Source organism: Lygodium microphyllum, chromosome 4 (assembly GCF_053477565.2).
Source record: "Lygodium microphyllum isolate KBCC chromosome 4, Lygodium_microphyllum_v1.1.10, whole genome shotgun sequence".
Taxonomy (NCBI): domain Eukaryota; kingdom Viridiplantae; phylum Streptophyta; class Polypodiopsida; order Schizaeales; family Lygodiaceae; genus Lygodium; species Lygodium microphyllum.
The window spans coordinates 140,787,454-140,859,542 of record NC_141138.1 but is presented as its reverse complement, the minus strand read 5'-3'; positions in this window follow the sequence as shown (position 1 = coordinate 140,859,542).

Genomic DNA, 72,089 nt, shown 5'->3' with positions numbered 1-72,089 from the left:
GAGCCTTACAGTGCAGTTTACAGAACAGGGTGACGTGTCTTGTGATGATGGAAGAAACCCACCCCGTGGGTGCATAGGGAAACGGGAACGTACCTGACTCCAAGTGTCGTAACGTCCCTCAATCTTGCCTCTTGAGAATTGATTGAAGAAATTCCAATCACACTCAGCCCACCCTCTGTCTCACACTCTGTTGAAAGATACAAAGGGCAACCATGTCCTGAAACCCATTGATGTCATCCTCACTGTCACTTGTGCAAAGGTTGTATGCCTTGTGCGCATTTGATGGTGCAACTGTGCATCCCGCCTTGTGCCGACATACGGTGCGAGAAGGAAGGCCAGGGAGCCTTATGGTGCAGTGCACAGAAACAAATTGTGCATTGTGCATTGAGAGGCCCGTCCCGTGCGTGCAACACTGCATTCACACTTCTCACCTCTCATTTGATTTGAAGGGAAAGACTGCACTCGGCCCACCCTCTGTCTCACGCTCTGTTGAAAGATACAGAGGGCAACCCATACTCACTTCCCCATCCGGTTAGGATGAAAGCTCGCGTCACTCGATTGTTTGTCGATGAAGATTGCGTTGTTAGTTGTTGAAGAGGCATACCCAGGGAGGTAGCCATCAAATCGAACGTTGTGTTACATAGGACATGTCGTCTGCTAGAGGACAGTTAGACGCTCTACAGAGAGACCCAGGACACAGCGTACCAAGGGAGGCAGCTTCGGAACTGGATCCTGGGGATGTCAATTGATGAATCCACTTTTTGGACTGTTGGGTGTTGTTGCCTTTTCCACAGCGAGCTTCCCGCCCAAGGGTGTGTGCCACCTTTTCTTGGACGAGGCCTGCTATGACATGGAATTTATTCCTTTTCTCCCATAACAATTTTGTGTTTCTTGTTTTTTTTTCTTTTTTTTTTTCTTGTTTTGTTGTTGTTGTTTTTTTCTTCTCTTATTCCCGAGGGTGTCTCCACCTTTTCTCGAAAAATAGGTCGGCATGACAGGGACTGAAGTCCTTTTCTCCCATGATCGATATATTTTTTTCTTTTTTTTTCTTCCGAATTAAGCAAGGGAATGGTGGAAATACCATTTGTCAGAACCCATCTCACCACTGCCGCTGGTGGAAAATAGAGGATAAGAGATCAGGGCTGGAAGGTGGGGCTAAGGGGATAGAGGGTTGCGTCCATCTCATCAGGAGTGGCTGAAGAACGGCTATCAGAAGTAGCATCATAAGAAGTACAGTGCCACGCCAACGGGGGAAAGGATCAGGTGACTATGATTGTCAAGATCCCCAAGGAGGGAAGTACTTCTTTAGGTGATATCCATTGATCAGGAAGGGATCATCAAAGGCATCAACGGTCTGCACTTGGACAGAGCCATTAGGGTTAACAGCAAGTACCTTATATGGGCCCATCCACCGCTATTGGAGCTTGCCAGGAAACTTGCCAAATCATGAATCATAGGCTAGGAACGAATCACCTTCCTTGAATTCCTTGTGCTTGATGAAGCTGCCATGGTAAGCCTTACGTCGAGCTTGCGTGGCTTCCATGCACTGTAGAGCCATCCTGCGAGTTTCGTCCAAACATTCCAAGTGTAGGAGACAACGTTGCAGTGAATCATTGTCCCCCAAATGCTCTTTGATAGCCACTCGCAAAGAGGGCAATTCTAGTTCAACAGGGAAAACAACTTCTGTACCATACACCAGGCTGGAAGGGTGTCTGTCCTGTTGCTGCTTTATGGGAGGTTTTGTATGCCTAGAGGGCCTCTGTAAGTCGATCATCCCAATCATGACGATGTGCTGCAATTGTCCTTGTTAGAATCAAGCAGAGGATGCGATTCGTGACTTCGACTTGGCCGTTGGCTCTGGGGTAATAAGGAGTGGACTTGCGATGGCGGATCTTATACAGCTCTGTCAACTCTTCCATGACTTTATTAATGAAATGAGTGCCTCTGTCACTTACAAGCTCTAAGGGACTGCCAAAATGGGTGATGATATTCTCGTACATAAACAGGGCTACGCTATTACCATCCTCCCGCTTTAGGTCTTTAGCTTCACACCACTTTGTGACATAATCCGTACATACCAAGATGTATCTGTTCTGCTTCCTTCTGGTAGGAGGATTGATTGGGCCTACGAAGTCGATGCCCCACTTCTCAAACGGCTTCAAAGGAATGATAGGTTGCAGTGGCATAGCACTTGTTTTGATCGGTTTTCCCATTCTCTGATAGGCATCACATTGCTTGTAGTAATCATAAGCATCCTTGTGAATGGTCGGCCACCAGTATCCTGCTAGCAGAGCCTTCCTGGCTGTGGCTTCTCCTGCAAAGTGGCCTCCACACGGCTCGTCATGGCAAGCCTTCAGAACAATCCCAAACTCATCTCCTGCAACACATCTTCTGAGCACTTCATCTTTGCCTTTCTTGTACAGTGCACAGCCTAACAGGGTGTAGGGGGCTGATTCTAACATAACCTTCTTCCTTTCCCGACTAGAAATGCCAGGAGGGTACTATTGGGTTGCCAGAAGATTGGCAATGTTTGCATACCAAGGAGTTACAGTATCGACTAGAAATAGGGAAGCGTCAGGGATGTCTGGATCATCCTGCTCCTCGTCTGCAATTTGTGGGATACGCGATAGATGATCAGCCAGAATATGGGAGCGACCAAGTTTGGTAATTACCTCAAAGTCGAACTCCTGAAATAGAAGGAACCGTCTCATCATTCGTCCTTTCACGTCTACTTTGTTCATCAGGAAGGATAGGGCCTCATGATCCACATAAAATTTAAAGTGGGTAGACAGTAGTAGGTAGTGGCAGATACCGCCCTTCTTAGCAATATTGTAGCCCATGATTAAAGCTTTATATTCCGCCATGTTATTTGTAAATCCATCCTGGGGATAAACAACTAGCTTCATCACAACTCTGTGTTGGGGATCTTTAATAAGTACCCCTATGCTCCCTTTCTTGTTGAGACCCTGAGATGCACCATCAAAGTACAATGTGTACGTCCACAATGGGTTCACATAGCCAGCCATCATCACCTCTACTCGTAATTATGATAGTCAAAATTTAGCATATTCAAAGGATGTACTGAAAGCTCCATCCCACCTTCTTCATTGAATATAACAGGGATGCTTGTCAGAATTTGTAAGCAGTGATGATAGAAGACTTTAATTTCCTAGACAAATGATCCATCCTCTTCCTCAATCACTTTATACTCTTTACTCCACCAGATAAGCTTCCCTTGATGATATCTCTACTCCCAGTATGGGTGTTCCAAATAAGGAATCAGTCGCTCCATCGACCTCTTTCGTCTCTTGCAGGTTCCTGATTAGCCGGGTATTGATCTGCAAGGCATTTATTTTGTTAGTGCATTTAAAGGTAATAAGGTTTAATCTTATTAAGATTAACCTTATTTTTAAATTCCACTCCCTCATCGAGATCTCCTAGTAATGCCGTGGACTTATTTTTCCCAATTCTAATGATCTTGTAGGGACCATCCCATTTGGGCTCAAGTTTTCCTAGAAACAACTCTCTTCATGCATCATAATATAGAACTAACTGTCCCTTCTTGAAGGTATGTTTCTTTGCTTTTACGTCATGTAGTGTAATGTGTCCGCTCGTTCACTCGTCCACTTATAGGACATGTCTTAGCAGCCCATTGCGAAGAGAGTCTAGAAAGTATTGCCTAGCACTCACAAGGAATGTCACAGGCTTTGCAATCTAGGTCTTCCCGATTCTGCCCCCCATGGAAGTATCCGGCCGTTCCCACTAGGATCGACCTGAAGTCCGGGTTCCTCGTAGTCGGGTCTTCCTAATAGCCTTCTAGTATCAGTCTGCAAAACTGCTCCACTTTGGGCAGATACAACTGGACCAAAGCAGGTTCATACCGCACTTGGTTCAAAGAGAATGGAAAACGAGAGGGATGCATCACTCAACCTCTCTACTTGTAAGGCATAGTCCCATTCCAGTCCCTTAAAATGGCATGAATCACGTTTTTAACTTACAAGTTCTAAGGTCCTTGTCTATCTAGCATTCGCATCAAGTAAATCCCATTGAGGAAAGCTCTTGGCTAACTGAGACTACCCTGTCATAGGATGGACCCGACGGTAACATCCACCACGCTTCCCTCGGGGGTTGTTTTAGTTATCTAATTACCTACCACATTATGTTTGACATATAAAAGTAGCTTCCTTAATTAACCCGTTAATCACAGGTTCCTTTACGTAATTTAGGGCACACACACAAAGACAAGATAAAACAAGATCAAACACTTACTTAACTTATCTTCAGATTAATGTTTGTCTCCCGCCCATACAGGAGAATTAAGTGTCCCTTTCTACCTCGGCAAAAATAATCCTTTCCTATCCCGAAAATAAGAAACCGAAGGTTTATCCTACTAAGATTCTACCTTGTAACTAATATCAAGGCCTCGAGATCCTATCTCGAGTCACGTAGAACACTTGTGCAGGGTCGGGAGGCATTGGGATTTATGGCCAGAGCCCCTTGGCACCCAAGCGTCCTCCTATGCCAAGTAATTTCCACGGAGAGACCTCTTGCAGTGGGTTCGGTTCACATTCCCGGCGCGTATTCATAACCCCCTTGGTTAGGGTTTGGCAGTTCGCGGGGGGTAGCTAGCACCATCCTTCCTTAATTATCCCTTTAGGAAATCATCCACAGCTGAAACAACCAGCCTAATAACATTTACTAGGGAAAACATCCCTTTTGTTTCCATGGCAATTTATCCTTACAGTTTCCGCCATGAAAATATAATCACTTGGATATTCATCTAAAACCACAACCAACCCTTAAGTATCATTTCAGAAACAATCAAGCTGAAACAACCAGCCTAACATCCTTTAACTAGGTAAACATCATTTCCTAATCCAACAAGTAACCACTCTGCTTACTAACCTCTTTTCCATCTCAAACAAGGTCAACCCTCATTAGAAACATCAATGGTAAACCATCTCAACAAGTCCCTCAAGTCACCGTTGCATTGGAACTTAGCTTGTCCCTACTTAAATCATTTTCAATCTTGATATACTGCCTCCCTAGGATTTAGTCTCCCCCTTGGGATCTAGGGTTGCTGAAGGAACAACTTTAACGGTTATCTTCTAGATCTTTTTAATGATCTATGTGATTTCACCTTGACCTTTATTAATCAAGGCTACCTATTTAGGGTAGAAGATCAACCCATCTTAAGCCCTTTAATGGCGAGTACATGCATTTATGTTTTTCATGATACGTCGGATTAGGGTCTAACTTGCCCATCTTCTCTCTAAGACAACTTTTGACTTTATCCTACAATTTCAAGGCTATCATACTAAACTTGAATTCAAGCAGTTCAATGTACATTAAAATTGATGCAATCTTCCTATGCAACCTTGACACGCTTCTTGTTATATTTTATGCAGTTTTCCTTCGATGCATCATCTATTGTTACTTGCTTTTCAGTCTTCTTTCCTATTACTCATCTAATGTAACACTAATCACTTTTACCTATTTTATGCATGTGATTCTACCTCTATTTAAGAATTCAAGATGCGTGAGAAGAATCTAAATCTTGGTACAACCTGGATATGAGCCATAGTTGCTGGAGGGTTGGTGGTATTCATGTCTCCACTTGCATTGGATATGTTCCTAGCTCTATTTGCAACTTCAGCACTTGTGCTCCTTGTAACTCGTCTCTTGGGTGCCATCCTTGTGCATTCTCAGTCTTGCAACCCTTGAGGTAAATTGACCGCTCTTGCCTTGGATGAAGGAAGTGGTACTAAGGCCAATCAATGTGACTTCAAACGTGCATAACTCTTCTTCTTCTTTTACCCTCTCCCCAATTTGTTTTCCTTCTATCTTACCTTCTCCATCTCATAGTTTTCGCTCCCTCTCTCTTTCTCTATCACTCTTGTTTTACTTCTTCTTCTCTTCTTCTCCTCCACTGTCTCCCTCTTCTTGTTCTTGTTCTTCTTCTCCTCTCTCTCCCTCTTCTTCTTCCTCTTCTTCTCCTCTCTCTCCCTCTTCTTCTTCTTCTTTCTCTCCCTTCCTCTTCTTCTTCTTCTTCTTCTCCTCTTTCTCTCTTCTTCTCGTTCTTCTTCTCCTTCTCTCTCTCCCTCTTCTTCTCCTCCTCCTCCTCCTCCTCCTCCTCCTCCTCCTCCTCCTCCTCCTCCTCCTCCTCCTCCTCCTCCTCCTCCTCCTCCTCCTCCTCTCTCTCTCTCTCTCTCTCTCTCTCTCTCTCTCTCTCTCTCTCTCTCTCTCTCTCTCTCTCTCTCTCTCTCTCTCTCTCTCTCTCTCTCTCTCTCTCTCTCTCTCTCTCTCTCAGCGCTGATCATGGGAGGGGGGAGATTTTCTGATGTGCCCTATCTCTCCGCACGTATGGCATCTCGTATCCTGATCTCCATAGTCATCTTTGCTACAATTGCCTGATTTAAGTTCTTGGACGATTGGATTCACTCTGAGTAATGCGTCTTGCAAGTCTGTTGGGTGCATTGATTCCAATCGAGTGTTTATAAGTGGATTCAACCCAACAGAGAATTTTGACACTTGTTGTGTCATATCCATTGCGGGTGCATACTTTACGAGTGAAACGAACTTCGAATAATATGCTTCAAGGGATAATCCTAGTTGCTTCAAGTTATAGAATTCATTCATCTTTTGTGTGCGGTAGGAAGGTTACCTCCCTCCCACAGCTTCCTTAAGCTTATCCCAAGTGGCTGTCCCCTTCGAGATCACGTGGTCTCTGCACCACTGTTTCCACCAAAGTCTCACTTCGCCTGTAAGCTTAAGTTTGGCGAGCATGTCTTGGGCAAGTGCAGTTCCTGCTGCCTCAAAATAGTCCTCCATGGACTCAATCCAGATCTCAACGTCGACTTGAACAGTCCTTCCCTTGCCATCAAACTCGGGTGCTTAATTTGCTTGAGAAGAAATTTCTTCTCTTGCATGTCAGCATTCATGGGTGTAGAAGGTGCCTGACAATCAAGCCATACACTCAGGTTATTTCTGTTTAGGATATGTCTATGAACCGAACATTAATCAATCATGTATCATCATGAAGTTTTGCTATGATACCAACTGTAACATGTCCGCTCGTCCACATGTGGGACACGTCTTAGCATCCCATCAGGAAGAGAGTCTAGAAAGCGCCGCTTGGCACTCGCAAGGAATGCCACAGGGTTTGCGATCTAGGTCTTCCCGAGTCTGCCCTGCGTGGAAGTATCCGACCGTTCCCACTAGGATCAACCTAAAGTCCGAGTTCCTCGTAGTCAGGTCTCCCTAACAGCCTTCTAGCGTCGGTCTACAACTGCTCCACTTTGCGCAGATATACAACTGGACCAAAACAGCAAACTCATACCGCACTTGGTTCAAAGAGAATGGGAAACGAGAGGGATGCATCGCTCAACCTCTTTGCCTGTAAGGCATAGTCCCATTCCGGTCCCCTAAAACGACATGAATCAGGTTTTTAACTTACAAGTTCTAAGGTCCTTATCTGTCTAACGTTCGCATCAAGTAAATTCCATTGAGGAAAGCTCTCGGCTAACCGAGACCACCTTGCCGTAGGATGGACCCGACGGTCACATCCACCACACTTCTCTCAGGGGTTATTTTAGTTATCTAATTACCTACCACATTATTTTTGACACATAAAAGCAGCTTCCTTAATTAACCCGTTAATCACATGTTCCTTTACATAATTTAGGGCACAAACACGAAGACAAGATAAAACAAGATCAAACACTTTCTTAACTTATCTTCAGATTAATGTTTGTCTCCTGCCCATACAGGAGAATTAAGTGTCCCTTTTTGCCTCCGCAGAAATAATCCTTCTGTATCCCGAAAATAAAAACCCAATTTAAGTTTTATCCTACCAAGATTCTGCCTTGTAACTAGTATCAAGGCCTCGAGATCCTATTTGGAGTCACGCAAAATACTTGTGTAGGGTCTGGAGGCATTGGGATTTACGACCAGAGCCCCCTCCTCTCCCCCCCTGCGGCACCCAAGCGTCCTCCTACGCCAAGTAATTTCCACGGAGAGACCTCTCGTGGCAAGTTCGGTCCATATTCCCAGCGCGGATTCATAGCCCCCTTGGTTAGGGTTTGACGGTTTGCAGGGGGTAGCTAGCGCCATCCTTCCTTAATTATCCCTTTAGGAAATCATCCACAGCTGAAACAACCAGCCTAATAACATTTACTAGGGAAAAGATCCCTTTTGTTCCCATGGCAATTTTTTCTTATAGTTCCCGCCATGAAAATATAATCACTTGGATATTCATCCAAAACCACAACCAATCCTTAAGTGTCCTTTCGGAAACAATCAAGCTGAAACAACCAACCTAACATCCTTTAACTAGGAAAACATCATTTCCTAATCTAGCAAGTAACCACTCTGCTTACTAACCTCTTTTCCATCTCAAACAAGGTCAACCCTCATTAGAAACATCAATGGTAAACCATCTCAACAAGTCCCTTAAGCCACCGTTGCATTGGAACTTAGCTTGTCCCTACTTAAATCATTTTCAATCTTGATATACTGCCTCCCTAGGGTTTAGTCTCCCCCTTCGGATCTAGGGTTGCTCAAGGAACAACTTTAATGGTTATCTTCTAGATCTTTTTAATGATCTATGTGATTTCACCTTGACCTTTATTAATCAAGGCTACCTATTTAGGGTAGAAGATCAACCCATCTTAAGCCCTTTAATGGCGAATACATGCATTTATGTTTTTCATGATACGTCAGATTAGGGTGTAACTTGCCCATCTTCTCTCTAAGACAACTTTTAACTTTATCCTACAATTTCAAGGCTATCATACAAAACTTGAATTCAAGCACTTCAATGTACGTTAAATTGATGCAATCTTCCTATGCAACCTTGACATGCTTCTTGTTATATTTTATGCAATTTTCCTTCAACGCATCATCTATTGTTACTTGCTTTTCAGTCTCCTTTCCTATTACTCATGTAATGTAACACTAATGACTTTTACCTATTTTATGCATGCAATTCTACCTCTATTTAAGAATTCAAGATGCGTGAGAAGAATCTAAATCTTGGTACATCCTAGATATGAGCTATAGTTGCTGGAGGGTTGGGTGTATTCATGTCTCCGCTTGCATTGGATATGTTCCTAGCTCTGTTTGCAACTTTAGCACTTGTGCTCCTTGTAACTCGTCTCTTGGGTGCCATCCTTGTGCGTTCTCGGTCTTGCAACCCTTGAGGTAAATCAACCGCTCTTGCCTTGGATGAAGGAAGTGGTACTAAGGCCAATCAATGTGACTTCAAACATGCATAACTCTTCTTCTTCTTTTACCCTCTCCCCAATTTGCTTTCCTTCTATCTCACCCTCTCCATCTCATAGTCTCCTCTCCCTCTCTCTTTCTCTCTCACTCTTGTTTTACTTCTTCTTCTTTTCTTCTCCTCCACTCTCTCCCTCTTCTTCTTCTTCTTCTTCTTCTCCTCTCTCTCCCTCTTCTTCTCCTTCTTTCTCTCCCTTCCTCTTCTTCTTCTTTTTCTTCTCCTTCTCTCTCTCCCTCTTCTTCTTCTTCTTCTTCTCCTCTCTCTCTCTTCTTCTCCTTCTCTCTCTCCCTCTTCTTCTTCTTCTTCTTCTCCTCTCTCTCCCTCTTCTTCTCCTTCTCTCTCTCCCTCTTCTTCTTCTTCTTCTTCTTCTCTTCTCTCTCTCTCTCTCTCACACACACACACAAGCTCTCTCTCTCTCTCTCTCTCTCTCTCTCTCTCTCTCTCTATCTCTCTCTCTCTCTCTCTCTCTCTCTCTCTCTCTCTCTCTCTCTCTCTCTCTCTCTCTCTCTCTCTCTCTCTGCCTTCATCGCCCGTCAATATGTTGACGATCTGATCGAATGTTCCTTATACCCTGACCCTTGCGTCTGTGACGATCCTGATTGCGCTACTTGCTATTGCCGGGTGCATGGATGGCGCTCCGCCAGGCCAATCGATTCATCTGAGAGCTTCACGCAGAAGCTAGGACGGCAGCTTCCCATTTCGCCATCGCTGTAGCAGGCGCTTCCACAGTTCGTGCCTGTCCCATCGTGAGCTTTTCCAGCCGGGCCAGTAGGGGGAGCATCCAAAACTAAGACACCACTCACACCCAGTTGCTCCACTGATTGTTCTGGAGCAAATGTGATGCCCAAAACAGGTCTAGTAATCTTGCCATATTTAATCAATTGATCAACAATGCCGCTGACTGTATCAACAGAGATTGAAAAACCAACACTAGCTGATGCACTAGATGGAGAATAGATTTTCGTATTGATGCCAATCAGATACCCAGAGCTGTCAAGCAAGGGGCCCCCGCTGTTGCCAGGGTTGATAGCATCATCTGTTTGAATAACATCCTGAATAGGACGGCTAGTTGCAGCCGAGCTTTTCTCTCTTCACAGAAGGAAGGCTCTTGGAACGTGCAAGCTGGGACATCATTTGTGGATGTGTAGTTTCAGGAGGAGGTGAAAAGTGGGAAACTTTCTTCATTGAAGGTGGTTTCTCTGACATTCAACAGGTCTATCGAGGGGGCTTTTTCCTCGTGAGGCAACATGCCGCTCGAGCTCCATAACGTGGAGCTTCTAATCAGCCAGGCAATCAAGGAGGCGAAGAAAGATTTCAAGAAGGATGTGGATAATGCCTTGAACCAAGAAACCCGCCGGCTCCATGAGAGGATCCAGCGACTGGAGGAGATGGTGAAGACACTCACGGAAGAGAAGAGGAATCTCAAAACCGACCTGGACAAGCTACAAACGAAAGTGTCGCATCTACGGGAGGCAAGAGAGGATGCGGATTTCAAAGCGGACCTCCGAGAGGCTATCACGAAGGAATGCCGAGAGGACCTCCAGGTATGCATTAAAACCGAAGTTGAGGCTTCGAAAGAGGGATGGGAGGAAAAAATCAAAGCAAACATGAAGGAAGAATTAGAAGGGAATAAGGAGGGGTGGATTGAGGTAGTGAAGAAGAACATTAAGAAGGAGGTCCAAGAAGAAAATAAAAAGGAGGAGGTAGTCCGGGTTCAGGAGACCTTAGAGGAGGAGAGGCTTAGGAACGCGCGTAGATTGAACGTGCGTATTACCGGGCTCCCCGAAGGGGCCTCTTCGGAGGAGGACGCACGCGGGCTATGCACTCGACTAGGGTACACAAGCATGCCCTTTACTCAGGCATGGCGTGTAGGACGAGATACTACCAGGGTCAGAGCTCTGATATTACATATGAGCACACCGGAGGATAGAGCCGCTTTCTTTCGGAAGCGGATTTTGCTCCGAGGGATGACTGGGGCTTCCATCTTCATGGATGAGGACCCGACTCAGATGCAGATTGCACACAGACGAGCATGCATGCCACAGATACTCCAAGCACGTAGAGAAGGCCGTAAGGCCTTCTATCGAGATGGCCGGATTTTTATAGATGGATGCCCCACCAAATAGGGGGGCGCGGCCTATGAGACGAGGCAGAGGACTGTATAGAAAACCCCGATACGTGTGGCAGTTTGGAACTGCAACGGTTCCCTATGGTCACGACCGGACAGACTTGAGGAGATTTTATCCGACCATGATGTTATATGCCTCACAGAGTCAAATGAGAGCCCAGAGAGAGGGCTTCCATGCATTACAGGATTTGAGTGGGTATCTGCATACCGGGCTACTACTAGGCAGAGCACATCTAGGGGCTCAGGAGGGGTGGCAGTTCTATTCCGTCAGGGGATACAGAGACATATCTAGTTAGTGAGACGAGATGAGGAGGCCAGTTACATATGGATCAGAGTGCAGATATTAGATGAGAGATGGATCTATATGGCAGTATGCTACTTTTCACCACGAGGGTCCAGATATGCTACTACGCAGGGTGATATTCAGGCCAGAGATTCCCCCTCCCCTTATTCACAGCTCTCAGAGGACATTATTCTGTATTCTAGTTTGGGTGAGATCTTCCTTATGGGGGACTTCAACGGGCGCACACAGAGCCGACAGTGTGAGAGTTTTGATATGGAGCAGCCAGAGATCATGAGAGCATTAGACCCTGAGGAGTTGGGGATCAGTAGGGAGTCAGCAGATACTGGGCCAGATGCCACAGGGTATGGAGGGCATTTACTTGAGCTTGGTAGTAGACATCATCTCGTTATTTATAACAGGATGGCACGATGGCCATATTCAGGAGGTCTTACATGCTTCCCACATGGGGGGGGGGGGCGAGAGTACTGTAGATTATCTGCTCGGACCGATCGATGGGATGCATACTATCGAGTCCTTCGGCCTTGGGAGACTTCCACTCGGTGCCGATCACACCTTTCTCAGTTTCTCACTCCTCACCTCATTACCATCACCACCTGCAGATATCATACCCCACATGCATACTACCATACACTTCACTCATAAGCTCTCACATATTTACTCACAACATCTGGAGGAGCACATCACGTCACTTGATCCATACGCACCCCTTGATACACTGACCACTGATATCACATGCATTCTATATGATTCTGCTACACTCAGTTTTCCACATCACACATACACGCACCCCCCTCGGACCGGTACCATGCCACAGAATAGGTGGTATGATGATGAGTGCAAAGATCTACGTCGATAGCTACACGATTTGGAGGCCAGAGGAGAGATCACACACAGACAGGCACAGAGACGCATGCACCGCTTGACCCGCCGTAAAAAGCGAGAATGGGAGGAGGAGAGATATTGGGATATATACCACCTTCTTATGAGTAGAGATTGTGCAGAGGCATGGAGGCAGATCAGATAACCATGCTTACCCACACCGATACATGACCCTGCAGTATGGCATGGATACGCACAGAGTTTATATCATGTACCCGCACAGCCGCTGATACCCACACCATGTACACCGAGACCGGGTATTTCATCCTTTTTCACCACTAGCATGGTGAAACATGCTATCTCACGGTTACAGTATGGCTGCGCTCGAGACTAGTTTGATCTTCAGGCAGAGCATATTATATATGGTAGAGACACATTGGCTCCACTCATTGCTCACCTCTTCAACCGTGCATTGTCGGAGGGGTTCCCTGACTCGTGGACAGAGCACACCATTGTACCTATCCACAAGTCAGGGGATCCTATGGATCCTAACACATATAGGACCATCATGATTGGGCCAGTTTTGTCCAAACTTTATGGCATGGTGATGGAGGAGGAGCTCAGCACGCTAGCAGAGAGAGAGTGCATGCGCACACCTGGACAGGCAGGGTTCAGACGGGCATTTTCTACCATAGACCACATCTTCACTCTCCGTTGTCTGATCGACCAGACACGAGTGAAGAAACAGAGATTGTACTGTTGCTTTGTGGATTTCCGCAAAGCCTTTGACATGGTTCCGAGAGAGAGGCTTTTCAGACGCCTACTTGATCTGGGGGTGGATGATGACATGATGTGGGGTATTTATGCACTATATGAGCGGGTTACTGGCAGAGTCAGATGTCCGGGAGGTATATCAGATCCCCTTGTGAGCACCATTGGTGTGAAGCAAGGATGCCCACTCTCACCGACTCTATTTGGGCTATACATTGATGAGATAGCAGAGTTTATTCAACAGCGAGCCGGTGGAGGTATAGATCTCAGTGGAGCCACAGTTCATATCTTACTATATGCAGATGACATTGTGTTGGTCTCAGACTCAGCTCAGGGATTACAGCAGCATTTATTAGCATTGGATGATTTTTGCATACAGAGAGGCATGACAGTGAACCTTGGTAAAACCAAGGTTCTTATATTCCATACATCAGCTCAGATACGCAGACAGAGTATTTTCATGGCAGCAGGAGGGAGTATTGAGGTCACTCGATCATATGTATATTTGGGAGTCACCTTTATAGCAGCTTCAGGGACTTTCTCGATGACACAGGCAGCTCGTGACCGCCTCACTAGAGGATACTCAGCATTGGCTCTTATGGAGCGACAGTGTTATCAGGCACATTTCCAGGAGCCCCGCACCAAGGGGTGGCTCTTTGATACTCTAGTCACTCCAGCACTGATGTATGGAGCAGCTATATGGGGGCCAGGCCTTGCCGATTATGTATGGACATTGATGGAGAGACCTCAAGTGATCATGATATCTAGATTGATTCGCAGCAAGGCCTCAGTCCCACATGACATTGTGCGAGCAGAGCTTGCCACACCGCCCATGCTAGTCGAGGCATTATTTCAGACAGTCTGCTTTCTACACAGATTTCAGGATATGGACAGAGATCGCATTGCATATAGAGCATATATGGCATCTCAGGAGATGGCTCGAGCGGGGGATACCACATCATGGTATGCACAAACTAGAGCTTGGTTTGACAGACATGGGCTGGACATTGATAGACTCCCACCTCTTCTATATGATACTCAGGCTCCCACTTACACCCTCTCTCTCTCTGAGAGGAACAGAGTCATCGGACAGGAGATATGGCATATTTATATATAGAGGACATGGGTCAGCCCTGCACAGCCACTGCCATCGAAGATGGCACATTATTATACACAGTTCTTGAGCATATTAGAGCAGGGATTCATAGAGATTCCGAGATATATGCAGATCTATATGCCACATCAATTGAGAGTTCTTATTGGACATCTCAGGGTATCATCACATCAGCTTATGATTGAGAGTGGCAGAGCCAGTGGCATCCCATGGGAGGAGAGGATATGCCCCCTTTGCAGATCAGAGGTGGAGAATGAGGAGCATTTTGTTCTCAGATGCCCGGCATACTCAGAGTTGAGATCTAGATACACATTGAGCAGCTCACTTCAGGGATGTATGACTGATATGGATCAGAGATCATTTGGCCGTTTTCTGGGAGAGGCATGGCACATCAGAGAGTAGAGCACACAGCGGGTCCCAGTCAGAGAGGGGCCCACCCAGATGACTATTACACAGTTCTTTCAGACAGACAGAGTGAGAGCTACCATACCAGCCTCCAGCCAAACCTTTTGGCTCACACTACAGCAGGCTGAGGACCAGCGTACCCGACGCCGCACGAGGATCCGGGGGTTTCGAACCCCACAGCCACACCAACAAGAGATCCGGAGGATTCTTGATCTACATCGACAGCAGACTAAGATCCGATGACACTCGACACATTGGATCTCAGATCTCCAGTTTGCTCTTTCTCCACCGCCGATGTACCACATCCTGCATCCAGGAGGGATCACCTGCTATTAGCAACTTCGACGACTGCTACTACATCCCAGGATAGTATATCTCCCTGCCTCTGTTACATATACATATCGCACCACTTTATCACAGCCGACAGTTGTTCCCCTATCACAGCCGACATTTGTTCCCCTTTTGTAGCCATTATCTGGAGTACCAGAGCTACATACGCACATACACATATACGACACTTATCACACTCACAGCACCGTATTTTCAGTTTCCAGTTTTTAGCTTTTCATTCAGCACTTTTATTTTGGATAGCTGGACCTCATCAGTTGTATCACAGTTTGTCTCATAGGCCAGTTTTGGTCTTTAGAAGACGTTAATATAACTTTCTTTCTTTCTTTCTTTCTCTCTCTCTCTCCCCCAGCCCTAATCATGGGAGGGGGGAGATTTTTTGATGATGGGGGTGTGATGACGTAGGCCAGGGTGAGGGCTACTTTCGACAAGGGGGAGGGCTTGCTGCAGTAATCCACGAGGGAGGGGAGGACCGCTTTATATGGTGGAGGGGGAGGTGGCTTATGGGGGGGGGGGGGGGGGGGGGAGACGGCGCCACCCTCCATCTGAGGGCTACATGCCCCCCCTTCTCTACCTCTTACTCACACACACTCTTTCTCTCTCCCCGCCAAGCACACGGTAGGGGGAGAGAGAGGGAGAGTAAAAGAAAATTCAAAAAAATTTCAAAATTTTTTTGAAGGGGGGGGGGGTTCTCATAGGCACGGGGGAAGCACAAGGGGGGGGTTATTACATGCAGTTGCTTCATCCAACACTTGGCCACTTCTTGGTGTAACAAACTCTACAATTTGAGCTTATCCAAGTGGTCTCCAGAGTCATAAAGCACTCAAAGAGTGTATCCTCATCACCAAAGAGTGATTGATTGTGAATCTTATAGTCGGCAACTTAATCTCTAAGGGCAAAATGCACTCCTCTCCATAGAGTAACTTGAACGGGGTGTTGCCATAGTGGCTTGTTTAAACATCGTGTTATATGCCCGCATCACCACATATAATTTCTTATCCCAGTCTCGCTTCTTTTTTGACACTATTTTTGATAAAAACCAACAAGCCACTTGTTAGTACTTTCAGCTTGCCCATTTTCTTGCAGGTTATAAGGAGTTGTCTTAGTGTTGGACCATCCCATTTGGACTCAATCACCTTGTTTAGGAAATGGGTTCCATAGTTTGGTACTAATTCTTTTGGCGAACCAAATCAGTATATAATCTTCTCTAGTATGAAACTAACAGTCTCCTTTGGGTCGTCCTTCCTCATCGCTCGTGCTTCTGACTACTTTGTAAAATAGTTAGTCGCTACTATGATATATCTCATCTGCGTAGAAGATGACGGGGTAATAGGACCCACAAGTCGATGCCCCACTTCTCGAATGGGAGTATAGCCATAATTGGAGTAAGTGGTCACTTCCTATTCTCCCTACTATTGTCATGCCATTGACAAGTATCACATCTCTTAACATACTCGAATGCATATTGGAAAATGGATGGCCACCAATATCCAACTCTTAAAGCTTTTTGGGCAGTCAGCCATCCAGCAAAATGCCCTCCGCAAGTGGAGTCATGGCACTCTTCCAAGATGAATGGAACCTCATCAAGCATCACACATCAGTGGTAGATATCATCAACCCCCTGTCAATAGTGTTCTTGCAATCAAGGAAAATTTCAAAGCCTATTATCTAATTATCCTCTTTTTTTATTTTGACAAACTGGCTCTAGTCTCTCTTGTTGATAGGTAATGTGTAATAGTAGCATATCAAGATGGAATAGAAGCCATATCAATTTTAAACGTTTCCTCAATATCACTTTCTTCAACTAAAGTCTCTTTCGGCTCCTCAAAATCCACAAGGCATTCCACAATTCCGTGCAACCTTGATGGCTTGCTTTTAATCTCATAATCAAATTCCTGCAAAGTAATTAACCACCTGGCTAAACCATCAGGCAACTGTAAATTATTCATCAGCAATCCAAGTCCTTCCGCCTTCGTATAGAAAACTACCTTCTTGTAGAGGATGTAGTGCTTGAATTTTTGAGTCGCAAATACCATTACAAGGCACAACTTCCCCACATAGGTATAGTTGATTTCTGATACGCCCAACTTTTGACTAGCAAAGGCTATCAGGTGATACCATTTTTCCTCCCGGATTTGGGATAAACAGCAGCTGATACTATGCATGGTGACTGCTAAAAATATGTAAAATATTTCGCCCCTTTTAGGTGCTTTTAAAACTGGTACTTTTACTAGCTCCTATTTCACATAATCAAAAGCTACCTTACAAGGGTCACTCTATACAAACAGATAGCTAAAGGATAATAGATTTGTTAGCAGCAACGTTCTTTCTGCCAGGGCATTTATGAACCTCTGATAATACCCTACTGATGATAGAAATCTGTGTACTTCCTTCAGAGTGCGTGGTGGACTCATGGCGACTATGACCTTGATCTTTTCAAGGTCAGTCATCGTGATCCCTATTGAACTGACCACATGGCCTAGCAATAGCCTATAAGGCACCCCAAAGATGCACTTCCATGGGTTAAGAGCTATGTGAAATTATCTATAGCACTCAAAACACTTCCTTAAAATAATCAACTGCCTTTCTCTTATGGTGGCTGCCCTTAGGTCATCAATAAATACTTTCAACTCCTCTAGGGAGATGTCACCAAAGGTCTTGTCTGCTATTCGTTGCCATGAACTAGGTGCATTGCATAAACCAAGGGCCATCACATGGTACACAAAGGTACCAAAGACAGTAAGAAAAGTTATTTTTAGCTTATCTTCTTCTGCAATTGCCATTTGGTTGTATTCGGCAAAGAAATCCATAAATGAATATATCTCCCTACCTGCTAGTTGGTCCAAAATCTGATCAATAAAGGGCAACGGGTAGTAGTCCTGAACTGTCTACTTATTCAACTCTCTAAAGTCTATGCAAAGCCGGATTTGATTATTTTTCTTCTTCCTGATAAAAACAAGTGAACACCATTCAATGTACTGAATAGGGAAGATCAAACTAGCTTGTTGCAATTTCTGTAACGCATCAAATAGCCCATCCCTCAATTTGAAAGGCATACACCTTACTTTCTGATGCACAGGAGGGCTACCTTCCTTTAGAGGAATGGTATGAACAGCCAGGCTAGGAGGAATACCTCTTAGCTCATCATAACTCCAAGAAAAAATATAACGGAACTCTTGGATAAGGGACACATAGTCCTCCCTTTCTTCTGGCCTGAGCATGGACCCTAATCTAATTGGCTGCATATCATTTGGCATACCAAGATCTAACTCAATTACATTTGCATCTCTTATTCAATCTTGGGGCTCTATTGGCTCATTCAGAGTTATTTGATAGATGTCCTCTGTAGTGGACTGTAAAGAAGAACTAATCTAACAATGTAAATGAACAGGAAATCAAATTACTCTAAGCTACACACAGTAAGAAAAGTAGCAAACTAAATTACCATGCCATGGAACATCTTCCATTACCATAGCACAATGTAGCCACGACCAGTAACCAAGTACAAGAAGATGAAAGACAAGAATGATAAAATTGTGATAATGCCAAAGAATGATGCTACATTAGAACTTCTTTGACTGCGAATTTTAGGCATCGAAACGTGCCTAAAAATAGCGGAAAAATGTGGAAAAGCTGGGAAAAATATTTGATCGCGAAGGCGGCGGCTTGATCCAGGACGATTTTAAGCGTCAAGTGCTTGACGGGCGCCCGTGAGACGCTCTGTGAATTTTTGTAATTTTTTCGAGTGCCTGTGGTGGTCATTGAAGATGCCAGGCAGTGCGGGACGCGAAGAGGAAGTCACAGAAATTTTCAGAACGCAGTTCGGAGTTCGCACGCGAGAGTTGGCCCAAAACCGGCCGGCCGGGACCTAATATGGCCAAATATGAAAAGGCATGAAGGAGGGGGCCATTGGGGGTGCCCTTTGGCTCCCCCCAAAATTTTTTTTCGTATCATCCAAGGTAGTGCCATGGCGGCCGCGCGCAGGAAAAAAATGGCCGCCCCCCCCCCCCCCCCCCCCTCCCCCCCCAAATGCCAAATCCACGATGAGAGAGACAAGAAGAGATGAAGACACAGCCCGACTTCTGATTTCTTTCGCCTCCAATCGCTTGTCTTCACGCACGAAATAGCTGCCTGTGGAAGAAGAGGGGAAACCAGTCTTTCTCTCTCCTCCCTCTCTCTCCTCTTAAGCCTAGTTCGCGTATGCAAGAAGGAGATGGAGAATGCTTGATGGATGACGGCGCGGATGAAGGGGGATCGCTCCAACACCCATGATGAAGATAATTTACTGATTTCGGGCTGAAGGCATGGCTGGAAATCAGTCTCGGTGTGCGCAATTGAAAACCCGCAACCCGAAAAAAAACCGGTAATAAGAATTTTATGAAGAAAATGATGGTTTTTATGCAAAATGCTTTGCCAAAATGTGTTCCTATGGAGTATGATTAGAAGATAAATTTGGTTCTTGCTGTTCATAAAAGGAAAAGGAAAAAAATTAGAGAAATACGCATTTTATGGTCGTAAACATTCAAACAATACACGCAAAAGCATAGAAAAATGGGAAAAAATGGGATTTTTTGAGCATATAAATGGGGAAAACCGTCGATACACATCAACTAATCTTTCAATTTTGTTGCAAATGAACTAAGGGCCACAGCCCACAAACTGGTTTTCATTTTCAGCAATTTAAAAAATACAAGAAAATGAAGAAAATGACGGAAAAATGATAAAAAAACCTTCAAAAAATAGGGGAAAAATACATTTGGGGCTACGAAAAATATAAAAAAATAGGATTTATGTTTGTTGATGTATAGCAAGGCTGGGGCATGAAGTTATGCTTCAGTTCAGCCTTGTTTATATGTTTTAGTGCGTGTTTCCTTCCTTTCTTCACATAAAATGACAAGGAAACCCTAAAAGAAATGAATGCAATGATGCACTATCAAAACGGGGAAGGGTAGAGTTGTGGAAAAAATGGTTAAATGCCGCTGAGCATGAGGAATAATTTGCTGATTTTATATGCATCGCATCTAGGACGGAATAATAATGATAAAAATTAAAACCTAGTAGCACGAAGATCACTTCGGTGCTAGGTGTTGCAGCGACGCACAAAGCGGTTAGAAAGAAAACCATTAAAAGAATGATTTGCACTTGTGCACGATACTGTTTTGCTAAATGTTTGAGCACTAGACATCCACCAAATGCATGGAGCATGAAAAGAATTTAAGAGTATCGGTGATCAGCTCCTGGACATGCATAGCAATTGTTTTCAGTAGGCCCTTGACCCACCGTTGAGAGCGTGAGGTTCCTATGTTGTAGGCTAGTCGTGGGATCCTAAAGGGGAAATCAAGTAAGGACAATGGTACATTCCTGGACACGCTTATTTGGTACCTTGAACGACGTTTGTGCGAAATGTCTAAATGTTGAGCGACGCATCGAGGGGCCAATCCCCAAGGTGTAGGAGAGTCGCAGAGGGTTGACGGCATTCAGCCGTAGGAGGAACCCCATGTGTATGTGATTCGAGCCTTTTGGCTATGTGAAAGGGACTCCCTCTGAGGAGTAATATTGGGTTAGGATCAGTTGGACTACAACGTATTACAAACGTAATGTGTAGGAAGGCAGAGATTTTGATAGACGCTCCTGGCCGCGAGGCCGAGGGGTTGTCTTGTGCATAGTGACGAGGTCCGGCTAGTGCATGAGCTAGTGCCGGCCCGTTTTTAGGTCCATCAGTGGTGCATCTGCCGGGAGCCGCTTAAAAGTGGCGGTTCTCGAATCCTGGTTGTTTAGGGACCAACTAGCAGTTTATGCCAAAGGATACTGAGATTGATCCGTTATCTATTGATAAGCATCGTCTAGCAGAAATCCAAAAGCAAGAAAGGGACGAAAGAGCTAGGCGACGTGCTGAAATTTTTAGGAGATATTCTCCTAAGCGTAGTGGTGCTGAACCCTTACGAGGAAGTGGATCTAGTGGTCTTAGAACCACAAGCAGTAAGTTAGGAGAAGGTGGAAGCTCTAGTGCCCCCCTTCCTTCGATAAGCCAGTCCACGTCAAGTACGGGAGGTGTAACCCCACCGTTCCCCATTCCTAGTGCAAATCCAATCCTCGTCATGGCGCAGCCTATTGCAATTCCAGCAGGAACGACGGATTTGCCGGCTCTAGGTTACCCGCTACCCATTTTTAATGGGCTAGTTGAGGAAGATGCAGAACTCCACATTAGGGAGTTTCAAAAGCTGATGTTTAATTGTCGCATCCAAGAAGAAGGACATTTAATGATGTTCTTCAACATGACTCTCAAAGGAAGAGCCGCTATATGGTATCATGGTTTAGAAGCCGGAACCATATTGAACATTGATGCATTTTATGGAGCTTTTCGAAGGGAGTTTGCCCCTGAAAGGGGTGGGCAATATTGGTTGCGTGTACTCAACGTGACCCGCCAAGAACCACACGAGGATATTCGTGCTTATGCGAAGAAGATAAAAGAGGTTTTCCGTAAGTTGGACACCTCTATTCCTATCCCCGCAGCTGCCCAATTGCAATATTTCCTACATGGGTTGGACTTCAATATCCAATTGCAGTTGAGTAGTGTCCCCTTGGGGGATATAGATACTGCCATTACACGAGCACAAGAGGTGGAATCCCGACTACAAGCAGCCTATGCTTCTAGAGGCAATTCGAACATGGGTTTAGTATTGGGAAACAATATGGCAATAGCCAATGGCAGTAGTGGCCAAGGGATAGCGATGGCTAACCCTAATGGGAGAGGGAACATGATACAGAATGTCCCTTTATTACCAGCTCCCCCTAGCATGTTGATGCCGACGGGCAGTCAAATGGCTCCAAATGGTGGAGGCCAGGCGGTCAATCCTAATACCATGCCTGTGACTCAACAACCTGTGCCTAATCGAATTGTTAGGCCGATGGAGCAACATGGTAACGACCAAGGCTATGAGTCAAGTTCTTCCAATGTTCTTGGCGAGGTTAAGGACATGATGAAGCATTATACCGACATGATTACGGAGCAGTATCGACAAATAGCTGTTGATGTCAACTTCCTTAAAAAACAACAAAATTTGATAGGAAGTAGATACCCGGAGGAGGGTGCACCATCGAGGTTTAGTTGCAAATGGTGTGGCGGGCAGCACTATCCAAGAAATTGCCCAAATGTTAAGTGCGACATTTGTGGAAAATCTGGCCATTTAGCAGCTACTTGCTGGAGTAAGATTAGTTCCCTCCAGCGAGGTAGTCGGCAACCCGGGCCTGTTAATCATCGTGCCCAAGGAAATGATTCCCAGCGAGAGGACGGGCCTAAACAAATACTTCAACGACCAAAGACTACAGTGGAGGAGCTACCAAGTGGTAGTGGGGTTAGTTTGATTGAGGCTGTACGCGTTAATGATGCTGAAACCTCTAATCTACGAGCTGTCCTTACAAGAGGTAAAAAGGGTAGAGAAGCCGACATGGATAAGCCTGTCGACGGGAACCCTAAACAAGGCGACAAAGGAACGCAAGTTTTGGATCCTGCCCTAGAAGGGGGACCTTTGAAGCCCGTAGAGAGTAAAGCCGATAAGGAAGCACCAAAGAAGAAGGTGAAAGTTAAGAAAGAGGCAATAAAGCCAGTTCAGCGACCTAAAGAGCGGATGGTTTGGCGTGAAAAGCGAGCTCTATCGAACTATCATGAATTCGATTTGGCGGGCTCTCTTTGCGAAGTCAAGCCGGATGTGAATCTTTTACAGCTTATTAAGCTTTCCCCAGGAGTACGCAAGGAATTTAGAAAGATCCTACGTACCGGGTATATTGTAGAACCTTTGGGTATCGCGCGAGTTGGTGATGACTGGTTTGAGCATGCTGAGAAGCATTGCCCAAGGGTTGCAGCCTATGTCGATGGGATATTAGTAGATTATGCCATTGTCGACACGGGATCATCTGTTAACATTATGAGTTCTGAACTGATGGAAAGGTTAGGTCTTGCGATTCAGAAAGATACCTCCACAATTCTCAGAATGGCAGATGACAGTTTGAGACAGCCGAAAGGCTGCATTACTAAGGTCCATGTCACTGTTGCAAATGTAGAATGCATGTTGGACTTTAGGGTGATTCGTTTTGCAGGGCGGCCAAGTTACCAAGTATTACTTGGACGACCTTGGATCTTGCAAGCGGATTGCCAAGTGGATATACCCGCCGGTCGATTGATATTCGGCAGAGGTGCCCAGCGTGTGGTGGTTGATGCTTATCCTGAGTCCCCGCAGAGTGAGAGAGCTCCTCTATCTTCTACAGAATTGGAGACATTAGAAGATTTATCTGGCAGTGAGACATCATCGAGTGATGAGTCCAAGGAAGGATCCACCACAGAGGACATCTATCAGATCACTTTGAACGAGCCGATAGAGGCCCAAGATCGTATAAGAGATGCAGATGTTATCGAGCTAGACCTTGGTACGCCTGATGATTCGCGGCCAATCAAATTAGGTTCTATGCTTAGTTCAGCAGAAAGGGAGGACTATGTGGCCTTGATCCAGGAATTCCGGGATATCTTTGCCTGGAGTTATGATGAGTTGAGAGGCATCCCTCCTAGTCTTGCTGTTCATACAATTCCGTTGAAAGAGGGCAGTCGTCCTGTACGGCAGAAAGTAAGGCGTATGCCTTTCGAATTGAGGGACGGGCTGTTTGAAGAGTTACAGAAGCTTCGAAAAGCGGGTTTGATTTTTCCTGTGCAACACACGGAATGGTGTTCGCCAGTTGTGATTAGAAAGAAGAAGAATAATCAAATCCGTTTATGTGTAGACTTTAGGGAGCTGAATAAGCAGACAGTTAAGGACTACTACCCATTGCCATTTATTGACCAGATTTTGGATCAATTAGCGGGTAGGGAGATATATTCGTTTATGGATTGCTTTGCAGGGTATAACCAAATGGCAATCGCAGAAGAGGATAAGTTGAAAACAACTTTCATTACTGTATTTGGTACTTTTGCGTACCATGTGATGGCCTTTGGTTTATGCAATGCGCCTGGTTCGTGGCAATGAACAGCAGATAAGACATTCGGTGACATATCCCCTGAAGAGTTGAAGGTGTTTATTGATGACTTAGGAGCTGCCACCGTGAGACCAAGACAGTTGATCATTTTAAGAAAATGCTTTGAGCGCTGTAGACAATTTTGCATCGCCCTAAACCCACGGAAGTGTGTTTTTGGAGTACCTTATGGGCTATTGCTGGGTCATGTGGTCAGTTCGGTAGGAATTGCGACAGACCCCGAGAAGGTCAAAGTTATAGTTGCCATGGGTCCACCACGCACTCCGAAAGAAGTTCATAGCTTTCTGTCTTCGGTTGGTTACTACCGTAGATTCATTAACGCCTTAGCAGAAAGAACGTTGCCGCTTACAAATTTATTGTCCTTTAGCTGTTCGTTTGAATGGGGCGACCCTTGTAAGGTAGCATTCGAGGATGTGAAACAAGAGCTAGCAAGAGCGCCCGTTTTAAAAGCACCTAAAAGAGGTGAGGTGTTTTATGTATTTTCGGCAGCCACCATGTATAGTATCAGCTGCTGTTTAGCCCAAATTTGGGAAGAGAAGTGGTACCACCCAATTGCTTTTGCCAGCCGGAAGCTGGGGGTATCCGAAATCAATTATATTTACATGGAGAAATTATGTCTAGCGATGATCTTTGGGACCAAGAAGTTCAGGCATTACATTCTCTACGAGAAAGTCGTGCTTTATACGAAGGCGGAGGGACTTTGACTATTGATGAATAAGCTACAACCGCCTGACCGTCTAGCGAAGTGGTTAATCACTTTGCAGGAATTTGATTATGAAATCAAGAGTAAGCCACCAAGGTTGCAAGGCATCGTGGAATGTCTAGTGGACTTTGGGGAGCCGAAAGAATCTGTGGCTGAAGGTAGTGACATGGAGATGATATTTAAAATAGATACGGCATCTATTCCCTCCTGGTATGCTGCAATAACGCATTATTTATCAACAGGAGAGGCGGGATCCGAATTATCTCAAGCTGAGAAAAGGAAAATTAAGCAGCAAGCGTTAAAGTTTGCCTTGATCGCAGGTACATTATATCGGCAAGGGGTTGATGATATCTATCGCCGATGTGTGACGCCTGACGAGGTGCCATTCATTTTGGAAGAGTGCCATGATTCTGCTTGCGGTGGCCATTTTGCTGGACGGCTTACAGCACAAAAGGCTTTAAGAGCAGGTTATTGGTGGCCTGCCATCTTCCAGGATGCGTTTGCGTATGTTAAGAGATGCGATATTTGCCAACGGCATGATAGTCGAGAGAATAGGAAACGACCACTCACCCCTATCATGGCGATACTTCCATTTGAGAAGTGGGGAATAGACTTTGTGGATCCTATTACTCCGTCATCGACTACGCAAAAGCGGTACATCATTGTAGCAACTGACTACTTCACAAAGTGGTCAGAAGCACGTGCAACAAGGAAAGATGATGCTAAAGAAACTGCTAGTTTCCTTTTAGAGCAGATAATATGCCGGTTTGGTCCACCGAAAGAATTAGTGTCGGACCGCGGAACTCATTTCCTGAATAAGGTGATCAAAGGTTTGACAGAGTTGTGGAACATCAAGCATAACAAGACAACCCCATATAATCCGCAAGCCAATGGGCAAGTCGAAAGTACCAACAAGTAGCTTGTGGGCATCCTGTCCAAAATTGTGTCGGAAAAGAAACGGGATTGGGATAAAAAGTTATACGTGGCAGTGTGGGCCTATAATACGACCTTCAAACGAGCCACTGGCCATACCCCGTTCAAGTTACTATATGGGGAGGAGTGTGTCTTGCCTTTAGAGATTGAGCTGCCGACTATTCGGTTTGCCATCAATCATTCTTTGAGTGATGAAGACGCACTTTTTGAGCGCTTGACGACACTGGCTCATTTAGATGAGCTTAAGTTGCAGAGCTTATTGCACCAAGAAGTGGCGAAGCGCCGAATGAAGAAGCTACACGACCTCAAAGCCAAGAAATACACCTTCAAGAAAGGACAGCTTGTGCTGTATTATGACGCACGACGAGAATTATTTCCAGGCAAGCTAGAGCCCAAATGGGATGGGCCCTATAGGATCGTTAGAATAGGAAAGAATAAATCTACAGTGTTGTTAGCTGACCTTGAGGGGATAGAATTTAAAAATAAGGTTAATCTTAATAAGATTAAACCTTATTACTTCTGATTGTACTAATGCTATGACTGCCTTGCAGGTCTAGGCAAGATCGATCAAACATCTGCAAGGAAATCGTGATAGAGGTTGATGGGTCGTCTGATCCCTTATTTAGAACACCCATATTTGGAACAGAGGTATCATCAGGGAAAGCTCATTTGGTGGAGCAAAGGATACAAGGTGATTGAGCAAGAAGGCGGGACATTTATTTGGGAAATCAAGGTCTTCTGCCATCACTGCCTACAAATTTTGACGAGCATCCCTGTTGAATTCAATGATGATGGAGGGATGGAGCCTACAGTCCACCCGTTGAATATGCTGAATTTCGATTACCATAATTACACGTAGAGTCCAGGATGGCAGGATATGTAAACCCTTTATGGACGTACACCTTGTACTTTGATGGGGCGTCCAGGGGTGTATGCAAAAAAGGAAGTATAGGAGTTGTCATCCGAGACCCCCGACGACGCATTGTCATGAAGTTAGCTGCTTATCTCGGGGCGAATTTTACTAATAATATGGCCGAATACAAAGCCCTGATTATGGGTTTGAATATTGCGAAGAAGGGTGGTATCCGCCAGTTGTTGGTGAAAGGGGACTCTCAGTTGGTTTTAAATCAACTCAATGGGACGTACATGGTACGGAACCCCATCCTTTGTATGTACCATCATACTGCCATAGCCCTGCTAGACGAATTTGATAGAGTGTCTTTTCAGCTGATTCCACGGAATTGGAATCAGTTTGCCGATTCATTGGCTAATCTTGCGTATGAAGAAGACCTCTTCTTTAATTGTGGCCCTTGTCCCGATATATCTATTGATGGTGAGACAGGACCTGGTCGTTTGTGGGGTATGCTTTCTGAACATGCCCTCTTTGGCAGACGATGGTTGATTTGGGTGATGCAGAGGGTAAGTGAGACTCATCTGCCTTTATTATCTTGGACCCATAGACTGGTTAGACAACATGTGATGTGAACACCTCTTGCGATATATGCAGGGGGGATAGGTCATAATTTAATGCACCTAGTTTAGGGCTACGAGCCTTTGTTCCCCTGGGAATGGTATGCTTTGATGTCTATCATGGTTGTTTCCAGGTGGATGTTCTGCATAGTATTGTTTTATTTCATTAGGCCAAGAGGGCCAATTCAGTTTTGTAGCAAAGTCATGTCTGATTTCATTAGGCCAAGAGGGCCATTTTCCTGTCTAGTGCAGGTACGTTTAATTGGGTTTTTGTTTTAGTGTTGTGCTGGACAGATTTCGTGTTTTGTGGAATTTGATGGAGCCTGGAGGAGCCTTTGCTGCGATGGAAGCTTCTTGTGGCCAATCCAGGTGATATTTCTCCTTTACGAGTACCTTTCTTTCCTGTTATATGTGTATTTGTACTTGTCGAGGGGATCTATTTTTGTTAGGGATCGGCAACCAAGGCATGAAGTCCCAAGTTTAGGCTAAGTATGTTTGAGGGAGGTTGGAGTAGTCATTGCCTCCTGCAACGACATTGTTAGACATTGAAAGACCTGGTTTAGAAGGAAGTCCTAGTGGCCCTGTTCTGCTAACCTGCTAGGCAGCCGTTCTAGGAGTTCTTGTTAGTAGTGAGGCAGTTAGAGAAGCTTGCCAGAAGATAATAATGATGATGCCAAGAAACCCTGAATATCCCAAAAGATGAATATAAATATGAAGGTGTGTAAAAAGGGGTTCTAACCCCTATCAAAGAAAAGAAATGAAATAAAAAATATATAAGCAGTTGATCATTGCCTTGCGAAGGCCTGGTAGGTTCCTGGGGACGAGTCAGACCCGGGGCCGATACCTTGTCTCCCTAGGGGTGGCTTCTTGCTGGATAAATAATACCAAAACAAGGAAGGTTGGAGCGAAAATAAAAGTGAGCGTTAGAAAAGGATTAAGTGTCGCCTTGCGAGGGCTTGGTAGGTTCTTGGGTGCCGAGACAGGTCCTAAGACCGATGCCCTGTTCTCCTTGGGTCACTACGCTCAGCTCCCTCCTTTTTACATGCCCCAGTATGTCAATAAAATAAAAACCCTAAAAGAAGACATGTATTGAAGGAAAATACTCTTTGATCAGGCTATAGGAGTCCTCGCCTTGTAGGAGCTCCTAGTGGTGTTGTCTTTAGTTGGTAAGTAGTTCAGACTACCACTTAGGGCAACCTCTTTGGCAGTTCTTTTTAGTTTGGCTGTGTTGGAGCAGTTGGTTAGTGACTCACTTCGGATCTTCTATTATATGATGCTAGGGCCTACTCCTTGTGGATGTTATGCCTTGGTTCTGCCAGGGGTAGGGAGAGCATTGTGCTGTGCTTTATTGCATATTTGTTTTGTGTCAGTTTGATGCTCCTTTGGGTGTTTTCTGTGCAGATATGTTCGTGGATTCGACGGACTGAGTCGTCCTATCCCGTGGTCGCCAATGACTGTGAATTTTAGGCATCGAAACGTGCCTAAAAATAGCAGAAAAATGTGGAAAAGATGGGAAAAATATTTGATCGCGAAGGCGGCGGCTCGATCCAGGACGATTTTAAGCGTCAAGTGCTTGACGGGCGCCCGTGAGACGCTCTGTGAATTTTTGTAATTTTTTCGAGTGCCTGTGGTGGTCACTGAAGATGCCAGGCAGTGTGGGACGCGAAGAGGAAGTCACATAAATTTTCAGAACGCAGTTCGGAGTTCGCATGCGAGAGTTGGCCCAAAACTGGCCGGCCGGGACCTAATATGGCCAAATATGAAAAGGCATGAAGGAGGGGGGCCATTGGGGGTGCCCTTTGGCTCCCCCCAAATTTTTTTTTCGTATCATCCAAGGTAGTGCCATGGCGGCCGCGCGCAGGAAAAAAACGGCCGCCCCCCCCCCCCCCCCCCAAATGCCAAATCCACGATGAGAGAGACAAGAAGAGATGAAGACACAGCCCGACTTCTGATTTCTTTCGCCTCCAATCGCTTGTCTTCACGCACGAAATAGCTGCATGTGGAAGAAGAGGGGAAACCAATCTTTCTCTCTCCTCCCTCTCTCTCCTCTTAAGCCTAGTTCGCGTATGCAAGAAGGAGATGGAGAATGCTTGATGGATGACGGCCCGGATGAAGGGGGATCGCTCCAACACCCATGATGAAGATAATTTACTGATTTCGGGCTGAAGGCATGGCTGGAAATCAGTCTCGGTGTGCGCAATTGAAAACCCGCAACCCGAAAAAAAACCGGTAATAAGAATTTTATGAAGAAAATGATGGTTTTTATGCAAAATGCTTTGCCAAAATGTGTTCCTATGGAGTATGATTAGAAGATAAATTTGGTTCTTGCTGTTTTCTTGCTATTCATAAAAGGAAAAGGAAAAAAATTAGAGAAATACGCATTTTATGGTCGTAAACATTCAAACAATACACGCAAAAGGATAGAAAAATGGGGAAAAATGGGATTTTTTGAGCATATAAATGGGGAAAACCGTCGATACACATCAACTAATCTTTCAATTTTGTTGCAAATGAACTAAGGGCCATAGCCCACAAACTGGTTTTCATTTTCAGCAATTTAAAAAATACAAGAAAATGAAGAAAATGACGGAAAAATGATAAAAAAACCTTCGAAAAATAGGGGAAAAATACATTTGGGGCTACGAAAAGTATAGAAAAATAGGATTTATGTTTGTTGATGTATAGCAAGGCTGGGGCATGAAGTTATGCTTCAGTTCAGCCTTGTTTATATGTTTTAGTGTGTGTTTCCTTCCTTTCTTCACATAAAATGACAAGGAAACCCTAAAAGAAATGAATGCAATGATGCACTATCAAAACGGGGAAGGGTAGAGTTGTGGAAAAAATGGTTAAATGCCGCTGAGCATGAGGAATAATTTGCTGATTTTATATGCATCGCATCTAGGACGGAATAATAATGATAAAAATTAAAACCTAGTAGCACGAAGATCACTTCGGTGCTAGGTGTTGCAGCGACGCACAAAGCGGTTAGAAAGAAAACCATTAAAAGAATGATTTGCACTTGTGCACGATACTGTTTTGCTAAATGTTTGAGCACTAGACATCCACCAAATGCATGGAGCATGAAAAGAATTTAAGAGTATCGGTGATCAGCTCCTGGACATGCATAGCAATTGTTTTCAGTAGGCCCTTGACCCACCGTTGAGAGCGTGAGGTTCCTATGCTGTAGGCTAGTCGTGGGATCCTAAAGGGGAAATCAAGTAAGGACAATGGTACATTCCTGGACACGCTTATTTGGTACCTTGAACGACGTTTGTGCGAAATGTCTAAATGTTGAGCGACACATCGAGGGGCCAATCCCCAAGGTGTAGGAGAGTCGCAGAGGGTTGACGGCATTCAGCCGTAGGAGGAACCCCATGTGTATGTGATTCGAGCCTTTTGGCTATGTGAAAGGGACTCCCTCTGAGGAGTAATATTGGGTTAGGATCAGTTGGACTACAACGTATTACAAACGTAATGTGTAGGAAGGCAGAGATTTTGATAGACGCTCCTGGCCGTGAGGCCGAGGGGTTGTCTTGTGCATAGTGACGAGGTCCGGCTAGTGCATGAGCCAGTGCCGGCCCGTTTTTAGGTCCATCATTCTTGTCTTTTTATACTAATTCCTAAGTCCTCTTTTCTCTTGGCTCAAGTATTTATAAAGTTTATACTTGGAATAGGCTTTAGCTCTCATATTGATAGTTTACTTCATTATAAATCATCCCCTCCCAGAGATATTTTGTCCTCAAAACTGAAGATAATGAGATCCATAAGCATGTGGAAGCACTTTGTGTGAATAAACATCACATGAACCTAAAATAGTGAATTGACTGCTTGCTGTTCAAACAGGGTTGCATCAATAAAATTGCTATAACTTTTGATTGGAGTGTCCAAATTCAATGTTTGAAGTGTAAAGATGAAATACACATCCTGAGGCATCATCCCATACCATCAAGATTACTTTTTGATATCATCAAGGCAATTTAATCAATAACAGTATTTTAAAACAACAAGTTATCCTTGCACAAACTATCATCATTCATCTTGCAAAAGCCATGGAAAAGTGTCCAAATAAGAAGAGGGTTGCTAAGTGGACTCTTCCATAGGTATCTTTTTCCATTTGATCAAGAATTCAGTGAGTGTTCGGTTCCTAAGAACCTTTTCATGCTTCCCAAAAATCTTCTCAGGTTCGTAGACAATCAGTCCATCTTCATCAAGTGGTGGAAGCTCTTCAATAACTTGTACATCCTGCCCAATATACTGCTTCAATTGTGATGCATGAAAACATCATGCATGCAAGTAGTTGAAGAGGTGATTAGAGCTTATAAGAAAGCTCTCCAATCTTTTCCAACACTAAATATGGACCATAAAATCTGTGAGTCAACTTGCTATTTTCACCCTTAAGGGATGCATAATGAGTCTTGGGCACCTTCAAGAAGACCCAATCTCCAACATCAAACTCCATGTGCCTCCGTCTATCATCAGTATAGGACTTCATGACATCTTATGCCTTTCGTATGTTTTCTTTACATTATTACTTCATAAGCATCTCCATTCTTTCTAATTCATCCTTCACTTGTGGATTCACGTCTTCATGAAACATGGCTGAAGGAATTTGAACCTTGTATCCATACAATGCTTCAAAAGGAGCTATCCCAATGCTCATATGATATGTGTTATTGTAGCAAAATTCAGCAAGGTGCATCCAATTATCCCAAGATGATTGCATGTCATGAAAATAGTGTCTTAAGTATACTTCTACCCATTGGTGAACCCTTTCGGTTTGACCATTGGTTTGAGGCTGGTAAGCCATACTAGGGGCAAGAGTAGTGCCCATGGAAGTAAAAAAACCCTTCCAAAAATTTCCCATGAATCTAGTGTCTCTATATCCGACACTATCCTCAAGGGCATACCATGTAACTTGAACACTCCTTCCATGAATTGACCGGCTACTTGCTTTGCTAAAAATTGTGTCTTGGTTGGAATAAAATGGGCTGATTTGGTAAGTCTATCCACCACAAAAAAAATGCTATTCCAACCATGCCTTGTGGTAGGGAGGCCCGTAATGAAGTCCATTGAAATGTAGATCCATTTTCCTTGTGGGATAGGCAAGGGTTGAAGGAGACCAACTGGTAATAAAGAAGAATCCTTATTTTGTTGACATCCCAAGCAATGAGAAACATATTCCTTCACATCCTGCCATAGGCCTTTCCAATAGAAACTCTTGTGTACTTTGTAAAAAGTCTTAAAGAGACCAAGATAACCAGCCAAGGGTGAAGAATGCATTTCTTGAAGGACTTTCAACCAAAAATTGCTTTGAGGGATCAAATAGACCTTTCCTTTGTACCATAAAAGACCATTATGCCATTTGAAGTTTGGATATTATTCATTTATCCCTTGCTATAATTTCTGCATTATTGTGTCAGCACCATCATATATTCCTCTTGTATGTCATTTATCCAATCTTTATATATTGTGGAGACGGTAGATACATTACATGCCCACATCCTTGAGAGCACGTCTGCCACTACATTGTCTTTTCCAGTTGTGTATGTTATCTCAAAATCATATGATTGAAGAGTTGCCAACCACCTTCTTTGCTTAGGAGACAAGTTAGACTGAGAGAGGAAGTACTTCAATACCCTATGGTTAATTTTCACCTTAAAGTGACTTCCATAGAGGTAATGATGCCATATTTTTATTGCATGTAATATAGCTAGCATCTCTTGATCATATACATGCATTTGCCTCTCTTTTTCATCAAATTTTCTGTTCTCGTATGCAATGACACCATGTTCTTGGGCTAAAACAACCCCCAATCCTCTCCCACTAGCATCCTCATAGATCACAAAGACCTTAGAAAAGTCGAGAAAAACCAATATAGGTACTGAAATGAGGAGTTGCTTCAGCTCATTGAAGCTTTTATCGGCTATTTCATCCCAAAGTAAATCTTCTTTCTTTAACCTATCGGACAATGGTGCAACCAATATAGGTGCTGAAATGAGGAGTTGCTTCAGCTCATTGAAGCTTTTGTCGACTATTTCATCCCAAAAGAAAGCTTCTTTCTTTAACCTATCGAACAATGGTGCAGCCACATGATCATAATTCTTGATAAATCTTTGGTAGAAAGAAGACAAACTAAGAAAACCCTTCAATGAAGTGGTATTTGTTGGAATAGGCCAACCTTTCACACATTGGACCTTTTTCGGGTCAACCTTGATGCCATTTTCTCCAACAATATGTCCCAAGTATTCTACTTATTTGGCCATGAATGTACATTTGGTTGATTTAGCAAACAACTTGTGACCCCTCAATATGTCAAAAACTTCTCTAACATGTTGTAAATGCTCTTCTTTGTCTTTACTATATATCAATATGTTGTCAAAGAACATCAAAACTGTCTTGAAAAAAGTGGCTGAAGTATTTTGTTCATTAAAGCTTGGAATGTGGCTGGAGCATTTGAAAGACCAAAGGGCATAACCATGAAATGATACAATCCCCTCTCGGTTCTAAATGTAGTCTTGTATTCATTTCCTCCTTCATGCGTATTTGGTGGTATCCCAATCACAAATCGATCTTTGAAAAGACCTTGGCATCCTTCAATTCTTACATGAGATCATCAATCCTTGGTATTGAATACCTATTTTTTATAGAGGCCTTGTTCAAATCCCAATAATCTATGTACATGCGGAATGAACCATCCTTCTTCTTGACTAAGAGAACGGGAGAAGCAAAGGTAGATTGACTTGGTTGTATAAGACCCATTTCAAGTAGCTCCTTTACTCGGATCTCAACTTCTTCTCTTTCCACTTTTGAAAGGCGATATGGAGGCTTATTAATAGGCTTGGTATTTGGAAGCAAGTCGATGGGGTAATCCACTTCATGCTTTGGAGGAAGAGAGGTAGGTGGCTAAAATAAACCATCATACTCTTCCAAAAATTTGCAAAGACAAGGATCCATATCTTTTGAAGGAGTAGAGGGTTGATCCTCATCAATCTTTTGGACAAGATAAGGGCAAACATACATGCCTTTGCATTAATCTCTCTCTTAATCTTCTTCGGGCTGATCATCTCTAGCTTCTTCTTCTCAATCCTTTGAAGGATAACTTGTTTTCCATGCCATTGAAATTCCTTTTGTAGCCCATTCAAATCCATGGTAAACCTGCCAATACTTTTCAGCCAAATGCAGCCAAGTATGACATCAATGGGACCCATCTCTAAGGCAATAAGACTCACCAAAGTTGTACAAGATGATGATAAGGTGATGGGAACATTAGAACAAATCTAATTACTGCTCTCGTAAGCTCAATTTTCCACTTGGATTCTTAGTGATGAAGGCATTTCTTGTGTATACAACTTCAGCCCATCAAGATATCGTGTATTAATGAAGCTATGTGTACTCCTGGTGTCGATAAGAATATGACCAATTCTTTCATTAATGTAGCCTTTAAGGCATAATGTATTGTCCCCCTTTGGAACCATTCCATGCATCATGGGAGATAGAACAAAGCTTCAATGAATCCAAATTTGTCCAAGGATCATCCATGTAGTAACCACCCGGGTCGAATGGAAAACCATCCATAGGGTCATAGAATTCTTCATAGCAATCATCATCATGGTCATGCGTCTCCTCAAGAGTAGGTAAGCACTCAAGCTAAGATAGACTACTTTCATTTTTCTCAACATCCAATTCCTCTTCAAAGATCATGCTCACTTTGACATTCTTGGCTTTGCATTTTGTCTTGTGGTCGGGAGACCATTTCTTCCCACATTTGAAGCATAAACCTTTCGCATACAAGTCCTTCAGTTTGTCATTAGACACATGCTTTCCTTGCACCATAGGAGCTGAGTTTTTGCCACCTATTTTAGTCCTCTTTCCATCTGATCTATTTTCAGCATTAAATTTGAAATTACTACCTTGTTTTGATCCATATACAGAAGGAAACGTAGGAATCTTGTTGTAGGCATTTGTTGGATTTCCTCCTTGTTGAAATTCAGTCTTTGTTTGCCAAGAATTTGCAGATGTTCTAGTGGATTGGTTTGGCTGAAAATATTGCCATGTTCTTTGCTGAAAACTCTTATATTTTTTACCATACCTTTCAGCCAATTGTATGGCAGCTTATAAAGAGGATGGTTTCATAGCTCCCACTTCCAAAGATAGAGAAGATTCAAGCCCAAATATATACTTATTCAGCTTGGCATTGTTGGATACTCCATCCACATACATGGAGAGGTTAAAGAATTGGTTAGAATAATCTCTAACCGTTAATCCCCTTTTCTCAAGAGCATACCACTTCTTCTCTAACTTCTCTTTTTCAATAGGAGATACGAAAACTTCGATCATTGCCATCTTTAATGCATCCCATGTCAAGAATTCATTACCAATCCTTGACATGTATTGCCACCATGTGTGTGCATATCCCTCCAAATGTAGGGTTGTAAATTTAATATTGCATTCTCCGGTCTGGGATACAAAGAAAAATACATCTCAAGCTTTTCAAACCATTCTTCTAATTTAGTAGGGGATGGATTTTCACCCTTGAAATTAGAAATGGTTATTTTCTCCTTGTATTCCCGCTCATATTGATGAGATTGGCCATTATTGTGTTGCTGTCCATTAAAGTTTGGACCAAAAGAATTTTGCTTTTGAGCATCATTACTCCATGTCTTGAGAATTAAACTCAAAGAAAAAGTTATTGTAATGTTCTTGCTCTTGTATTCTACCAATATTTGGCCTTATGCTCTCCCTCACTAAGCCTTTAATATCTAAACTAGCAATCTCCCAATGGTCTCCAGCATTTCCACTTTCAAAGAAACTGCTAGTAGATCGAAAAGGCCACTATTAGAGGTGGTTAACCAATTAGCTATATCACTATCATTGTCGTCTTTTGAAGAATGGTGCACACAATGTTCTTCCATTCCTAAGGGTTTTGCAATATTCTTTTGGTGCACCATATTGATTATCATCTTATCCCCATTTAATGAGGTGCAATGATGCAAATCCCTGTATAACTAAGCATAGTTTTGCTTAGTCTTTAAACTCTCATTGCACTCATCTTCTATCCTTGGTACATCAGATCAATTAGTATCCATACTCTCCTCCATGGATTCATGTATGAACTCTTCGGCCATTCAACCCTCAGTTGCACTCTATCATGCTTGGGTCCTATCATTATGATTCTCTTATGCCATCTTTGATCACATTAAGACTACAATAACCAAGGTCTGCCCAAAAGAATTAAGTAGCAGGTAGCTTCTTAAATAGGTTGCAATACTAAAAAGTTAATGCTAAAGTCCAACCCTATAATCAAAATTGGAATGTGACGTAAAATACCTAAAGGTGCCACTTTCCTTTGATCAGCCAAACACAAAATAATACTTGTAATCTTCTTTTTATCTTCCAATCCAAGTTTAAGCATTGATTCTTTTGTCCCATGTAGCTGAGCCCTAAATATCATATGCTTCATCACTTTCATGTCTACAATTAGAGCCCTTGGATCCAAGAATAAATTAATTATCCTTATAGATCGAATGCCTTTAGTGGTATTATCATCCTTTGTATTTGGCAAGATAGTTATAGCTATACTCCTTTTAGTCCTTCACCACACTAGTCTATGATATAACTATCTTCTACGAGTAGACATGATTTGTAAGGATTGTCCCATACATCAAAATCTCTCATCTGATCTATAAGGTCCCATACAAGTACGATATAACTCTCTCATCCCATGCATCAAAAGATTTTCCTTTATCCTTGTCATGATCTTTAGAATACCTTTGAGCCTCTCTTTCTTTGAGGAAATGGAACTACTCGCTCCTTAATATTTGGAGAATCTAAAGTAATTGACAAAATAGGTTGATCTTTTGAATTAGGTCGTGAATATGTCACTTCTTTCTCTAAATGATATTTTGAATAATTTGGTAGGGGACTCTCTTGCATTGAAGTCCCAATCTTGTCATTGTTAGGTTTATGCAACTCCAGACCTTGTTTCTTCTCTAAAATAATTTTTGGATTTGATTGTGAATGTGTGGTTGCCTCAATTATTACATCTCATTTAAAGGTGACATTTTTTTTCTTAGTTGGCCTTATTTCCAGGTCCTCTATGATTTCTACTAAGTTTGCTGTTGAGTTAGTAATGCCTTTACCCTTATCTTGGCTTTATGAAGATGCATCTTTCCCAAAACAATATTTTTCACAATGATCTTCATGACCACACTTGGCACAAAGAGAAACAAATCCTTTGTCTTTTGCTCATTTGGCAAAATCTAGCCATGTGTTTAGGTTGCTCACATCTCCAACACACTTCACTTGCTTGTGTATTATAAATCCTTTTGAAATTAGGGTTTCGATATGATGAGGGTCTCTCTCATTTCCAAAATATCCTCCCTATCCTTGATTCCTTGGTTTTGGAGGTGTACCCTGAGTAGGCATACATCTCAACATAAATGGCCTAGTAGGAGGACCTATAAGATCAATCCTATTTTGACTATCCATATAGTTATTATTTGTTTGCATTTGGGTTGCTTGCTATCGTAGTTGAGTTTGCTAACCCAAAATTTATCTTCCACATGGTTGTTTCTCAAAAAATATCTACAAAAAAAATTCCTTGATTGATTAGGGACCACTCTACTCCATCTGGGCATTCTATTGCTAAGTGACCAAAACCATGACATTTTTACACTAGGTGTTGGACCTTGGTGGTGTAGGATTTCTTTGACTAGATACTGAGTTTGGTCCCATTGCACTAGTAGGTTGGTTGACATTATAAACTCCCTTCACATTGAGATTTACCTTAGCTAAAATCTCTTTTTTCATAGCCCGAGGAGCTATTAGATCTCCTACATATGGAGTGCTAGCTACCATGGATGTTAGCATACTTGAGGAAACTAATCTAGGGTTAGTGTACAATCCCTTCCTTATCAACCATCCTAATTGAACTTTCTTTACCATTGTACGTTTTCTTTACATTTGCAATTGTCCCATATTTCTAATTAGTGTCTCCATCTTTTCAATGTAATATTCCATGGTTTCTCTTGGGTTTTGTGCTAAATAGTCAAGCACTAATTAACCTAAATGGTCATGAAACCCTTACTACCTAAACTTATTTAAGAGTATCTCTATTTACACTGCATAAGTAGCCCTTGTTGCAATGGGAAGGTTCCCATACCATAAGGTTACCTCTTCCTTCAGAGTTGCTGGGAATATATGAAGTTTTTTATCATCATCAATAATCTCATTTCTATGTATGTCACTTCAAGCTGCTAGAAATGCATATTTGGATCATCATTCGAGTGACCAAATTCTTGTGTGAAATTTGTGAATTGCATAGATTCTTTCACAACCATATATCACACTCTTGGTACTTCCTCTAGATCTTCAAATATTGGAACCTGCTCTTTTGGATTAGCAAATAGTCTACTAGGACCCCAATATTCTGTAAAGTTATCTATATTTTTATCCTCTATTATATGATGAGTGGAGGTTTTCTCCCACACTTTGAATGGAATTATTATTAGAACCTAGAGAGTCATCACTATTTTGACCCTCTTCTTTTTTCTCTCTCACAATTGACCCCTTCTTTGAGCTATGCTTATTAGTACCACTCATTCTCTTGGAGCTCCATGCTTGCCTCTCCCAATCGTAATCTAACTCAATTTCAACAGAACATGTCTCTCCAATAACTTTTTTTGTTCTAATGACAAATGCAATCCACCTTTCAAGGTATTTTGTAACTCAATGCTTATTTTTTTTGTAACTCCTCCATTGTCCTTTCAATCCTCTTTTCTAATCTTCTTCTCGCTCTCTTGTCCCATCCAAGTTTTTGGCTTTTTCTTATTCACTTTCATACTTAGCAGCTTTCTATCTCACACATCCTTCATCAACCTTTACTGTAGGAGCCCTTGTTTATGTAGACTCAACTTAAGAAGAATGTCAAGTACTTGCTTATCTTCAGTCCCATAAGGTACATCATCACCCAATTTCTCTACTAAACCTATTATTTGAGCCACCTCTCTCACTTCCTTTGTGTCAAAGGTTAATCTAATACCTTTCATTAGTACTACCCATGGAGATGCATGGACCCAATCTATTCTCCTGAAGGACTTGTATGACTCTCTATAAAACTAGTCATAGCGTTCTTTTAAACTAATTATGCTGAGTTGAATTTTATCAACTAATTTGAAGTGTGATGCTAGCAAAAAAATTCCTCTTGCTTCTTGGAACTTCCAATTCCAAGTGCATAATTGTTCGATGTTAACCCATAATTGAGGGCCAAAGTATTTACCACCATCCCCCAATTCAATGTCTCTAGCCTTATCTATGATAGTTTGTTGAATATCATGTGGCAATTTAGAAAAGAAGCCTTATAGGAAAGCTACATCACAGTGGCTCATTAGAGGCCCACTTGTTTAACTTTATAGATATTATATTTGTAAACTATCTTGTCAAGTCGTGAAATAACTAAGGTCTGACAAGTAGGTCAAAGAGGTCTAGAATTCTAACCCTAGGATCAAAAGCTTCTCTCTGTCTCTCAAGGGAGGAGTAACTCCTTATAAGTAACTCCTACCATTCTTGTGGCAATTTATTATGTGTTCCCTTTTGGGGAATGTTGAACTTTGGAAGAGGTTTAAGTTAAATAATTGAAATATCTTATAGATCTTTTCTCCTTTTCTATTCCTTTTAATGTGCCTTCCTCCTCCTTAATAATTTATCAACAAACACACAAAAAATTATAGTCCCCTAAGAGCCCTCGAGATTAATAAGAAAAATGGCTATGTGTGAAGCCATTGTGTTAATTAAGAATTGGAAGTGGATAAATATAATATCTCTAACCCCAAATTAGTAGTATAAAAGATATCTTAACTTCTCAATAGTTTCATTCAAGCTACTTTGAAACCCTTTAAATGCCACTATTTAACATGCATTTTGAAGTAAAATATCTAAATATTAAACCCAATTTAATTAAGATTTAGATAAAGGAAAGTACTTGGTTTAAAACTCCTAATTTAAGATTAATATTTGCTATGTAAAATTCCCATGCAATTAAAAGTCAATTGGTTAGTTTAAAAGTTAGTTAGTCAATTAATAAGTTAGTAAGATTACTAACTAACATTAATAACTAAAATTTTTTATTTAATTAAAAATATTTTATTTAAAAAAATCAAGAGTCGTAAATCTGATATTTTTCTCAGATTAACAAGGACCATAGCTCCCCTTCATGTAAGTTACAACGTGAACAAGAGTTATGAGCCATATTAATCACTAGTATTAATGTTTATAGTATGGATGGTCCAAAAATGTTAGATATTGAGAAAAACTAGCATATTTTAGATATTATCCTAAAAAGATATGGAGATTTCTAGAACTGGATGTCATTTAAAAGAAAAGATAAGCGATGTTTTAGTTAGTTTTGGAGATTTTATAAAAAGAAAAAAATAAAGAGAGAGATTGGCAAAATTGTGTGCGCTGTGATCGCAGTCTACAGGCAGTAGACAACACTTCGAATAGGGAGAGAAAGAAGGAGTGATCTGAAAGATCTCTAATCAAGAGTCTTCGGGTTTTACCCCCCATTTAGAGCCAATGGAACCATAAAATTTATGATCTGAGCATTAGATCACTGATTCTTCCCCTCTACCAAGAACTCTTGTTCTCAACCACATCCCCTCCTCTCTAATTCATTATAAATATGAGGCATGGGGAGGCACAAGGGAGCACAAGGAGACCCCGAGAGGTTGTGAGAGAGGCTGAGAGAGAGAGAGAGAGAGAGAGAGAGAGAGAGAGAGAGAGAGAGAGAGAGAGAGAGAGAGAGAGAGAGAGAGAGAGAGAGAGAGAGAGAGAGAGAGAGAGAGAGAGAGAGAGAGAGAGAGAGAGAGAGAGAGAGAGGAGAGGAGAGAGAGAGAGAGGTTCTTCCTCCCTTTCTCTCTCCTTAGAGGGTGGCCACATGCATTCTCTCTTTTCCTTTTCCCCAAGATCATCCCCTAACCCGCAAGCTGATTTTCCCCAATTTTCCTCCTCTAAGCAAGTGGCTACTGAAGTCTTGTGCAAAAGAGAAGAAGATCATGGCCCCCAAGCGAAAAATGTCACGCATAGATGGCAACCCCTCAACAAGCAATGGAGCCTTGGGCGAGGGCATCACTACCAATCCAACCACATTTTTGATCATAAGTAATGTTTTTCTAAATAGATAGATGATTGCTTTGATTCTCGCATGAGATACATTAGGCCCATAGTATGATGTACGAGAATAGGTCATGGGAAGGGATAGGCCTCTTATCACATATTTGAAAGATGGAGTTCGCAAAGTGCATGTATCAAGGGAAGTTAATTGCACTTAGTTGCGTATGGCTTATTCATTGATAGAGCAATCGGTCAGGGGTTATGAATAGCATAATCGTAAAAAGAATAACATTAAGAATTGTGTATGCAAGTATTAAGTAAATTTTGCATAGAATCGCTCTTTGATCCCAAGGGGGAGAGCGAATGTGCGATGGAATTATTATCGCATCTAATATTGTATTGTTTGGAAAAAATACAATTAGTTTTGTTGGGTGATTGAACAACACCCTAAATGTTTTTTTTTCAATCAACTGATTGTTGCATTGTGAAATGGATAAATAATCCAAGTGCTTGTGTTTGATGGCAAAAGCATGGCAAGGGTCAGAAATGACAAGTAGCCATGGGAAATAAAGGAATGTTTCACTAGAAGAGGATATTAGGCTGATTGCCTTTATCGTGCTTGACTCCTAAGTGGATTAATTAAGGAGGGATATTTTGCACAAGTGGATCATCTCCAAGATCGCATCATGGATTACCCCGAGAGGGCACTGCTCGATTCACGGGCCGAAGGTTGAGTGGTGAAAAGGCCAACCACGAAAGTTGTGTCTCACTCCTAGGTCTCTTGGGGTCAGTGGAGCTCTGGACACCCCTTGCTTAGACCAAAACAGAATTGTAGACTGCCATGAGCCCAACGTCTAGGGAATTGGAAGATCCTATTCTAGATAAAGGATGGAAATTTTGGTGCCGTGTGATTTGGATCGGGTACTTCTATTGGATAGAAGGGATACATAATTCTCTGGTATGGGCAGGAGACAAATATTAACTTGAAGATGAGTTAAGGAATTTGTTCGTCAAAAGGACTGCTTGTTTTGTTTTCATGTCAGTGCTGTAAATTACGCAAACAAATCATGTTCCCGAAAAGGCCTAATTACGGAAGCTGATTGTGAATGTTATACATAGATGTGGTAGGATCTAATTAGAAAACTAAAGCTATCAAGAGGAGCGGGTGGTGGGAAGAATCCCAACGGTCTGTCCTACGGCAGGGTGGTCCCAGAGAATTGGGAGGCTTCTCACAAATTTTTACTATTGTTTGACCTTTAGGTATGGTTAGTCGATTCATGCCATTTTAGGGGATCGGAATGGGACTATGCCCTACGGGGAGAGAGGTTGAGCGGCGCATCCCTATTATTTCCCATTCTCTTTGAACCAAGTGCGGCATGGATCTGCTTTGGATTGGGTATCTCTGCATAAAGTAGGATGTCCAAAACTCGACGCTAAAATGCTGTCAGGAGACCTTGATCCTAGGAGCCTAGATTTTAGGCCAATCCTAGTGGGTTCGATTGCGAACATTCCGTTGCAAGGCGAACTCGGGAAACCCTAGGCGACAAACCTCGAAACATTCCATGGGAATGCCAAGCGGTGACGCTTAGATTCGTTTCTCAATGGACCGCTAAAAACGTGCTTGGATAGCCGATAGGCTGGCACGTTACATGCTAATACTCTGATGAAAACACTAATATACACTAATCATTATCTCAATCATAAATGTCATTTTACAAAGGAAGCATCCTTTAATAAACTCCATTAATCGTGAGATTTTCATACTAGATTCTAACAAAAAAATAAACTAGAGTCTCTTTTCATTATTTCCATATATTTCTTTTCCATGCATATTTATTACTTTTTCTTTATTATTGCTAAAAATATAAATAATCATAATAATTATTTGCAAATATAAAAATTAAAACCCTCTTAATCACAAATGCCTCATAAAAAATGTAACTTATACACCAATTTGCATCAATAAATATCTTTATTTTCTCTTAATATTCACAAATTATACACTAAGAATGAAACTGTCATTTTGACCCTTAAATCTTATATATATTTAAATCCACAGAATTACAAGAGTTGAAAACCTATACGTAAGTCCATATTATTATAGTTTAACTATGTTTGTAGTTTTTATTCTTTATATCTCATTACTACTCTTAATTACCCCTAATTATGATTGGAAACTACAATTTTCACCACTAAAACACTTATATATTTCAATAGATTCATTTTTAGAGGATAATATTTTATTCTTAGGTTTATCTTTATCTTTTAACTCTTTCTTAACTTATGTTTTATTAATAATACTCAAAATCCTCAATATCCATTAATTAGGATCTAAAAATATAAAATTTGACATATTTTCTACCATTTCCTTATTGTCTCAATTCATGTGATGTAGAAATTAAGCTCCATTCTATTCTTTTGAAACCCAAAAACCAAAAGGTCAATATATTTAATAGAAATTTCACTCAAATTATTCATTCTTCTTTAATTTTAATTAGTAACAAAAGTACTCATTAAGTGAAAGAAAGAAAGATCGTCGACTATATTTGATGATGTCGATGCTTGATCCTCCCTCCTGTAAGAAAGAAAGAGCATTGACTATATTTAATGATTTTGATGCTTGATCCCCCCCCCCCCCCCACCTTTACACTCAATAATCTCAAAATATTCTAATATTCTTCTTTCCTCACTAATATCGTCTAATCCTTCCTTAAACTTGTTAAGAATTACTCTCTCTAGGCTATGAACTAGGATTCAAGCTTAGAATAAGATGAAAGAAGAGAGAAGAAATGAGGCCAAATGCTGTAGCAAATCACCAACACACTCCCATGAAGATGGTGCCCACTTTCTTGTGCGTGTTTTCCTCTCTTGAGTAACTCCCTTCACAAGATATCCCCCTCCGTGCAACCCCCCCCCCCCAACTTCTTGATTATCTACTTCTTTAAATTTTCAGTTTTTATACTTGAACTAATTTCCCTTGGCACCCTTCCACATCTTAGGCTTTTATTTCTAGCCCCGCCTACAGTTTCTTGACTCAAATTCTATGCATCCATGCTAAAAAAAATTTGCATTTTCTTTCATCTCTAATTTTTACATGCATCCACTAAATTTCTCATTCCTCGTTTACCTTCTTACTAAATTTTTATCTCTCAAAAATTTGTACTAAAATATCCCAAACTCCTCAACTTCTAACTCTAGCTTAGTACCATCAAATACGGCTTTACAACTCAATTTTTATTGATTGTTATGAGAAATATTATACAATACATAATCAAAACCATCATTTGCATGAAAAATATTATAAAGATGGCTCTAAATAACTAGTTATCAAGTATGACTTGATGCAGTGTGTACCACTTATAAATGATGTCTTGAGTCCCTCTAGGCCTCTTGAAGTCAATAGGTGATACCAATAGCCACTATTGTGAATGAGAGGGTCAATATACACAACATGTAAGCAATTGAGACCAATTGAAAGCAATTCAATCTAGTTGGTGTCCATTTCTTAACCAATTAAATGAAATTAAGATGTATAATTAAGCTATAACTTAGTTATAATTAAGATTCAATCAAGACTAATTGAGTACAAGTGAGTTATAATTCAATGTTCCCTTGATTCTAATTAAGCGATTGAGTTTAGCTTGATGTCTACTTCTTATCCAATTAAATTAAGTTGAGAGAGTAAGTGAGTACAATTGAGCTATAATTTAATTTTTTCTTCCATTCAAATTAAGCATAATGATTCTATTGGTGGATGTCCAATCAAATGCAATTGAGTCTAGTTAAAATCAAATGCAGTTTAATTGAGTCTATTCAAGAAAAAATGAGACTAAAGCATTTCAAATTCATTTGACTATCATCACGAATAGTTGAGGAATAAGTTAGTGTAGTTAAGTCAAACTGATTATGATTCAGTTCAATCAAATGCCATTAAGCTCAAATAATGTCAATACAATTCAGTGCATTGAGTTAAATTAAGTGTAATTAAATGAATTGAGTATAAATAAGATATAATTGAATGTAATTGAGTCAAATTGGTTAGAATTGAGTTACATTAGATACAATTGAGTGCATTTGAGTCCAATTGAATGGCTTTGATGCAAAATGAGTGCAATTGAACCTAAATGAGCATAATTATGAGTCCATTTGCATATAATTGCATAATTGAGCATATTTGAGTGCAATTGCAATTATAGTAAAATGCAATGGTAGATAATTGAAGTAAAAGGCACCAAGGAATTACTAAAAATGGAGTGTATGAAAGATTTGGCACAAAATGGCCAACTCAAAGTTCCTTATATATAAAAGTATCAGTATTTTACTTGGCCAACATAGACACCAATTCTAAAAGCAAGCCTTCACATCCATGTAGCACTAAAGAAATTAAAAGAAACGTTTACTTCAAAAATTGAAATAATAAAAATAGTGCATGAAAAAAATGAAATGATCAAAATCAGTAGATGCAAGCAAGCGTAGGAGGACTCTCTCACACATTCACTAGGTGGTAAAATGTTTGTGAGCAAGAAACACATAGTATGAGTGTAAGTATTCTATTGCTCTCCTACACATTGTGTAGGAGGTGAGGGTTGTAGACATTAGAGATAAGATTGCATACACTCTATAGTCTACAAAAACGTCAACACTTTTATTGTCAATATCAACACTCTTGTAATCTCTCTCTCTGTCTCTTTCTCTCCCCCCTTTCTCTCTAGGCACACACACACACACACAAGTGTGCACACATGCTATGAGTACTCAAAATGTGTGTACCAATGGTATTTAAAATTCAATGTTTTTATGTTTTTAGTTGTTTAATAGTGCATGTTGCAAGCCATTTCAAAAGGTAGATGATTGCATTTTAACAATGGAATCTTGAAAGGTCTTCTAACAAGCTAACAAAAGAGTGCATATATAATGTAGCCAGTCAAAGCTTCTTTCTAGTGGTGTGCACTTTATTCTCAAGAATGACACTTAGGAAGGCTTTGAGATGTAGTATTGATGTTTCTTGGCTAGGGCATGGAGGCATCTCACCAATGAAGCGAGAGAATCTGCAAGCTTTTGAAGAGGCAATTCCCTATGAGGAAGCACCAATGGCATAGGAGAGGCAAGAATAGAGATTGGTGATCTCCAACTCTTTTTTTCTCAACTCCATTGTCATCCTCTCACACACACAAGCTAATAGTGAAATCTTTGACTAACCTCCTTAGCATATACACTCTATTGCAATCAAACACATAAATCTATTCAGTTAAGCAATCCCACTAATCAAACATGGAGATTAGTATACACACATTAATCAAGCAACTTAGATCCATGTAGGCTCAACAACAATCGAATATACACAATGGTACGTAATCAATCTGAGAGAAAAGAGAGAAGCAAGAGTGACTAACTCTTCAATTAGAGACTAATCAAGAGTTATACATAGACATTAGATTATGAATGAAGAGTAAGAGGTTAGAATAGATGCTTCAAAGAGCATTAGTCATTGTAGGGTAGCCATAAGAGCATGTAGAAGCTCAAGGACTCCATAGCCATCATCTTCTTCACAAAGCACTCTATCCACATGTGTGAAATGAGTTAGTCTCTTGTTCACATTTTTGAAATTCACTTATATACCTAGGGTTTCATATGTGTTCGGCCACCCAAGGCATAAAAATGACTCAAACTACATCGTTACACTACTTAGGCTCATGATGCGATAGCTCACATATAGCTTGGAACTCTTAATGAGCGCAGTTTAGATTTGTCAATACTGCATAGTCCATTAGGGCTAATTTTTAGGCCAAAAGAGCCATGTAAGGATTTTGATTAATTCTTAATCACATCCAAATTAGATAAATATAAGGAAAGAATGATACCTCATTAATTGTTTGTTTTTCTTTGATTCGAGAGCCAAATTAGCATTCAATAATGGTGGCAACCTTTTCTTTTCTCTCTTTTGCTTTTGTTTTCATGTTTAATGACCTCATTTCCAAAGATTTCACCTAACAGCTTGATGGTGACGCCACATCTTCCAAGACATTTGATAATGACTTCTAGATATACAATTTTCAAGTTAGTTACAATTTATTTTTGAACTAAAACTTTTTTTATTCTTTCACTTTTCTAGGCTCCTTTTGTGTTTCACATATTCTTTTGTTGCTTTGTCTATTGTTTCCTTTCCTTCCTCCTCTCATTAGCATTCATCTTCTCTATGTTTGTCCATGCCATTGGAAGAAGCTTGAGAAATCATTTTGCATGCCTTATTGGAAGAAGAAAGAAAGTTGGCAAAGCTAATTGCAGTGCAAAGATTTTAATGGTTTTAGAAGTCATTTTCATGGTGAAGGGTATTTCTTAGGAAGTCACTTGCAACCGTGTCTTTCAATGTTGTAGATCTTCCACTCTCTTTTTCTTTCAAAAAACTTGAATTATGATCCAATGAAAAAGAGGAGTCATATTCATATTAGTGTGGAAGAAGAATATTCCACATGGAGAGGAAAGAACCATAGGGTGCCTTGTGATAAAGTTGAGGCTAGAAGGTTGAGAGATGAAGGCAAGGAGTACATTGATTAGTGGGTAAGTGGAGGCTTATATCCAACATATTCGTTAATAGGTCAACCACCCAAATTTCAAACTCTTCATGGCATAATTAGGTTTATTGGAGATGAAAAGAATGGCTTGTTGGGGTATTGTAATCGTTTGGTGTCTCAACATGTAAATGTTCTTGGGAGACAAAGTATGGACAATAAGAGAATAGATTGGTCAAGGTAGAAATAGAGTTATAAACAATTGAGGAAATGGAGAAGCTCAAGGAGAAAAATAAATCAAAGAAGGATCAAGTGGAAAAATTAAAAGTCTCACTAACATTGATTGGCTATAGGTTAAGCAAAGGTATTCCAAAAGCCTTGATAATTTAGCATTGAAGGGCATTGGTTTCAAGTGAAGAATATAAAAAAGTATAATAGATATTGACTTCAAGAATTTTCATTTCATGAGGTGAATAGTATGCAAAAACAAAGAGGACATTATCAATTTGCTACAAAACCCAACTTCAATTTCTCTTTCAAAAGATGTGTGGAAGGAGCAACACATAGTTAAGCCAAGTGAAGTTTTGAAAGCACGTGACAATGCTTCAATGAGTAGACAAGGGTATAGAGTAATTAACAAGATGGTGGTGAAAAATCTTCGTCAACATCGTCAAAGTGGTTTGGTTTTTCCTATACCATATATGATTATAAAAGAGAGGAAAAGGTAAAACATGGCCATCAGAAGGCTCTAAGGTGTCTATAAGGATATTAAAGATTCAATGCATTTTAAAAATAGAAAGAAGAAAGATATGTTGGTTTTTTAATATAATGAATTCAACAATGCATAAGTGGACCTAAAGAGTGTGTAGGTTGCAATGGTATATACTTATGCTATGACTATAGAGAGTACAGAGGGTAGACCTATATTTGTATTGAAAGTAGACAAGGCAAAAATATTAAAACACCAAAAGATGAAACATATGAGTATTACACTCATGAAAAAGGCTCTACAGCATACAATGGATTTATCATCATGGGAAAATGTTAAAAGCATTCACTCAGGTATCCAACGAGAGCCATGAGACCTTCAAATGGGTTCTTAGTCACACAGACATCTCAAGCATCATAAAGTCACAAGAAAAAGGGGAGCTACTTGAGATAGAAGGCATTAGGTTTTTTGAAGTAGACTGGCATTTAAGCCCTGGCTTGAACGCCTTAAAATACATGTTTGGGATTTTTTATGGAGTCATAACACCACATCCATACTTCTATTATATGGATGAAACAATGTCCTCGAATTGGTTTGACACAAGAAACATAGGTATTGCCTCGACAAATAATCAAGCTAGGGCTTTAAATAGTGTAGGAAGGAGTTTACAAAGCAGTGCCATCAATGAATCACAATATAGAAATTCGGAGACTATTCTTTGAATTCCATTAGAAAGAGTTCATATTTGTTTGTTGCATGTAGAGATCTGAATTCTTGATAAGCTTTTAAGGTTGCATTTAGATTATGCTTACTCTATCAATCCTACATCACTTTTAGATGCTTACATTTAGAAATATAAATAACTCCTTTTAGTAATAGGCTTTCATGGTGGCCATTTGAAACTTCAAAAAGATATACACTAATTTTGAAAATCAGGTGATGTCTTAACCCCTATATCAATGGGAGGGACAAAGGCTAGAAGATTTTTCTCCAACTTTATAAAAAATGCAATATGAGAATTCTAAAAGAATTATGCACATGTACAACCAATGTAGCAAGTGATCCTTTAGTAGCAAATAATCGTATGAATGTCTAGATGGAGCTCAATAACTTCTTAAGACTTTTGTGCCAAAGAAAGAGCAATGCAAGCTATTGTTTAGATTACAAGAAGACTATAAAAAGTTTGGTGGAAGCAATAGTTAAAGCTTGTCCAAAGAAAGACATCACATTTTACTTTGTGAGTATAATACTTGGAAACTTTATCTTATAACTTCATTTTTTTATTGGACTTGATATGTTCCCTTTTTTTATAGCACAATTTACCAAAGCATGGAACATACTTTGTTGACAACTATAGACCATTATCCACATGGAACATACAAGGCTTAGAGAAGTCTTACTATCAGGCAAGACATTCTACTTCAGAACCATGAGATTTGGTGGTGGAAAAAGAAAAGCAAAATCATTGTGTGAAATGGTCAATACTTTTAATAGAAAATATCTTAGGTGTGTTAAAACAATCAGTAATATATAGGAAACTAAGAAATCCATAGAGGATTGATATGAAACTTAGAAAGGATATTCTCATTAATATGAATTTGTACATAATGTGATTTTCATCACATTTTCTTGGAGAACATTCATTCTTTATAACATTACATAAATACGTCTAAGGATATTATGTACATATGGCTTAGAGGTCAATCAAAGAGTCATCTTCTTTTGTTGCTCTCTCCTTTTCCACGTTCTTTTTCTTTATTTCCCTCTTTAAAAAATGTGCTACTTTTATTTTACATGAGGTATCTTTGTCTCCTATACCCTTGCAAAGGAGGGTTTCTCTAGGGATTGGTAGCTAGGGCATAAACACTTTGACATAGGAAGTATCCACTCCTTGATTCTTTGCATCTTAGAGCATAGTCAAAAAACCTAATTGTGGTATACTTTTTTTAAGTGTAATTTTATCTATATTTGCAAGTATGTGAGAGTAGTCTAAAAATTTGGATAAGGTGTTAAGAGGAATCATTGGAAGAGATGGGTTGTTACTATACTTTGAATAAAAAATATTTACAATATTTAGATCAAGCTTAGGGAAGTAGTATGCAAGGGTAGAATGTTGCCCAAAATTGGTTCGTGAGCCACCAGAAAAGGCAAAGAAACCACCATCATCCTATACTAATATATATGGAAAATACAAGACTATTATTGTCAATTCAAGATTTTAGCAATTAAAGAAAAGAAGAAGGAGAAAACAAAATACTTATATTTTGAGGATTTTCTTCCTTTACAACCTTACCATCGAACCACAAATTCATAGGACATTGATGAGGTTCATCCACATTGAGCTTTTGCCCCACCTCATACCTATATGCTCAATCTCCATTTGCCTTTAAGTCTCCAAAAACTCCTGTTTTGTTGGTAGTGTCTCTAAGTACTCAAGATCCTTTGGTGGAGAAACTTTAGAGCACCATTTGTAGGAACAAAATCTGAAGTGATGCAGTCTAATATATGGAATTTCTCTTAGGAATCATAAATAACACCCCTTTCATCCTCATAAGACTCTACAATCACTCCAATGCAAAAGTCATCCAACTTGCTCATATGGCTTCTCAAGGAGCTTCCTAGGACTTAGTTGAGCCTTGTTAAGTACTTATTGAGCTGAGGAACAACTATTCTATCTATTTTGTGTGGATATAGAGCATGGTGTGGAAGTTGTGGACAATTATGGCAGCTTCACAACATTGTTTTATTTTGGCCATAACTTTTGCATACATGATCAAATTCATGTGTTCTATAGCTAGAAACAAAGGTGCAATAAGAGCTACAAATCTAGGCACTCATAGAGTTGATTTTGTAAATTTTTTTGTTCTTTATTTCACATAAAATAGATTACTTTTGGTTTGGATAGCAAACAATAAATTTTACAATGTATGTTCTTGGATGCCAGTTGGCTTGTTTAGAGCTTAATTAGTTTAGATTTACTAAGGTTTATTGTTTTCATCATAGTTTGGATAGCGACTATACAACAGTGAACTTCATGCTTTGAATACAACGATGTCTACATGGTATTTCAAGTATACTACATGTCTGCGGTGATGTATAGGATTGATGTATGAGCTAGGATATGGTTATGATATACTTTGACACTTAGGTTTGAGCTACATTTGATATGTATTTGTGATGCGCTCGAACTTTCCAGATGCTTTGATGTATATGTCTTCAACTTTTCTTGCCCACTTTGCATTCTAGATTCAATTTCATTAGGAGATACTTGTTTTAACTTGTGGCAGAGCTTGGTTCTTTGAGACAATGGGACTCTTGGTTCATGTATATACTCTTTGTATGCTATTGGTCATAGTTATCTCCGCTTGTGGGTTGATTTGATTCCATATGCTTTGGATACTAGCACTTATCTCTATCAGTAGTTTTCAATGATCTATATGCTTATGGGATGCATGGCTTAATGAAATTTGAGTTTGTTGTAGCCTTTAGTACCAGTCATCTATGCTTAGTCACTACTAGTTTTATTATTTGTATCCCGAGTGTGCTACTCGAATATGTCTAGTAGTGGGAGTAGCTTGCTTTCTTAGCTATTTTCCCATAGTTGGATTGACATATACTATTGTGTCTATTTGAGCATCACTGTGAATACATCTTTCAACATTCTCTTAGAGAGCATACATTATACTTTGACACTCTATTGCTTGTAGTTGGTGGATAGCTCTATACTTTGGTATTCCCTCCTATTTTGCCTTTATTTTGGCTGAGTTTTGGGGGCTAATTTGCAATCGTATATAGCATCCCATTCTCTTAGATTTTACATTGGTATACTATCATTATGGCTGGTTCGTCCAATGATAGTGCTATTTTTAATATTAAAAAGCCTGAGACCACAAACTTCACCTATTGTAAGATGTAGATACGACATGTACTAATTCAAAAGAAGAAGGTAAGGCCTTTGAAAACCAAGAGTGTAAAGCACGAAGGCATTGATCAGGATACTTGGGATGAGTTAGATGAGCTATGTAAATCCACTCTTATATTATCATTGTCTAAATAAGTTTATTACGATGTTGTGGCACTTGAGCATAATGGTTAGTAGTTATGGGGGAAGATATATAATAATTATGACAAGCAAAGTCATGCTTCATAGATGTATTGGTTGAAACATCTCATGGACCTTCGCATGAAGGACGGGACTAGTGTGCTGTCAAGATAATTTGTGCATATGCTGGGAAGACACTGGGTCTCTAGCTGTGGGAGTACATAAGAGTAGTAATGGATGGATAGACATATGTTATGTTAGAGAGACTCTTAAGTGAGGATTAACAGTAGTAAGATTTTAGATAGATTTTTGTATGAGAGCAAAGATGATGAAAGATATTACAAAGAGTAGAGACCAAGGGAGAGATGAAACAACACACATGCAAGAGATTGGAGGCTCAAAGTATCCCAAAATGAATCCTTGATTAAGAAAATCTATTTACAATGAGTCTCCCCTTCACCATGTCTTGTTTCACCCTGTTATATATAAAAACTCGCACCAAACACTAGCTTCTACTCTATTGCTCAAATAGCAAATCTGATGGTCCCGTTGGCTCTGAAAGGGGGAAAAACTCCAACACACCTGATCAAAAATCTCTCGGATCGCTCCTTAGTACCCCCTCTAGGGTCATAAGGTCTTGGGTGCACATCATACACTATATGTTGTGGAACCTCCATATACATGCTCAAAATACACCCATCAACAAATACATAGCAACATCCCTGCTCTTTCAGAATCCATCGTATGGGAAGTTGCTTCTGATAACCTTTTTGCTCCACATCCAATATAATCAATGCATCCAACATACTCAAACTATATATGAAAATATCTAACCATTCCAAATCCTAAAGCATCTCTATATTTCCTATCAAGGTATTAGACAAAGCATTCAAAAAATTCTCCATTTGTGGAGCATCACATCTAACATCCTCTATAGGCATATCCTTGAGCTCATAAACTATCTCAAAAACTATAATTGTGTCCTGCAAATCATGTACATCCAACAAGTTACCAATCTCCCTCTTTCTAAGTCCCTACATCAAGTAAAACATAAGCTTTGTAAGCCTCTTCATACGCACTAAGAAAATCTACATATGCAATGGTTGACTTTGCCACTACAGGCTCTTCCAAGGCATTCGTGGTATGACTAGTCAACACATCAATAGTCTTGACTACATCCAATAATACATGAGTCTCATAGGCTTCCTCATGAGCACTAAAAAAATCTACATATGCATTGTCCCTGTCATCTACTTTAACCTCATTTAAGACATCACATGTATGGGTACTCTTCAGAGCATCAAAAGTAGCTATATAAACATCATCTGTGTGGAGTCTTAAAGCATCCATAGTAGCTGTAGAAACCTCATTGGTATGGCAACTCAAAAGCATCACTAGTATAAGCATCCTCGATGGGGCAAATCACAACCTCCCTACGTTCAGCTTAGGCACTACTCACTGCATAAGTGATCAATTCCTCAGTAAGTGCATCAAAAATATTTGTAGTAGGTTGTTGCTTAGCCTCAGTAGCAAGTAGTAAAGCTTGGGTAAAAGCTTTTGCTTCCTCTATACATTTATCCTTCTCTGGTTGCATTTACATCCTTAATTCCTCCTCTTTCCATATTCAGTGTGGGATACCTATTGATCTTACTATTGATACTAGTCCTATCGGCATTGTATGGGCTATTGTCCAAGATGATACAGATGGGAATAGGTATGCTATTCGGTTTGGGGCCAAAGTCCTAAACGTGCAACAACGCAGGTATCCACAGATTAAGAGGGAGCTCTTGGGAGTTGTTATGGCTCTCAAGAATGATAAAGAATACTTCATTAGAGCTGTTGTGGAGGTCGAGATTGATTGTTTGCCTCTTCTAGGTATGATAACGAGTTGTTCTACTCTAGATATTGCCATGCTTAGGTAGATTGGGTACATAAAGTCCTTGAATCCCGAGTTCAGGCACAAAGCAGGTAAAGAAAACCCAATAGTCGATATGCTTTCATGAGTGATGTGGTATGATGATATGGATTTTTCTTGCATTGATGATGTTAATGATGGGGCTCATCTTTCAGCCATGCATGCTGATCATATTTGTCATGTGTCTGCTTTGGAAAGCTTTGATGAGTCTTTGTATACAAGATAGTATTTACAGATTGATTGTTATTTGAGTATCGTGTCTAGACAAGATGGGTGGACTGATGCAGACTTCAAGAAGATCAAGAGAAAAGCTTATGGTTTCTTCTTTTGCGAAGTGGGCTACTTTGGAAGCATCCATGAAAGCAAGGAGGATAGCCATTGAGAGTTGTCTATGATAGAGCTTCATAGGTGCGGATCATGAAATAATTTCATGAAAGTCTTTGGGCTGGACATAGAGCTGTTTGGGTGACCTATGAGAAGATTAAAGAGCACTACTGGTGGAGAGGCATATACAAAGACATCTCACAGTTTGTTGAGACATGCACTGATTGTCAGTTGTTTTCTTCAGTGAGGCATAGAGATGAGCTTCATCCTATTTACCCGCTATGTATTCACTACAAGTGGGTTCTTAATTTGATTACTATGCTTGTCGGTTTATGGTAGATGCATTACATTGTTTTGGCATGAGAAGATCTCACAAATCAAGTGGAAGGAAGAGCATTGTGGATGAAGTCTACTTCAGTGGTTTGTAAGTTTCTGTTGGAGGATGTTATTGGATTCATTGGGAAAATTATTGCAAATAGAGGTGAGTTGAATGTTGATGAGGCTAGGGAGTTTTTCTCTCGCCTTGGCATGATTCCATGAGGCATATTCCATAGTGGATTCCATGAGGTTTTGCGGTGGATTCCGTAAAATTATATTTATTGTTGGGACTCATACACAAGGTGGATTCCTTGTGCGACAAGTCGATGGGGACATTTGTCCTTATCGGGCATCTTGTTAATTTAATGTGCAAGTGGGTGATTCCATAGCAGGTGATTCCACAAAATACATATTTAAATTAATAGACGTTAATGATTTTAGAGTGTGCACTTGTAATAAATTAAGGTTAGGATTGAGTTCTAACCAATTTATTTATTTTGTAGTTGAAGAATGCTAGGTATTCACTTTTGTCGATTTAATTTTATTATTTTCTAACAATTGTGAATGCTTCAGTTGATGTGTAGAGCAAGCAGCGGTGGCGTTGGGAAGCACTGGGCGATAGCGTGTATTCAAGTTATTTAGAAGAAATTATCATTTTTTATGGGTGTGCGTCTTAGGCATGGCGCTAATATTTATTTTGACTCGCTTATTTATTGAATCTCTTGACATTTATTTATTATTTTGTATGCGCATGGGCACACGATTTAAATATTTGTTATTGGACATTATATTTGGACACAGCCCAACTCTTTAGTGGGACAAAAGAAAACACAAAAACTAAAGCGTGGTAATTGTAAATTGGGCTATTTTTTGAGCTTGGAGATGAATAATATATCAAATACATGCTTTGTGGAGCGCTTATACAAGGCATGGGGGGAGATTGTACCGAATTAGTCTTTCGCTTCATGTCGTGCAAGTCTTTTCTCTTGTTTTTTGTGCAAAAGTAGAATTCTTTTGTTCTTGGGGACCTTCGGGCGCTCACTACACATGCATACAACATCCGATTTGTACACTAGTGGTATCAGAGCGAAGCTGAGATCGAGGGGTTCCGATCGCTTACCATCTCGCGCGAAGGTGGAGCTCCTGGAACGATCAAGCTCTACAGTCAGTCTTGTGCCAATTCATCAATACCGGCGTGTTCTCGACAGTGAAGAACCCGCTGCTACGCTGTTGGATCGTAGAGGACTGGCCTCTACAAGCGGAGGACTAGCAGACAAGCTCCTACATCAAGTCACCTACTCACAGATAAGAGAAGAAGCTTATTATTATTGTTTAAGGAGATAAGCTTTAAAAAGCTTATAAGAGATTAAAGCTCTTTAAAATTTTGATTTACTACAGTGGGAGCACATCGTCACAGACGACATCGTCAACAAAAGGCCTCCCCTTACACGTGGTTTTAAAAAAAATGGCCTATAAATTCTATTAAGCTTGAAAAGCTTAATCACAAAAGTCACCAATTAATCCTTCTATCATGGGTGCTCACACTACCTGAATTCCTAAACCAGTTTGAAGCTTCTAGTTGCCTGCGTTCACACTGGTTAATTCTGATTTGGTTTTTACCCTCTCTACAAGCTACTGTTCACTCTACGATGTGACAGAGTTCAATTCCAGCAAACAGATTGCAACACACTGTCTACACACACAAATTATCTTCTTGGAAGACGACCGTGATATCAAATTCCGCATCCGCAAAGAAGAAACACTACAAAAAGCCATTTGAAAAAGAAGAAGAAGAAATAAGCCTTATAAAACCCGACTTTGAGCTACGCTCATTCCGCTAACAAGATTTCATGTGTGTGAGGTCTTTTGAAATTTTGCAGGATGTCCGATAAAACCATGGAAGATTTTATGGTTGAAGATGACCTACCCGAACCAATGATGGAGCAAAAACTAGATTTGATTATGATGCAGCTTCAAGAGGAACGAAGAGCACGCCAAACTTTGCAAGCTCAATTGACTAATCTGCAACGATCTACCGCCAACCAAGAGGGACCGCAATCTGAAGATCTTATACGACGTACTATCGATGCAACACTTGAAGCGCAATCTATTCGGAAAGAAACAAAGATAAGTAAAAGAAATTTCAAATTTCATACTTTCAATGGGTCACGCGATGGAAAGACTGTACTTGCTTTTATCAGTCAATTTGATGATTATTTCCATGAAGAACAATATACTGAGAAAGATAAAATTAAGTGTGTCACTAATCATCTAGTGGACATAGCATCCCTATGGTGGACTGTTATCTACAAGAGTATCGATTGTCCTACTACTTGGGAGACTTTCCAAAAGAAATTTTTGCAGAATTTCCTTCCACCCCAATTCCATGAAAAAGCAATCAAAAAATGGGATCTTCTGCAATAGAGGGATCGTGAGCCTATTTCACAATATATCAAGCGTTTTTGGAATGCTTTATTGCAACTACAAATGCTCGAAGGTGTACATGAGGCAACCCATAAACACAAGTTTATGTCTGGCTACTTGGACATTTTTATGCAGAGGTCAACATGTTCAAGCCAATGACTCTCGAAGATGCAATTTTCTTGGCCCACGACACTGAAGACAAAATTCGAGGATGAGAGAAGCGACCACAACAATTTCAAACTAATGGTAACTTTCGTTCAAAACAATTCAATTCAAATTTTTGAAGATTCAATCAAAACTGTTTCCTTCCATCTTCATTCCGTAAATATTGGACACGACCCCCTGCTTTACCATCAAACACAAATCCAAGCCCTAAGTCATCTTTCCAGAAAAATCCCAACATTCCTAAACTTTCCGCTATTACCAATAATGTGTCTAAAGCCAAACCCATAGTCTATTACAAATGTCATCAACCTGGACATCTAGTGGCAAATTGTCAAACCAAAAATCCAACTATACATATCAATTATTTGGGAGCGACAGAAGATGAAGAATATGAAGAAATGCCAGTTTTACGAAAGACGATGACGATATCGGTACTACTTCAGATACTTTACTAGGTATGCCAAATCCCCATTCTTTATTAACAATGAAATGCCTTGTGCATGGTAAAGAAAAGACTATTTTACATGATGATGGGAGCACACATGAATTTATTTCTACAAAATTGGTCAAAGAATTGAATTTACATACTATCTCTACACATTATCGCATCAAGGCTGCATTCTTAGGCACTAGATACAATGGAACACAAGAAGTGCATGACTTAGAAATTAAAATTGGTGATTATGTTGAATGTAGAAATTTCTTAGTTGTGCCCTTGCAATCTAGTGACATTATCTTAGGAATGCATTGGCGTCATCAGTACAATCCCGATATAGATTATTCCATGCATTCAATGAAGACTCATTCTAATGGGAAACAAATCACATTGCATGGTATGCACACTTTCGATAATTTTCCATTGCTTAGTCATACACATGCTAAACGTGCATTACGAAAAGGTAGAAAATCCTATTTAATATGGGTGAATGAAATTGAAGCTAAAGAAAATCAAATGCATCCTAAGCATGCACAATTTTTTTCACAATTTCAAGATTTTTTGCCGCTAACTTACCACCTGGCTTACCACCTATATGTCCCAAAGATCACAAAATAGACCTTATTCCTGGATCACAACCACCATGTAAAGCACCATATAGACATAATCAAATTGAACAGAAAGAAATTCAAGTCTAAGTTGAAGAATTGTTAACCTGAGGACTCATTAGACCTAGTAGTTCTCCATCTGGTACACTTGTCCTATTAGTGAAGAAGAAAAACAATACCTATTGCATGTGCATTGATTATCGTGCCCTAAATAAGATCACTGTTAAGAATAGATATCCGATTCCTAGGGTAGATGATCTTATGGACAAGCTACAAGGATCTGCAATATTTACCAAGATAGATCTTAAATCTGGATACTATCAAGTAAGATTGGACACATCTGATATATTCAAAATTGCATTTAGAACACAATTTGGACACTATGAATTCCTTGTTATGCCTTTTGGTTTAACTAATGTACTAGCCACATTAAATCGTATGATGAATCGCATATTTTTGAAGCATCAGCATTGTGTCATTGTTTTCTTTGATGATATATTGGTTTTCAGTAAGAATGAGAACGAGCATTACGAACATTTATCTTTGGTTTTCAAATTATTGAAAGAGAATCAATTATATGCTAATCCAAAAAAGAGTGAATTTTTTCAAATACAAATTGAATACCTAGGACATATTGTTTCATCTTAAGATATTAAAGTTGACCCTAAAAAGATAGAAGTAATTTTGAAGTGGCCGATACCTAAAAATGTGCATGAATTACGTTCTTTCTTAGGTCTTGCTAGCTTTTACAAAAAATTTGTGCAAAATTTTTCATTGCTTGCATTACCTTTGACAAAATTATTAAAGAAAGACATTGTGTATCATTAGTCCGACAATCAACAAAAGTCCTTTGATTTACTAAAACGTGCTTTAACTCATGCTCCTATATTGCAATTACCTGACTTCAATAGACCATTTTTCCTAATAGTCACTGATGCTAGTGGATCTAGAATAGGAGTAGTCCTTATGCAATATTCTCATCCCATAGCCTACTCTAGCTACAAACTTAAACCCTCTGAACTTAAGTATTCTACCTATGATAAGGAATCGCTAGCTATAGTACAAGCTTTACGTCAATGGAAACACTATTTAATGGGATCTGAATTCATGATCAAGCTGACCAACAAAGCATTAAACATCTCCTTAGTCAACCACAAATATCTAACCGAAACATTAAATGGACTGCTTTTATTCAAAGTTTTCATCCACTCATACAATATCAACCCGGAAAAGAGAATGTTGTTGTCGATGCTTTAAGTAGAAGACCGACTATACATAATATTTCTATGATATCTTTTGACTCTCTTCTCCCTATGAAAGATACTTATGACCAAGACCCTAGTTTTCAAGATTATTGGAATAAATTAGTTGCAAATAATTGGATTCCCATTGATTCATTGTCTTACACTGATGGATTTATGTTTTATGAAAAAAGATTATGTGTAATTGTTCCATTTCGATCATTTGTTTTACATGAAATTCATTTTCCCCCATACTAAGGCCATAGAGGAATTATTTCTACTCTGCGTACACTGATTTAAGATTTTTATTGGCCACACATGGAATCTGATGTATCTAACTTTGTATCTGAATGCTTAATTTTCCAAAGAGTTAAAAGACACCATGGTAAACAATATGGTCTATTAATGCCTTTACCGATTCCAGAACGACCATGGGAACATCTCTCAATGGATTTTATCACTGGTTTGTCGAGCACTAAAGCTAATCATGACATGATTTGGACTATTGTCGATAGGTTTAGCAAACAAGCATATTTCATTCCATGCAAGAAAATGTTAATTGCATCTCAAGTTGCTTAATTGTTCTTGAAAACTGTTTTCACTAATCATGGTTTGCCAAAAGTTATTATTTCTGACCGTGATTCTAGATTCTGCAATAATTTTTGGATTACTTTGTTTTCTAATTTAGAAACAAAGATTGATTTTTCATCTGCATTTCATCCTAAAGCAAATGGGTAAACAGAAGCTACTAATAGTACTATTTTAGATCTTTTGCGTGCATACACAATTTCAAAACCACAAACATGGGATACACATTTACATTTACTTCAGTTTGCATACAATAACACACCACATACAGCTACACAGAAAGCACCACTTGAAATTATTTATGGATATAGATTGCCTACACCTGTTACATCATTGTCAAACAAAGTTCAAGCTGCTGATGATATTGCTAACATGCATGCTACCATTTTTTATGAAGTTAAAGATATGATTGCCAAAGCCCAAAAATCATACACAAAACAAGCCAACAAGAAAAGAAAAGCTATGAGTTTCAAAGTTGATGATTATGTTTGGTTACGAATTGAAAAGTGAAGATTACAAAGTGTTGACAAATACCCTATTGTAAAGTTAGCTTCTAGATTTTATGGACCTTTCAAGAACATTCACAAAATCAATGACAATGCATTTAAACTAGAATTACCACAACACTGGAAAATCCACAACACTTTTTATATCAGTTTATTACGACCTTTTAGAGGCCAATTACCTATACACCCTGTGTATGAAAACCCTCCTTTACTAGAAGAAGAAACTGAAATCCTTCAGCCTGAAACTATTCTAGATACTGACTTTATGACCACTAGAACTGGCCGTAGATATTCTAGATATCTGGTTCAGTTTAAAAATCATCCTGTTGAAGAGGCTCAATGGATGCACGCTCGAGACCTAAGTGCTTACCCCTCACTGCTAGCTCCACATTGAGGTAATAGCAATTGAGGACAATTGTTATCCCACCCTGGGTGCATGATGCTAGGAGGCATATTCCACAGTGGATTTCATGAGGTTTTGTGGTGGATTTTGTAAAATTATAGTTATTGCCAGGACTCATGCAAAAGGTGGATTCCTTGTGCGAAAAGTTGATGGGGACGCTTGTCCTTTTCGGGCGTCTTGTTAATTTAATGTGCAAGTTGGTGATTCCAAAAAATACATATTTAAATTAATAGACCTTTATGAGTTTAGAGTGCGCACTTGTAATAAATTAGGTTAGGATTGAGTTCTAACCAATTTATTTATTTTGTAGTTGAAGACTGCTAGGTATTCGCTTTTGTCAGTTTAATTTTATTATTTTCTAACAATTGTGAATGCTTCAGTTGATGTGTAGAGCAGGCAGCGGTGGCGTTGGGAAGCATTAGGTGATAGCATGTATTCAAGTTATTTAGAAGAAATTATCTTTTTTTATGGGTGTGCATCTTAGGCGTGGCACCAATATTTATTTTGACGCGCTTATTTATTGAATCGCCTGACATTTATTTATTATTTTGTATGCGCATGGGCACACGATTTAAATATTTGTTGTTGGACATTGTATTTAGGCACAGCCCGACTCTTTGGGCGCCCAATAGCTTTAATTCTTTAGTGTAAACACAAAAGCTAAAGCGTGCTAATTGTAAATTGGGCTATTTTTTGAGCTTGGAGATGAATAATATATCAAATACATGCTTTGTGGAGCACTCGCACAAGGCATGGGGGGAGATTGTACCCAATTAGTCTTTTGCTTCATGTCGTGTAAGTCTTCTCTCTTGTTTTTTGTGCAAAAGTAGAATTCTTTTGTTCTTGGGGACCTTCCGACGCTCACTACGCACGCATATAGCATCTGATCTGTGCACCATGGCATTAAACTTGCTTTAACTTCGGCATATAATCCAGAAGGCAATGAGAAGAGCCAAAGAGGCCATCCACCGATTGTGAAAGCCTTGGCCAAAGCATACAGTGGACGGGTCAGAGAGTGGCCCAGGTTATTGCCTTACGCCTTATGAGCTGATCACACTACTCACAGTGTGACTATAGGATATATGCGAGTCGAGTTGATGTATGGGCAAAAGCCAGTCATGCCTATAAAGACTTGCACGATTACTTAGAGTGCTTTACCATGGCAACAAGAAGAAATGATTAGAGAGGATCTTTTGGCTCTTTGTATTTGTTAGTTGGAGAGGAGATCTGAAGATATTGAGAGAGCTATACAAAAGCTCAAAGAGGCTAGAATTCGCAACAAAGATCGATTTGATAGCAGACACAGATTGAGACCTAGAGAGATTGAGGAGGTAGATTGGGTGTTGGTCTATGACAGCAGTCTAGACAATCAGTATAGTGCTATCCCCGCAAGGTTTTTAAATGATGGTTTGGGCCTTATTTAGTGCAACATGTCCATGACAATGCTATGTATTTCTTAGTAGAGCTTGATGGCATGGCCTTGCGGATTTCGATTGCAGGAAAGATAATCAAATTATTCAAGAGAAGAGATGAATCAACCTATGCAGTTGAGGAGTTGGATGATGAGAATTATGATTCACTAGAACTAGGATATGATATGGATGAAGATGTGGATTTAATAGATGATTTTGCAGAAGATGAGGAGATTGCATTGACCATCGAGCTTGGCGATGATGAGGAGGGGTAGTTGTAGCCCATTTGAAGGATGTGCAGGTTTGGAGGGGGCGGTTGTCGTGACGCTGCCCATCCACCACTACGAACCTGAAGGCGGAGTTTTTCACCAAGAATTTGAACACATTAGTTAGCGTCATTAGGAATTTATTTTTTGTTGTGTGTGTCTTTTTGTTTGCATGACGTACGAGCATAAGTAGTTAGGCTAGGCACAAATTTCTGTAGTAAATTCATAAATTTTTGTGTGGAAGCATCGTTTGAATGATTGCATTATATGGTTTTAATTTGCAAACTACATGAATGATTGGGCACGAAATTCTCTTCCAAAGCATATTTTTTGTTAGGGCACAATCCATAGAAAAATGGGTTCATATGAAGAAATCCATTTAGAAGACTCAAGGACTAAAGGAAAAGGTCGTAATGTTGATCCTTCGCTTTGGACTTTCCCCATGTGACTCAATTCGGATGTTGCCAATGCAGATGATATGTCTCTTTATATTGAAATTGGTTTAACATTTAGTAGCCTACAAAAGTTAAAAGGGCATACTGAGCAAAACGAAGTTATATTTTGTCGACTTCAACTGACAAAGAAAATATATTTTGCATGAGTGAGAAGGCATTTTCAACAAACATGGAAGGAAATGGGGGTGTGATTCCTTGGATCATCAGCATCTGGAGTGCTAGATTTTCAATCAGCAAGGTGTTGCACATTTACAAGGCTTGGCTCCCTTTTCCAACACTCAAACAAAGCATACTAATCCAGATAGCAACCAAGCTATACTTCTAGAAGTCAAAGGGTGCTCAAGTGCTCAACGAATTGCTACAAAGCTGATTTCGAGATATGCTTGCATCTAATGCCTTGATACAAATTTTATAGTGGACTAAGGACTTAATTTTCCAAGATGAGGATTTTGATGGCGTTGCATTCAAGACTGTGAAAGCATGCTTAGCGAGCATGCTAGAACTTTCATTTGTAGAAATAGCTGCAGCTTCTCAAGTACTAGATATTTCTTATATGTCAACATCAGTGTGTCATAATATAGCATACTATTTGCTTTGTCGATTGGAAGGAAGAGATTTGATACAATGCAACCCTACTGAAGATGTCCCTACTTTTTTGGAGGATGACTCATCCATGCAGGAAAACATGTTCGCTTAGAGCTCGTAGAGGCTCGAAAAGTTCCGCCCTACGACATCTACGAAATTAACCGTGCATACACCTTCTGCAGTGTTAATGGTACATCGCTGTGTGTGCAATGCGACATGAACGTGCATGTGGGTTGGAAAAGGACACATGAATGTTTCACTCTTATGGGACAAAGGGTAGAGCTGCCCATGTTTCTTTTAGAGGAGGATGTGTCTGTACAAGAAAAGCCAGTAATGGTTGGCCACTATGCATCTCATGGTGCACTGAATCTACATGTGCAAGTGAAGTGCAGTGATGACTGTAACAACAGTCATGCCCCTTCAGCAATCATAGCAGTAGAATCTGAATTAATCAATAGGCAACAAAAGGATCTTAGTTCTGGCAAATACCCATGGCATCTATTATGAGTCACCCCAGGACCAGAATGATAAACAGATCAGAAGTAGTGACGATGGATGTGCATGTGCTATCCCAAATTTAGCCTACTCTTGAGGTATCAGCAAGGGAAGGGGGAGCTTTTGTGACCTATTCCAGTGGCACTCGCGTCATGTAATCATTACTTGAGGGGCTTACAGCAATGAGAGACCCTGTAGCATCTATGCAGAAGATACGAGTTCGTTTTGTGTATCCAACAATGCCAGTGGAAGATACATCTTTGGCTTCAGTTCATGGAGATTCCGAGTATGCCACACCACCATCTTGGAATCAAGGAAGCTATGTGCTTGAAGAGACGAATTCTGATAATGTTATCATTCGCAGTCAAAAGAGGTCTATTTTGGCACAGCTACGACGGCACTGATAAGCAAGATGGTCATGATTAAAGACCCATCAAATTGAATTAGATTAAAGAAAAGAATCAAAAAGAAGACAAAGTGTTTGAAGGTGGTACCAAGTAGATGACGATGTATTCTAATGATGGTAACACAGCTAGGACGCGAGCTCAAGTGCCACAGTAGCACTAATGCTCTAGCAAACATGCCACCAGGATTTCTTTACTCTCGTGGATAATGATGAATAAAACATAGCAACAACTTTTTGTTTAATAGCCTTAAAAGCTATTAATGCATTACGGTTTTAGCAATGAGTTAATTGTAGCTTTTAAGGAAGATTATGGCATAACAAGCCTAAGGCTTTGTTGGGAAAAGCTAAATGCACAACGTAAGAAGAAGAGGAGGAAAATCTATATAAGAGAGGCTCTAGTGGTGCTCTTGAGGAGAGAAGGGCCATCAAAATCAAGTGTGTAAGGCTAGAGGTTGAGCTTGTATCCCTCGCCTTCTTCGAAGAACCTCATCGAATTTTGGAGAGAAGGCTTGCGGATGAGCCTTAAGCCCCTCGCCTGCATCGAAGTTTCGTCATCGTGAGTCGCTATGAAGATTGGCTTGAGTTGAGCTTTAAGTTTCTCGGCTACTTTTGAAGGTCGTCATCAAGATCCATGAAGTGGCTTTCGAGTCAAGCTATGAGCTCCTTGCCCTCTTCAAAATTCTTAGCATAAATTCCTTGAGAGTGGCTTGAGTTCGAGCTTGATGCTCCTCGTTTTTCTTGAAATTTTCCCATCAAATCTGATTTCCCACCTTCTTCTCTTCTCTCTCAGATTGAGAATTCACCCTTCTCTTTCCGAAAACTCTTGAGATCAAATCTGAAAGTCTTTTGAACCTATATCTTTCCTATATTTTTAATCAAGAAGTTGTTTTCCTCATTCAAAAATTCTTTTGAATAAGTTTTATTTCGTTGCATTCTCCTATCTCAAAGCGTCCTGCGGCGAGTGACTTTCATAAACCCCTGTGCAAAATCCCGTGCGACACCGTTTCCCCTGACCGTTTTTCCTCCCCCCCCCCAAACCCTTAACCCCCCTTCACCCCACCATAAACCCCATTCCCTCCCCACCATTAACCCCCATTCACCCCACCCGCAAGAACACTCCCCCTTTAACCCCCATCCCCACCACCCAAACAAACCCCCCCCCCCCCCCCTTTCCCCCTGTAGGCCCCCCTTCCCACAGGACACGCAACCCCAACGACACACCCCTACCCCCTACATGCCCCCTTTCCTACCTGGACCACACTGCCGAAATCGGAATGCACAATGCAACCACACCCTACCCCACTGCAAGCCGTTCGCATATGCTAGTGTGGGTTTTGGATTTTCTGCGTGCTGGAAGCACCCGTTCACGCACGAGGATGCGCGTCTTATTTTGCCCGTGCCGTAGAGTTGCCATTCGCGCGTAGTTGTTGTCAGGTACCTTGCTATCCCGATTTTGATTATTTTATTCCGATAAATTAGAAAAGCTGCAAAATTTATTAAAAATTTGGTAAAATATATAAAAATCAATAAAAAATCGGTTAAATATGTAAAAATCAATAAAAATTCATTCAAATGCTAAAAATAAAAATAAAAATAAAAAATCCAAAATTTCCCTACAATTTAAACACAATTTTCTTCATTTTTTTACAATTTCAAACATATAATTTTTTTTAAAAAAATTAAACTATAAAATAAATGAGAAAATTTTTGGTAAAATAGTTGAAAAATCCTGACAATGTTTGGAAAATTTGGTATAATTTCTAGCAGCTGATAATGCCATTACAAAAATAGAAAAATATTAAAAATTTTCATTAACTCATAAAAATTCTATAGAATCCTTAGAAAATTTACTAAAAATTAGAAAAAAATCCCAAGAAATTTCCATAAATTCCAAAAAACTCCCTCTTTTATTACGGTTAGTTGACATGAGCTCGAACCATCAAAATACATTGATAGATTATTTTTTATTAAGAAATTAATTCCTAAATAAGTGTTTTTTAAAATTCAAAAAATAGCTAGAAATTTTTCAAAATTTATGAAAAATCAAATGGATCTTTCTGTTTCATCTTAACCACACTTCCGTTGATTCAAACAAATGAAAAACTTCCAACTTCCATATAAATATACCGATATTAATCACATTAATTAAAAATTATAAAAATTCTCAATCTTTAAGAAAATAATAAACCAACCAAACAAACAACCAAACCCCAATTTAAGCCTACATATTCTATACCATATATCTATCGTTGAAAATTTAATCACCACATTAAACACATGTTGAAAAATTCTATATGATGTTTCATTTTTAGCTTATGTCCTTAACTTTCCACCTAGTCGGCTTGCTTGTTGGCTTTCGTTGTGGTTACATTCAGTGCACCAAGTTTTAGTTGCATACACACCCCTGCCAAGTATTTCTTTTTCTATTTCTTTTATTTTTGGTTCTCCCTAAACCACAATTAATTACTAAAAGGAACTTTAATCCATACACGTTTTCACACTCATCCATGCTAAACATATATATTTTTAAATAAAAAATAAACCTGACATTCACTTAGTACGCGCTGCACGCTAAGACACATCTAAGATTATTTAAAAATGAACCCGCTGTCACAAGTGCACGCACTAAACAAAAAGTGCTAAACACACACTTAATTTTTAATCAATGAATTTGAATTTAGAGACCCTAGTCAAGGTTTGAAGTCCGGATTACAATAAAGAGCATCGTTTCACACTTAATAATTTTTAACTAAAGGATAAGAGAGAATGGCCATTTTCTTTTAAAGGTTTATAACCTAATAAAATCCCACCCATTATTAATAACTTTATTAAAAATAATCCTTAATTATATTTAATTCCCCTACATTGCACATTCCCTTTTCAATAAATGCGATTCATGGGGATGGGCCACGGTGGAGTCTTGTTTAGTGTCTTTTATCATTAATGGTGGTTAATATTTCCAGTGTCATGTCAACGTGATTAGTTCCTTTGAGATTATCCTTTTTGTCTTAGGAGTTATAATGAGCTGAGAGGCATTCCTCCCAGCTTGGCAATTCATACTATTCCTTTGAAGCAAGGTAGCCACCCTGCGTGACAGAAAGTAAGACATATGACTTTCGAATTAAGGGATGGGCTATTCAAAGAATTGACAAAGCTACGAAAGACTGGTCTGCTATTTCTAGTTCAACACATAGAATGGTGTTCACCGGTTGTTATTAGAAAGAAGAACAATCAGATTCGGCTTTGCGTAGATTTTAGAGAGCTTAATAAGTAGCCTGTTAAGGATTCCTACCCATTGCCATTCATTGATCTGATTTTGTATCAGTTAAGATAGAAAAATCTATTCGTTTATGGATTTCTTTGCTAGATATAATCAGATGGCTATTGCAGAGGAAGACAAATTGAAAACGACATTTAACTATCTTTGGTATCTTTACGTATCATGTGATGGCATTTGGTCTATGCAATGCACCTTGGTCTTGGCAACGAACAGCTGCTGATAAGACCTTTTGTGATATCTCCCTAGAGGTGTTAAAAGTTTTTATTGACGATCTAAGGGTAGCCATCACAAGGGAGCAACAACTGATTATTCTGAGGAAATGTTTTGAGCATTGTTGGCAGCGTTGCATTGCTGTTAACCGTAGAAAGTGTGTATTTGGAGTGCCCTATGTGTTGTTACTCGGCCATGTGGTTAGGTCAGCTAGTATTGCAACGACTGATCCTGAAAAAGATTAATATTATAGTCTCTATGAGCCCACCTTCTTGTACTCCAAAAGAGATGCACATCTTTCTATCTCAGTGGGATATTATTGAAGATTTATCTATGCATTGGCAGAAAGAGTGTTGCCATTAATGAACCTTCTATGTTTTAACTGTCTGTTTGAGTGTTGTCAAGTATCCTTTGAGGATGTGAAGCAGGAATTAACAAAAGTGCCAATCCTAAAAGCACCTAGAAGAGGTGAAGTTTTCTATATATTTTCAACAGCCACAATGCATAGTATCACCTGCTGTTTAGCTCAAATTTGGGAGGAGAAATGGTATCATCCAATTTCCATTACTAGTAGGAAATTGGGGATATCTAAAGTTAACTATACGTACATGGAGAAATTGTGCATTGGCATGGTCTTTGCGACAAAGAAATTTAGACATTAGAGCCTCTAACTATCAAAGCATGAGAGGTATGGGTGGCATCAATATTCTTCTTATTAACCTCTTTAGTCAAGAGTACACCCTCAATATCATGCAGTTATAACCCATCAATAGGTATATTGGCACACATAGTAGTATGAAATGTACTCCATGATTCAGGTAGTATAAACTAAGAGGAACAAGGAAAGAAGGGCACCCTTGAATTCAATCCCCTGTGAAGATAAATGGTTGATAATGGAATGAAAATCATTTAAGTGCACTGACATAGAAGTGCCCTCCTTCATGCAAAGGTCCATGAGTTACTTTATCCAATACATCTAAGAAGCATGGTGTGGGAGCTTTCACTCAACCGCCAAGACCCACGGACCGCTTATTGATTCAAGCGTTTCAAGCAAATCACTAATGGCTACCTCTCACATAGCCGACGCACCATCCATATCTATGGGTGTAGTGAGCTTACCTCCGTGCCGTTCGAGTTACCTCCTCTCCCGCGCACTCCGGTAGCTCCACGATCCAAGTGCAAGCTTCAAGCAAGCTCCATCCTCAAGCTCCACGCTCCAAGCTCCATTGCCGCGAGCAAGAGAAGAGAAGAGAAGAGAAGAGAAGAGAAGAAGAGAGGAGAAGATGGAGAGCTTCTCCTCCTCGGTCCCTCACCCTCACACCCTCACTCCCTCACACTCTCACACTCCCTCTCTCAAGCACAAGCTCAAGCAAGCAAGAACAAGAAGAAGAAGAAGAAGAGGAGAGCTACTTTTGGCCACACACAAGAATGAGCTTCTCATTCACTTTTCAACTTTATATACAAAACTCTAAATCCCTTTTGGGCGGTCATCCCCTTTTCCCCTTTTTACCTGGCCGGCCATAGCCTAGGCCCTTTTTCCCATTGTCCTTCTCTCTTCCTAGCTTCCATTCCACCGCCCATCTACATTTACAAATTGCACGGGTGAGAGCCCGGCGCTCTTTTACAAGATTTCAGGGTGCGCCTTTTTATTTTAAAATGCGCCTTTCCCCTTTTGCCTTTGCCTTGGAATTTTAAGGTTGCCCTTGCGCTTTTGGCCTTTTCTCATTTTCTTTCTTCAGTCGGGCTACCTTTTTTCCGCCTTTGCCTTGCGTCTTTTCCACTTTCTTTTGCTTTCTTCGTGTTGGGGTTAACATTACCCCCCTCCTAAACGAGTGCCAGTCCCATGGCACTCACTGTCGTAGGTAGCAGGCTGTAGCATGCACCGAAGACGTGGGTGACAAGGATGCCTGTGGTTTCCGTGGAGGCGTGTTGGTGGTGGTGTGGCAGAAGGTCGTGGGGGCCTGTTGGTGGCCAAGGTGGCTGGTGGAAGGTTGTTGGAGTTGGTGGTAGGGCTATGGTGTGTTGGGGATTGCATTGATGGTCAGCACAAGTGTTGGTTTTTTGGGGATTCTGCACATGTCGATTCTTTGCGGGCTTGTCAGATGGTAAGGGATAAGCATTCAGAGTTGGGTGTTGATGAAGATCGAACGACACTTTCTGTGGAGTCTTCAACACCTGCAATTTGAAAACCTCTCGTGTGGTCTCTCCCTAAGGGGTAGTGCTAGTCTTCTTATCGTGCACAAGACATATTTGATTAGTTTGGGAGACAGGTCGAACTCTAAGTAATCTTGGAGTATTGTCTTGCACTTGAGGACCCAAACCGTGTATATGCTTTGGTGCAAATAGTATGTGAGTGCTCGTGAGTATTTAGGTTATACTTAGTTAGAAGACTGTCGACCTGGTTCCTTGTATAGCAATGGGTTAGTGTAGCAAGGGGCTAAGTTGATGGAAAAATTTGTCGATGAAGATGGGAAAAGTACACTTGAATATTGCTTGAGACATCATTATGGTCTTGTCAAGGCCATGTAGCATAATTGAGCTCCTTGATGTCTTAGCTTTTGGTAGCTAGTGGCTACTCGTAGAAAAGTATGTTGTACTTGTTCAGTGTCTTTCATGCCTTGCTTACCACTATTGATTGTAATGGCATTGAGATGAGTGCGAGAGAATTGTGCAAGTGGTTCAGGGTGACAAGTCTAACCATAGGCGAGGCGAGCTCCCGAGGTATGTCCTGCCCTTGATGTGCCCTGAACAATTGTGGGGGATGTACAAAGGGCTAGGGGATTAGGGACGGAGCCAGCCGACCAAGGTCACTGGACGTACCTAATTTGAGGACCCCTAGGTGCGGTGCTGTGATTGTGTGTGCTTTTTTCTTTTTCTTTTTCTTTTTCTTTTTCTTTTTTCTTTTTCTTTCTTTCTTTCTTTCTCTCTTTTTTTTTCTCTTTTTTTTTCTTTTTTCCTCTTTTTTTTTGGTGGGAAAAATGAAGACAATCAATGCCATACATTGAGACTGTTAGCCTTTCATTTGGATTGAGAAATGTTGGGATCCAAAGGCTATGAAGGATGGATATTACAAAGATGATTGTGTCACCAGCCTTGATGCTAGAGGAACTATTGTTGAGATGAAGAGATACACTTGAGATTTTGCAAACCTCTTTGTAACATGTGAGACATCGAACAATTGAGGTGGCACTTGGAGTGAGCTGTGCATGGACAAGGGCAGAGCATCTTGCGAGTTGAATCTTGGATGATGAAGAGACGCTCACCCTTGTTGAGAGCGTGGCTCCTGCCAGAACATAGAGTTTGGCCAAGAAGGAGGAGGTAATCGATGATTATGCTTCGGCCATGCTCAGTCGCAATATGTGCTTTTGCAGAGGTGTCCTTGGGTTC